Source organism: Mesocricetus auratus, unplaced genomic scaffold, assembly GCF_017639785.1.
Source record: "Mesocricetus auratus isolate SY011 unplaced genomic scaffold, BCM_Maur_2.0 Super-Scaffold_100029, whole genome shotgun sequence".
Classification (NCBI taxonomy): domain Eukaryota; kingdom Metazoa; phylum Chordata; class Mammalia; order Rodentia; family Cricetidae; genus Mesocricetus; species Mesocricetus auratus.
Window position 1 is genome coordinate 3,083,325 of NW_024429210.1, and position 72,089 is coordinate 3,155,413.

The following is a 72,089-nucleotide window of genomic DNA, read 5'->3' on the forward strand; positions in this document are numbered from 1 at the left end:
ATTTTAGCTTCATTGTCAAAAATCAAGTGTTCATAGGTGTATGGGTTAATATCAGGGTTTTCAATTCGATTCCATTGGTCTACGTGTCCATTTTTGTTCCAATAACAAGCTGTTTTCAGGACTACAGCTCTGTAATAGAGCTTGAAGTCATAAATGGTGATGCCTCCAGATGTTGCTTTGTTGAGTAGGGTTGTTTTGGCTATCCTTGGCCTTTTTTTCCATATAAAGTTGATTATTGGCCTTTAAGATCTGTGAAGAATTCTGCCTAGAGTTTGATAGGGATTGCATTGAATCTGTAGATTGCTTTTGGCAAGATTGCCATTTTTATTATGGTAATCCTAGCAATCCAAAAGCATGGGAGATCTTTCCATTTTCTGGTATCTTCTTTGATTTCTTTCTTTAGAGACTCAAAGGTTTTGATATACAGGTCTTTCACTTCTTTGGTTAATGTTATTTCTAGATATTTGATGCTGTTTATGGCTATTGTAAAGAATGATGTTTCTCTGATTTCTTTCTCAGCCACTTTATCATCTGTATATAATAGTGCTACTGTTTTTTTTAATTGACTTTGTATCCTGTCACTTCTTGAAGGTGTTTATCAGCATTAGGAGTTCCCTTGGAGAGTTTTTTGTGTCACTTATGTAAACTGTCATATCATCTGCAAATAGTGAAAGTTTGACTAATTATTTTCCTATTTGTATCTCCTTCATCTCCTTTTGTTGTTATATTGCTCTAGCTAGAATTTCAAGTACAATATTGAAGGGATATAGAGAGAATGGAAAGCTTTGTCTTTTCTCTGAGTTTGTGTCCATTTAGTTTGATGTTAGCTGTTGATTTATTCTATATAGTTTGGAGTTTATGTTTATTATAAGTAAGTTTTTAAAATTCAGTTAGTTAGTACAGAAAAGAATTTAGAATTACAATGATAAATGCTAAGATCATTTCCATGAAGGTTCTGTAGCCTGATACTGTACTTTGCAGACTGCATTCAAATTGTTTAAGTTATTAATTTCCAATGAAATTGTCATTAATGTACACATATACACAGTGTCATATTTTTGTCAATGCGGTGCATGTTTCTAATCATGCTTCCTCAATTTTGCGTTAATGCTCTTGTCTTATTTCTGAAAGAAAAAATATTTAAGATCTTATGAACAGATTTCTAACATGGGAATGGTGCAAAGATAATTTGAGTAAAAGTGGCCTGGAGAATGTTAAAATGATGGAAGTTTCAATAATAATGTAAGGAAATTACTTTACAATATTTAATAATTCCAAGATACCCAGCATTCTTAGAAAGTCATGATTACTTTATGTTTTTTTTGTGTGTGTGTTTGTTTAGGGCTAAGTCATGAACATGGAATCCATAACATTTTCAATGGCATTACTTCCTCAAATTTTAACTTCTTATGTAATTTAGAGGCTAATTATAAGTGCCTCCATTGATCATTTATCATACAAAGGATTCAAATGTAAAGTGAGAATTGTCTGAGGTGCTTGACTCATAATAGTGTATTAAAAATAAAGGTGATCGAAGACTTTGCATATTGATACACAGTCGTGAGTTACTGTTGCACAGATGAAAAAGCAACTCTTTAGTACCTTTAACCCTAAGGATTCAGAATAATGTGTATTTCTGACCAATAAGTAGATCTGGAATTCTGATGTAAAGTGTTATTTTGTGTTCGTTTACTGAATGTTTTACACTTTGCAACTTTTCGTTTTTCTGAATTATACTGTATTCCATATTTGACTCTTTTGAAAAGATTTGTTAGAAATGTGTGAAGTAACTTACTTTTGTCAACACAGTGTAATTAGCCACTTATTTTTAGAGCTGAATGTTAATGAGTCATTTCATGCTCTTAATTAAAAGTGGCTGAGAATGGCACTGAGCTGTAGAACAAATAGAGAAATTAAGTCCACTTTGCATGATAGTTCATTTATCCTTTAAATACATATTTAAATGCTGAAATTAAGCCTTAAGATTAATGCCATAATAAAAAGAATCAAACCTAGTTCTCAGAAGACTATTTTTAAAACAAAGAATAACTTTTAGTTTATAGTTTTCATCTAATAACTGAAAATTTTGTAGAAATCAATCTCAGTTATTACTATCTTTTATTTACTTTTAAAATCACCCAGATGCTAGGCTGATTATCATTGGCATTCTATACCATGTTACTTACCACATAAATTTATTCCACCATTACAACTTTTTATCTTCTCATAATTTATCTTACCTAATTTTTATATATAAATTTATTAGTACAGACATTATATACTTATCACTGTGATTTCTACCTTTTAACTAGTTTGTTCCTCTTCATAGCTCAATATAATAAGATGTCAATTAAAAGAGGAATTATTAAGGAAAAGTTGTAGAAGATGAATTATGGTTAAGACCCAAGATTTGGTAAAGGTACAGGAAGAAATAAGGACACTATTTCTCAGGCTTAAAAATAAGTTCTCAAATGAAAGACTTTGATATAATTTGAAAAAATCTGCCTTTCTGGTATTGTTGGCACAGTGTATAAGATAAGGTATAATTTGCAATACCAACAACATGGAAATATGCAGTCTGACAACTAATTGTTGGGCATGTGTGACTGTCATAAAACATTTAAAAATATAAATGATGGCTGAAACTTAACCCCATTTATATCACAGATTTTAAAGCTAAAAGCTCAGAGTTGAAACAGAAAGTATTAGAAATTATTTTTAGACATTTTAGTAATACCCCTACTTTTAAAGTGTTATCTAAGTGTAATCATTATCCTGCAGTGTAAACAGCCACTGAAGAATCACCCTACCTCCATATTAGACTTAAAAGCCATTTTGTTATAAAGGCAAAGTAGGTCAATTGCTGTTTATGATTAAACTGATGTTTTTTCAAAGATTGGGCTATGCCCCACCTATAACCACTGATTTACACTCACCAAATACCTTTTATTTGACTTGTCAGTGTCATGTATTTTATTACATTTAATAAACATGGGAGACTTCCACCTTGACATGAAACTGCAACAGTTCTTGGCAGTCTGTTATCCACCAGTACATATCTGAAACACTTAAAAAACAAGCAACTTGCTCTATGCTCTTGTGAGAAAGGATAGATAGAAGATGCATCTTAAACCCTTTTAGCCTCTTATTAGGAACACATCCCACAGCAGAGAAAAACTTTTGGATCTCAAAAGGATTGGCAATGTCTGTGACCTCAAGCTGAGAGTCAATATCTGACTTTCAGACACTGGCATTGTCCAAGTAGGATGCTGGGGGAGGGACCCCTGCAGAGCTATCTACATGGAAATACCCTATAAGTACAAGGTATAAGTAAGGACAATGTGCAAAGATATAGTAAGACTTGGTATGGCCATTCAGAAATGGAAAATCAATAGGTACACCAAAGGGTGTACAAAATCTGAAGTTGCAGTCCTAACCCAAACAAATGCAGAGTCCCACAGAAGAGTCAATTCTTGCTAGGTACAAGGCTCCCACTATAGGATGAAAATTTTTCCATTGTAAAAAAGGGCATACCTATAAAGGTACAAGAATCTTACAGAACATCAAACAGTTTGGATCAGAAAGAACATACCCATGCCATATAATAATCAAAATACTAAACATATAGAACAAAGACAGAATATTAAAAGCTGCAGGGGGAAAAGGCCTAGTAGCATATAAAGACAGACCTATCATAATTATACCTGACTTCTCACTGGGACTCTAAAAGCCAGAACAGACTGGAAAGACTTTCTGAATATTCCCAGAGACCGTAGATTCCTACACAGACTATTATACCCAGGAAACTCAAGTTATTTTATTATTGCCACACTTAAGTAACATCTACCTACATATCCAGCCCTGCAGTGTAGTGATATATTATTTATTAAAGATTGCTGGAGGATTTGGAAAAATAAAGTGAGTCTCAATATAAAGACATCAGGCAGTGGTGATGCACACATTCAATCCCAGCAGCCAGAAGCGAGGAGCTGGTGGTACATACCTTTACTTCTAAGACTCAAGATTTAGAAATAGATGAATTTCTGTGAGTTCAAGGCTACCCTGATCTATGCAATATTCAATCAGTGTAAAAGAGAATTATATTTCACACCTTTAATCCCAGCACCAGAGGAAAAAGTAGTCACAGAGAACCATTCATTCTCCAGCCACACTGAATATTAAGAAGCAAGAAGAAATGTTTTGGGGCCTAGCCCCCACAGTGTCTCTGAGTTGTTGGTCAGCTGATAGCCACAGGTGCATCCTGTTTTCTAGTCCTGGATTACTGCCCCTCATTGCCCCACTAACATCCATATCTAGCAAGAGGAAAACACACTCTCTTCTACCTGGGGTTTTTCCACTGTGGTGAAAGCCTGTATATATAAGACTGCTCCCCCTTATAAGAGAGAAACCTCTTAGCACTTGCAATAAAGACACACACACATACACACACACACACACACACACACACACACACACTCATCTGGCAATAAAGGCAGCACATGCATTCTCTTAATACAAACAGTTAGATGTCTTGTCTTCCTTTTCCTGATACTTTGGACTTGCTTGTGGTCTGGGCGCCACAATTGGAGGTCCCACTGATATCCAGAGAGACTTGGAAAGATTGGGAAAGATAGGCCAGAAAGAAGACTTGGGAGAGAAGATACTCAAGAAAGAAAAGAATTGAAAACAGGTACCTCAACTTCTAACAGTAAAATTGAATGGTCAAATCTCCAGGCTTTTGCTTGAGAGGTCACCTTCTAAGGAGAAGGTGTATTGAATTAATCTCCAGCCATCGACCAATCCACTGAGGTCGGGAAAGTAAGGGGAACCTGAGAGATCACCCTCAGTTGGAGGATGGATTGAATAAATCTTAAGTCTTTTGTCTGAGGGATCATCCTCGGTTGGAGGATGGATTGAAAATGGGTGAATTAAAAATTGGTAACAGTTAGTAAACAAGGTACTGATATTAAGTAAAAGAAATGGAAAAGGTAAAAGTATATGGGATGGAAAATGCATGGAGAGTCTGGATACTGCGTGTTGTTGTCTTTAAACTGTTTCATTGCTAAGAAAGAAACAAAAACTGCTAAGAGATTTGATTACCAATACTGCTCAAATAATCAAACTTACATGTTTTGAAAATGCTTTGACTTCTGAATTTAAATATAAGGAAAGGCTACTTGGGGAAAAAACATTGTGCTTTTTTCCACAGAAATTAAAAAGCAGGAAGTAGTTTGGAAAGAATGATGCCCACATTCCCACATATTGTTTATAAATGGTTGTTTGCATTTATACAGGGTTGGTTACTGATACAAATTTAAGGTCAATTTTGTGAGTCATCTCTAAAAACTTTTTACAAGGAGTGTGTATGGCTATAGTCCCTGAGTGTAGCTCAGAACATCTCAAATGGAGGCTAGGATAAGGGGCATACCGGACCTTTTCAATGTTTTGTTTATTTCAATGATTGGCTGAAATTGTTCTGTCATAGAGATTTCAATTAAGGAATTTTCATTTCAACAAACTAATCATGACCTAGGAGAAAAAGGATGACTGAAAAATACATGTATGCTCTAAATATATGGTGTGGCAACACCAGTATGTGTGAAATGTGATTGTGAATGTGTGAATGTGGACTGCTTAAATCACTTTGGATATGATTAAAAGGATTCTTAGGTTACCTTGGAGATAGTTAAAAAGCTACCTAAATTGCTTTGGATATAGCCAAAAGGAGCATCCAGTCAGCCAATGTCTTAACAGGAAAGGCTGATGATTTGCGTTCTCAGAGCCAGAGAGTGGGAAAGTAGCAAAAGCCTACAACATGGCCTGAGCGCCAAAGAAATCTGTATGGAAGATTCTATAGAGTAGCAAACAGTTCAAACAAAATTTCAAAAAATAAAAAGGAGGAGATGTTGCGGCCTAGCCCCCACAGGGTCTCTGAGTTTTTCGTCAACTGATTGCCACAAGTGCATCCTGTTTTCTAGTCCTGGCTTACTGCCCCCTCATTACCGAACTAACATCAACATCTAGCACGAGGAAAACATTCTCTCTTCCACCTGCATTCTCTTAGTACAAACAGCTGGACTTCTTGTCTTTCTTTTCCTGACACTTTGGACTTGCTTGTAGTGCAGGCGCCATAGAAATGTGTATTATAAGACCAAGACAGAGAGATTTAGACATTGATACCACACAGTGGATTATTGTTTGTTTGAAGGTCCTCTGGATAGTTATCCTCTTTTCTTCAGGTATCCATATGTCCAGTATTTTTTTTACTGTCTAGAGATGAGTTTTCCTGTGAAGACAAAAACAAAACACTTCTGTTTCCTTTTGTGAGGTCTCCTTACACATAGTAGAATATGATCTTATAGATGAGCTCTCATCTTTCCTCCTCCTGAGATTTCTTCTGTTCAGATAGAATCTTGATTAATTTTGATGGAATCCAAAGTTTCTCTTCTCCTGTGGAAACAGGCAAAACCCCTTCCCCAATGTAACACATATCCTGATTTCTAAACTGAGGTCATAACATCCTTGAAATATACCAGTTGGTTTAGTTCAGACATTTTTCTGTAGTCCAGTGTCTTTCTGAAGCTGTGTGTCCTTTTTCATTAGCATTTAGTAATTTCAACATTAATAAAGCATTATATAATCTGTGTTTTGAGGTCTATTTTCTACCTGGCTGTTTATGAAGCATTTCTTTTAAGGTACAGTTAGATCTCTCCACCACTGCTTGTACTGTAGGATTGTGAGGCATACCAGTTACATGTTTTATGTTTTAATATTTGTAAAGCTGTTCCAATTTGCTGGAGACATATGCTGAAGCATAGTTTGTTTCTATTTGTGCAGGTATATACATATCAGCCATCATGTCTAAGAGGTGTGTGATCACAGAATCAGCCTTTCCAGAACTGAGGGCAGTAGGCCACTGGAAGCTTGAGAACATGTCTATGGTATGGTGTACATAATTAAAATTCCAAATTCTGGAAAGTGAAATACATCCATTTGCCAAATTTAGTTTCAGTGAATACCTTAGGGTTACTGGCTGGTGGTAATGGAGTTTGATTATAGAATGAACAAGGGGGGGCAGTTTCTTATTTCCTTGACTTTTTGCCAAATAATAGAACAATCCTTCTTTAACCCTTGGCTATTAACATCGTGTTTCTTATGAAATCCTGAAGCTTCCAACATACTTCTTATTAATAAATGATCAATATCATCATTGCCTTGTGCTAGAGGACCTGGCAGACACTTATCAGACATCATGTGTGTTTTATATATATAGGGTGAGTTCTAATTCTGATGGTTTAATGCAATTTTAGAAACAATGAGGTTGATTCTGAATCATCAGGAACAAATTCTGCAGTCTAGATGTGCAAAACAACTGTGTCTGCATATTGAGATTCCATAACTAAATTGAGAGGCACTGTAAAGTCTTTAAGTACCATGATAATGGCTCACAACTCCGCCTTTTGCACAGAGTTGTAAGGGCTTTGAACTACTTTACTTATACTACCTGATTTATAACCTGCCTTACCTGACATGTTAGTATCAGTGTAGAATATAAGAACTCCAGAGATAGGCATTTTTCTTACAATATGTGGAAGAATCCAAATTGTTTTCTTTATGAATTTGATTCTCTCTGTTTTGGGGTAATTGTTACTGATCATACCCAAAAAGTCACTGCAAGCCCTTTGCCAATATTCATTATCCTTCCATAAGGAGGAAATTTCCTCATTTGTTAATGGTACAACAAACTCTACTGGGTCCTTTACAGTTAGTTGAAGAACATTAACTTATGTTTTCAAATAAAATCAGAGAACTTTTCTACATATGTCTTCATTTTTTTATTCTGCTTATGTAGCAGAAATACCCATGCTAGTATTATATCTTCACTTTGCATTAATATTCCAGAGGGGTGATCTCTATATGGCAAAATAACCAGAATGCAGTACAGTTTTGAATCCACACTGCCCATATGTTTTTCCAATTTTCTTTGTTCTACCCATGAAAATTCCTTTTCAGCCTCAACTGATAATACTTTAGGAACAATTCAGTCATTGTCGCCTTTTAGGGCCATTTTCAGGTGTTTTAAATCATGCCCGTCTACTCCAATAATTGTGGCTGAAAAATTTCTACTAGTAATTTTTGAAGGTCATTAAGACTGTGGTAATGATCTCTTCTGATCTGTACCTTTTGTGATCTGATTTTCTATAAGTCTATTTTATAGCCTGAATAATTAATAGAATCTCCTCTTTATATTTTTTTTCCTGTGGCAATCTAATTCCCAGCGAGGTAAAGTTTCCTTTATTGCCTCAAACATCTTTTCCAATGTACCTACATTCAAATCAGCCAAGACCATATCATCCATATAATGATGCATTATGAATTGTGGATATTGTTTACGAATTATTTCCAAGGGTTTTTTGCACAAAATACTGACACAAAGTCTATTTAATATTCCTTGTGTTAATACCTTCCATTGAAATCTCCATACTGGTTGAGAATTGTTATACATAGGCAATGTGAAGGTGAGTTTTCCCTATCTTTTTCTTGTAATGTTATAGTGAAGAAGCAATTTTTTTAATCTATAACTATAATTGGCCATCATTTAGGAATCATAGAAGGTAATAGCAACCTAGGCTGTAGAGAGCCCATAGGCTGAATTACTTTATTGATAGCTCTCAGATCATGAAGCATCCTCCATTTCACAGGCTTCTTATTGATAAAAAATACTGGAAAATTTCATGGACTGTTAGATTCTTCAATATGTCCAGGATTTATCTGTTCCTGAACCATCTTTTCTAAAGCCTCTAGCTTCTTAGAGGTCATAAGCCATTGCCCTACACAGACAGGTTCATCCATTAGCCATTTTAAGGGTAGTGCTTTTGGTTCCTCTGTAAGTGTGTCACTGGCATCCTGTAATTGTGCAGGCTGTATGTTCTGTGACTGTTTACTGTAGTGCCTTAAAATATTCTTTCTAACACTAACAGCTTGTTTATGATCCATATATGATACAGGAGGAATGTTAATCTGGGCATTCCATTGCTGCAATAAATCACGATCCCAGAGATTTATTGCAATATCTGCACCATATGGCCTCAATCTTCTACTTTGTTCTTCTGACCAAATACATTCTACCCATCTTGTACTTTGCTTTACTTGAGATAGGGCCCTGATCCCTAACAATTGAATGTTTACAACTTGTAGAAGACAATTTTTAGGCCAAGATTCTTGGTTTATAATACAAAAGTAAGCCTTCCAGAATAATGTTATTTACCTGTACTTTTAATTTTGGTATCTTGTCATTGATAGAAATCTGTCAAAATACACATTTTTCATTTCCTCTTGTATCGACTGGTTCATCCTCAATAACTAATCTGCCATTCCCAGTGCCATTAGTCTTCACAATAGGCAGTGAATATTTTAATTGTCCTGAGAGAAATATTCTACCACAGTGCCTGGGAATGAATGGACCACTTTTGACATGGGGGACTTCAAGAGGCCTCTTGAGGAGCTTCCTGTTTGCAAAGGGTTACCTTGTTTGTCTGTGGTTGACATACATTCATTGGTCCAGTGTTGGCCCTTGCCACATCTCCTATGTAATCCAGAAGGCTGAGGCCTTCTGTTTGAATCTTTCCAGGGTGAAGCATTATTTCTAGGAATACTTCATCAACATTTCCTACTCAGATGTCCTATTCTACCACAGGTAAAACATCTAGTATTACAATGTCTTTTTAAACTTCTGGAGATTACGTCTACAACCCAAGTCTGTATTTCCTCATGGTTAGGCCATTTGTTATCTTAATGCCTCTTTAGGCATTTAGAAACAGCATCTCCTAACCAGGTTCCTATCGCTGGACCATTGTACTCAATATTAGCTGTATAGAAGACCCATTCATCCAATGGACCTGATCTGATCTTTATGGACACAGTTCCTGTTTGCATTGTAGATTTTCATTCTCATAACCTAAAGATTCTATAAGGAGTAGCCTAGTATTTGAGTCAGTTACCTGTAATTTTACTCCTCTGGATAATCTTTGTATGAATTCAGCAAACCTTTCTCTAGGACTCTGTACCACTTTTGAATATGGTTCAATTTTTCTCCTGGTTCTTGAACCTTATTCAAAACATTCAACCTGCTGTAAGGCATAAAGATAGTGTATGTCATCAAATTCATCTTTGGCCTGTGAATCAGCATATTTACCTTCACCAGGAATCTTATCTTGTGAAAGTTCAAAGCCTTGCTTCAAGCCTGGAAGCTAGAGGGCCTTGGCTTCCTATCTCCACAAAGCCTTCCATTGTATTTTGGAAGTATGGTCCAGCACCGCTGATATTAAATTACCCCAATCTGTGGGTGTGATCTTATTTGTTCTTGCTTTATAATTCAGCAATTCCCTTACATAGGGGCTGTGAACCCTGTAAGCTTCTATAACCTGCTTTATTTCTTTCATGTCTTTCATTGGTATAGGTTCCCACTTGAAAGTGACCCATTTTGATACCTCAGTGATGCTGGCCTTTCAGTCATAGTTACTGGAAAGGGCACCTTAGGAACATCTCATAGTTGTATTGCAGGTCTATTTCTGTCATTGCCTCTTGGTCCAGTGGCTAGTACGTCTGAGGCTGATGTTTCAAATGGTGAATCTTCTAAAGACTGCAACCTTGTGACCATATCATCTCTGGGTGCTTGGATTTCCTGAATCAAAAATTGTTCCAATGACTTGATAGAATCTATCAGTCAAGGGTGATTCCAAGAATTTCATATTGTCATTATTAGATGCTCGAAAGGCTTATTACTTGCCTCTAAGAAATATCATCATATCTGCTAAATTTCCATTGTCCAGACACAGAGTGAATTGTCCCTGCTAATTTTGTAACTTCCTCTTGGCTGGACTCTATTTTGGCCATAAATGCAGTGGGCATTGAATTAAATGTTTCTCAAAGGTTGTTCTCCTCAAGTTCCAAATTATCACCTCTGGTGGCCAGGGTCTCTTTTCCCTGAAGATCCTGAATATTTGACTCTAATTTTTGAATCATCTGTAAAATTTCTCCATTATCTGTCCATTTACTTACTGTCTTCCATGTGCTTATATGTATTAGGATGCCTGTTGCAAGCATTAAACACAAATGCATTTGAAATATATCATAAGTTTATTCTAATACATAATCCGCAACCTTGGTAATGAGATCTCTAACGTTCTGCATTGTCAAATTATCTGCCATGATATAATTAGGTATTCTTACTGTCAATCACAAAGTACTAAGTTGTAAAATTCACCTCTAATTTATTTGGATTGATTACATTGCTTGGCTAGCAGGTGACGCAGGTGTACCGCCAAACAGGACTTCTCTGCAGAAGATCAGTGTTCTCCCAAAGGATTCTGAAAATTTCTAGCAGTAGCTTGTACAGAAATCAGCGATCAGATTCGGGGAGGGAAAAGATTGGGTACTCATGGCTATAAATAGCCATGAAATCTTATGGACAGAAGGGGAAAAATCATGCTGCATGGCCCGGATGATTTGTGCAATGCTGTGAGGCCAGGCGATCAGGTGGCCGGCAAGCTTGCCAGGCAGCTAGGAAGCTGGGCGTGGCCAGAGCCGAAGCTGAGATGGGCGGTTGGGTCAGTGGGGCTCAGGGCAGGCTGGAATTGCCCAATGGTGGTCTTGCCTGACAGGAGTCGTGTGGGCAAGGAGCCAAGGGAAGCACTCTGATGGCAGTGCTAGGACCTGGCAGAAGCAGACACCTGATTGGTGTCCAGAACGCATGCAGAGCAGGCCGTGCAGGCAGCTTTTGGGAAGATGTTGTTACAGGTTCGGCAGAGTTAGTTGCTCAGTGCAAACAGGGCTCAGCTTACCTGTGAATTCCTGGGGCTGCAAAGCGGTCAGACGCTGGTCTTCTTTGGCACAGCCATGATGCAGCAGACCAGGCAGGCAGTAACAAGGTCGCAGGCCTGCAAGTTGGGGTTAGTATTACTCTGAAATAAGAACATGCAGAAAAACTGCTGCTATGGACAAATTTGGCAGCTAAGTAGGACTGCAGGGTGGAAGGCACAAAGATGCAAGCCAAAAAGAGGCTGCATTTTTTGGGATACCGAGGCACCTGTGGGGCTCACCTCACTGAGTTCGAGTTTTAGGGGCTGGGTCAATAACTCCTGACACCAGTTGATGAGGTTATAATGCTATCTGTAAAGGAGGTCTATGATATTTATTGAATATAATATAAATATCTTACTTCCAGGGAGACAGGATCTCTAGGAACGTGGCTAGCTTCCAAGAGAGAGGGCTTTTGCTTTTCCTTTCCTTTTATATCCTTACCTGTACAGGGGTGTGGACACTATTATGGGCTCATCCCTACAGGTAGGAGAAAGATTTTCAAAAACCAAACATAAAAATCCAGCAAAACAAGTAACAAGGACCTAAGAAACAAGCTGGTGGAGCTATATTAATATTGAACGAAATAAACTTCAAATCAGAATTAAAGAAAAGAGATGAAGAAGAACATTTAATAAGGCCACCAAGATGATGTCTCAATTCTAAACATATATGTCCAATCACAAGGGCACCCACCCACATTTGTAAAATAAACACTACCAAAGCTTAAATCATACATCAAAACGAAGCACTCAACACCCCACTCTCACTAATGAACAAGTAGTCCAGGCAGAAAAAAACAGAGAAATAATGCTACTAACAGATGTCATGACTCAAATCAATCTAACAGGTATCTACAGAACATTTCACCCAAGCACAAAATAATATACCTTATTCTCAGCACTTCACTGGAACATTCTTGAAAATGGATTACATGCTTGATCACAAACTAAGTCTAAACAGATAATAAAATTTTGAAATAAGCCCCTGTATCTTACTGATAACCATGAATTAGAGCTGGGTTCAAACAATAGAAACTACAGAAAATCTACAAACTCATGGATACTGAAGAACTCTCTACTTAATTACCATGGGGTCAAAGAATAAATAAAGGTATTAAAGACTTCCCAGAATTCCATGAAAACCATATAACATACTCAAACCTATGGAGCAGAATGAACATGGTGCTATGAAGAAAGTTTGTAGCACTAAGTGCCTTCATCAAGAATTTGGATAGATTTCATGCTAGTGACTTAACAGCACACCTGAAACTCTAGAAAAAAAGATGTCAACACTACACAATAGGAATGAACACCAGGAAATAATCAAAATGAGGGCTGAAATTGATAAAATAGAAACAAAGAGATTAATACAAAGTATCAATGAATCAAAGAGTTGGTTCTTTGAGAAAAATTAACAGGATAGACAAACCTTTATGCAAACTAAACACCAGGCAGGATACAATATCCAAATCAACAAAATTAGAAATAAAAAGGAGAACAGAACAATACACCCTGATTTAATACAAAGAATCATTAGGCCATTCTTCAAAAATCTGCACTCCACAAAATTGGAAAATCCAAAAGAAATGGACAAATTTCTTGATAGATACCTCTTACCAAATTTAAATCAGGCACTAAAATTGACAATTAATAGGTGGATTTTCTTGAAACTAGAAAGCTTCAAAAGGACTCTGAGATTCCATTTTATACCTGCTAGAATGGCCAAAATTAAAAACACAAATGACAGCTCATTCTGGGGGCCTATGGATCAAGGTGAACACTCCTTTATTGCTGGTGGGAATGCAATATTTTCCAACCACTTTTGAAATAAATATGGCAGTTTCTCATAAAATTAGGAAGTGATCTACTTCAACAAAATACTAGTTAGGTGGATGGAATGATGGCTTAGTAGTCATGAGAGTGCACTACTCCTTCAGATAATTATTGGGAAGCCAAAATGATCTATAACTCACCTAAATATTTTTTTTTTGGTTTTTACAAGTCAGGGTTTATCTCTATTGTTTTGGAGGCTGTCGGTCCAACCTGGCCTCGAACTCACAGAGATCCGTCTGCCTCTGCCTCCTGAGTGCTGGGATTAAAGGCGTGCACCACCACCGCCTGGCAACTCACCTAAATATTATCCACTGTTCCTTTCTGGACTTTGCAGGTGCCACACACATGTGAATAACCTACCCCCAACATATTGCATGAACATAATTAAAAAATACCTTTGAAATTCACAAAAGCTTAAATGATACTGTTTTTTGACTCTTTTTATGAATTAGAGTGTTTTGAATTGTAATATAATATATTTAAACAAAAAGTTTTAAAACAATGCTAGGTTTTTAAATAGATGTGACATTCCTAGCCTATTTTTAGAAATATAATTTTATTTAGGATTATGTTCCAATATTGTGATTAAACTAAACAAATCCTTAGGGCTAAAATTTATGTTAAATTTGAGATTATCATTTTTGAACAATATATAAATTTACAAATTATTAGAGTTATTTCAGTAGAGCAAGATATTTATTGAAAATTATGTGACATTTTAGCAAAACATACTGTATTATTTACTATGAACTATATTTAAACTTATAAAGAATTCAGAACTGAAATAGTTCATTAAATATCTTGTCCTTTCATTTAGTGTGACTTTTCTAAGACTCTTTTCTTACACTCTTTTTCTTCTTTTTCTAAAAAGCAAATGTCATTTCAAATTAAGTTAGAGGGGAACAATTTTCTTGCCAGGCTTTTAGCATTGATAACCCTATATTAGAAGATAAAAGGATGTTTTGTGAAGCTATAAACATGAAGTCTTGATGTATATGGAAGATAAAAAGTCTCATTTAAGGAAAGTTTGACTCTCTTTGTCCCTTTAAGCAAATCTATTTCTCAGATAGAGGTGTAAAATGCAGTCAGTGGCTCATACATGTGGTAGATCCTTTTAATATTTAGACATTTTTTATTACAGTCTCATATTTAAAGTCTGGCTTTGTTTTTAAGTAGAATGCACACTAATTTTTTGTAAGAGTATGAATAAATTTTAAAATGTATTCTTTTAAAATATTGTACACCTTTACAGCATGGTTTTACTATATCTACTTCCAATCATCACCTTCCAAATCTCCCAGGCATATCTCAGTTAATCTTCCTCCTGATTTAGTGTATCCATTTCTTTTTTTGTTATTATGATTAGCTTCCTTGAGTCCAATTAGTCCTGACCATATTCATGAAGTGTGGGGCCATCAACAGGCTTGCTGCTATCTTTAGTAGTAGACAGTATTTTGGATGTTCATGGAAAGTCCAAATTTGCTTGTATGTATTAAGTAAAAAGGGAAATGTTAAATTCATCTCACAATAAAACTCTCTTGTTTTCATTCATTCTTACACTCATTCATTTATTCCTTTATGTGAGTGGAGAGTATGGGCATGCCATAGTGCATTTGTTGAAGGTAGACAACAGCTGTGATGAGTTGGTTCTCTGCCATGAGGGCTCAGAAGTGAAACTCAAATCAACAGACTTGGTAACAATCTCTCTTACCTGAATTGTCTTGCTCACCCATGTCTTTACAAACAAAACATGGTATTCTAAATGTGCTATTCGTGTCATAGTTTTAAGGAAGGATTTCACAAGAATTTGTGGTGGTAAGAATCTTCAGGAATTAGGAAGACTATGGTCTAAGACCTCACCATTAACAACAGTTATTCAATAATGGGGATATTCATTTGTGAGTAGCTGCTGACTCCTCTACTTGCTAATATATCATTTATCTTTATACTGTATGGAACTGATAAAGCAAATGTAACTTATAAATGTGTGTTAAAGAAAGATACAACGTACTGAATTATCAGTTTAGAGTTTCCTTCAGTTCTTTTATAAACTAGTTCTCCCTAATTTACATAAATTGCACATTTGAAACAAAGTTGACATCATTCTATTACTTCATATAGTATCCTAGAGAAAGAGAAAGTTGTTAAACTAGGAGCACAATTTTCATGGAAAGAATCTTCTTTTAAGATTAGAGATCAATCTTTAGCTTTTCTGAACATAGATTAGAATATCTGTCTCTCTTATTGCTAATTTTTGTCCTATGTGTTATGCTCTACTGAGAATAAAGCAAAACAAAGAAAAACAGAGCAGGATTATTTTTTTAAAGACTAGAGAAGGATTACTATAACATTCCATAATTATACACTGAAGTTATAATTTGAAATTTTTAAATATTACTGTCTTTTCTAATAATAATTTTTATTTAAAGATTAGTATATTTTCTTAACTAAATTTGCTCTTGGACAATTATTACATGTTGATTACTCTCGTTACTCACCTCTGCTTGTCCTTCTTTCTATTTATTTAGCTTTGTAACCAACGAAATTTAATTGAGGTTATATATGTGACTATGGTTTTGGAGCTGTCCCTTGGAGCTTTGTGCGATTAAGAGCAGATGCACAAATAACAACACTGACTTACTCTTTTCCAGATTTTAGTCTTCATATAGTACAATAACAGTGATATTGGAAGGAAAACCACTATCTTATTTCATTTTAAAGAGAAAATCCAGCTTAAGTGTCACAGTAGTGACAGGTATGTCAAATGGTGGCTAGTCATTAGTGCTGAGGATTTTTTTACATCAGAGTTCCAAGAACGAATGAGTTGCTTCATCCGGAAGTTGATGAGATACTGCAAACTCAAGAATGACTTGATTATTCTGTAGGGGGCACCAAAATCTAAACAAATAAATATTGGTGTTCAGACAGCAACCACTTAGCAGCCGGTTTGTTCTACAAGCAAAGGATAGGATATAGCTGAACTGCTGTAAAATTATCATGGCTAATTAAAATTCTTTACCTTAGCACCAGGGCCTGCTTGTATTCCCCTTTATCTAATCTCTTCTTTATATAAACAACCACTGAAGCTGAACAAAACCAGAAAGATAAAATTAACACACAAATTGTTTTTACTCCCTTTGGGCAAGAGAAATCCTGTTTACAAGGAAAATGATATTATACATAAATATTTATGAAAACAACAAAGAATCAAACAAAATCACTGAGTTTTCATGTAAACTAGGACCTACAATATGAGGTAGACTGTTTGATACACATATTAACCGTTCCACAGTGTCTCAGAATAAAACATATTTGGAAAATAGAAAATTTTGCTATCAGTAATTAATTATAAGTTGTGCCAAATAAAAGAAACTGAAGACTTAATTAATACTGTAAACTTTGTAAAATTTATTATCCAGTACATATGATACTCTTAAAATATCATTTTTCTATTTTCTTCATAAACGAAAAAGCATTTTTGAAGAAATTACAAATGAAAAATCATTAGTGTTGCTGAGGGCCCATTTCATCTAATGTGAGGTATAAGTAGAGCAACTTTATGTGAAGGGTAACACCCTTCATTTACTGAGAATAAATAGCCACTGTAAAATTGTGACTTTTTTCTGGAAAGCAAAATTCATTATCTTTCTAAACTCAATTGCCAGACTTCTGATAAGAAAGATAAAGGATTACTTGGCAATTTCATGAGGCAATACTTATTTCATTTCCTTTGACTTTCTTTTTCAGTCATTCACTTTGTCATAGTTATCATAATTTAACTAAGGAAACTATTATTTATGACAAGCAGTGGATGAACTTGAAATTTGTTTAAATGACAATAAAATAAAGCTGGGAAACGTGGCACACACCTATTTTCTCAGATATATGGTAAACTAAGGCTGGCCCATCACTGAGATTCAAAAGTCTGAGGTCAGCTGACAATATAGTGTTATATACTTTCAAGGTTGAGCAACATAGCTGGGTGTTGGTGGCGAATGCCTTTAATCCCAGCACTCTGGAGACAGAGGCAGGCAGATCTCTGTGAGTTCGAGGCCAGACTGGTCTACAGAGTGATTGCTAGGATAGACTCCAAAGCTACACAGAGAAAACCTATCTCAATAAACAAAACAAAAAACAAACCCACAAAATGTAACAACATATGTAAATGAAAAGAGGTATTTTGTTCAATTTTAAATAATGTTAAACAAGTTGTACTTTTATTCCTTCTATCTACAGTGACTTATAAACATAATCTTTAATAAAAATTTCCAAGTTTTTATGCTGATTAATTTCTTTTGTATTAATTGCTGTACAAGTTTCTTTTGACAGCATGTGTGGAATTTTATATACTATCATTTGCATGGCTAATTTAAAAGCACTTATTTTCTTCCAATAATTTTATAAGAGCTGAAAGACTGCAAAATAGAAACAAGATTTATTTATGTCAATAATTTATTTTATTATTTAAGGTATTATTTAGATCCCATTTATTTATCATGCTATGAAACAATTTATTAATGGTATGAATGATATTTATTAATAAACAACAAAGTGGATGTAACACAAATAAATACAAGTAGATATTTCATTTATTTGGAATGTTATGCTCTTCTTCCAATCATTTTTCCCATGTTCCCAGATTCTCTGTACCCAGATGCCTTGATTCTTCTAACATCATATATGTGTTTCTCTTTAAAATACAATGAAATCCCCCCCAAAAAACAAAAAAACAAAAAACTCCACACCAAACCAACACATACACACACACACACACACACACACACACACACACACACACACGGGGTAAGAGTTTATACACACAAAAATATGGAGTCCATTTTGTGCTAGTCATCAATTCCTGAGCCTGGGCATGGGACCTGGCATTGAGTGTGATTGATGTTTCTGATGTCACTGCATTGGAGGGACTGACGTTCCCTCTCACAGCAGGTAATTGCAAATATACATTCATGGATAGGGATGACATTTTGTGCTGACTAGTTCGAAATCTCTTGCTAGTCAGCCTCCTTCTGCAGCACAGGTGAATTATGTAACTTTCATATTTTCAAACCATGAGAAACATGCTTATCTCTTGACTCTCATGAGCCTCTTGCTCTCCCTATTTGAGGAAATGTTTCAATTGGAGAAATATTTTATATAATCACATATAAGAATTTTTTTTCATTTTCACAAGATAATGGAATTATTGGTTTTTTCACAAGTAAATCTTAGGTTAAGATTATGGTATATTGCCTCACAGACAAAATGACTTTTTATAATACATATCTAACAGCTCTAGTCTCTATAAATGCTACTAAGATAGTGTTCTGATGACCATGATTTAGAAGACAGTTTGGAGGTTTTGGCAATAGATTTTAAACATCCAGGCAAGGGTGTTGACAATGAAATATATAATCTTTTACATATATATATATATTGAAAATACAGAAGAGAATTTAATTTCAGCCACTTATAAAAATGTAAGAAATGATGGGCTCTTAGAGACAAATTAATTTCACTGCATTAAGAGATCATAGCCACAAGAATTGGCAGAGGGCTCAGCTGTAACATGATTGTTATGCAAATACCAGCATCTAAGCTTGGATTCCCAGCCTGCACTTAAAAACTCAATGTGGTAGCATGCCTCTGTAACTCAAGAACTGGGTGATTAGACACGGATATCTGAAGCTCATTGGTCAGCCATCACAGGCAAATAGGTGAGCTTTAGGTCACTGAGAGACCCAGTCTCAAAAAATAAGGTTACATAAATTGTTAAAATTATTTAGGCATGTTGACACAAATCATTAGCCACAGAATTCAGGAGACTGTATCAGGTGGATCTCTATGAGTTAGAGGTTATCCTGGCCTTAATACTGAGCTCTAGTCTCCCCATAGATGAACAATGAGAATTGAAACAGTTTTGGGTTTCTAAGACATATGAAGCTGAGAATTAATGCTCACTGTAATATTTCTTTTGTTATTGTTCCTTGATAGCTTGATATTCATTTTCAAAGTAAAAAATTTACAAGGCCAATCAAAGAACATAACTGCATTGGGCTATAGCCTCTGTACATACAATTATAGTATATACATATACATATACACATACAGCCATAACCAGCAGGTAGAGATATGTCTTACAGTTAAGAGCACTTGCTGCTGTTAAAAAGGCTGTTTTTACAAATGTCTGCAACTCCATTTCCAGGAATCTGACACCATCTTTGGCCTGTTGTACCACCAGGAATACACATAGTTCACACACATATAGTAAAAATAAACTTAAAAATGAAAGGTGTATGTACATCTTAGAGTCTTGTGAAATACAGTTAAACATGTTTGTTAGGGTCAGGCAAGGGAACTCAGTTCATATTAAAGTGTCAATGTTAAGAAACCAAGGAAACAAATGAAAAGTTGTCATAAGAGTCTGAACTCAAATCTCTAACAGTTATTAACAACATACCTAGCCAGTGACCCAGATCTCTGAATTTTTCATCCTTAAAATAAACAACTAATGGTATCTACATAATAAAGTATGCAAAGTTTTAGCATAGGGTCTTCTCTTAGAAAACATGACAGAACTATTAATTACCACAATCATTTTTACATTGATATTCTATTATTTTTATTTAGTTTGCATTTTGTGATAACTATGCTCCTTAACAAAAACAATATTGTCCGTTTGCTTTGATACTAGGCTCTAGGAAACATTGAATTTTTTATGTATAAATCCTCTTACATTGTATATTTTAGATATGGAACTGTTTACTTGTATTAAATTTGCTGTCAATGGTTTTTTTCTGTTCATTGTATTTGCTTCATTTTTTCCCAGTAAGGGCTATTGCCCAGATGCTCTACGGGTTACTATGAAGAGCATGGAGTCAACAGGTAGACTTATCTCCAAGTAATGTAGCTGCCTGAACTGTATTACTTTCTTTCACAGGGCCCCTCTTCATAACAATGGTTTCAAAAGTTCCATAAGAGGTCAAATGGTGATTGGGTTAATAAGTCACACAAATGTCATGTTTTCTATTTTCAGTATTCCTTCCATCACTGGATGATTTTCTTTTTCTCCCTGTCGTTCCCAAAGATCTGTGAAACTCCATCTGATTTAGGTAGTGTCAAAAGTCATTAAATCTGTCAAGAATTCAAATTCCTTGCTTCGATTATTAAACTTCACTTGTCATTTAAAAATTCTGAAGTCACTTTTCTACAAATGGGGGTGGAGATGTCAAAAATCACCCAGCTCTAAAATTTTAATATTAGATTAATGAATGTCAATCACTAATCATATACAAGGTCATATTTCTCCACAAATGCCAGTTAAAAATAAAGATAGTGTGCTATATTGAGTGAATACTCACAAATACTTGCAACTGAGAAAGGCAAAGAGTCTATACTTTGGAACGGAACAGAGAAGATATTTGATACAAGACAGCATTATAATGGTAACCAAATAAATTCACTTTGAACAAAGGAGCAGACAATCATTTAGGTAAGGAACATTTCTACATTTTTAAATGAAATTTGAAATATAATATGAAATTCAAACTCGTATTCTTAGACTCAGAAATAACACTTCTGTCTTTCAAACTCTCCTATTCCTGTTCTCAGCCACTCCTTTATTTCTATTTAGACAAACTCATAACTCTAGCTTTATAAACTTCATATCTAATTTGTGCTCCCTAGTAATTACGTGTTTAGAATAATAACATTGTAGATTTGCTTTCTGATCAACTAGACATCATGGCTGTTATTAACTTCATTTCTTCTTTTGGATCATGCATGTTTTAACTTCATGAGATAGTCTGTTATTTAACTTTGAACAAGCTTTGGTTATTTTAAGACATTTATTTCTTTCTCTCTCCCTCTCCTTGTGCCCTCGTGTGTGTGTGTGTGTGTGTGTGTGTGTGTGTGTGTGTGTGTGTGTGTGTGTGTGTTATGCCAATAGATACCATATTGAGTGCCATATAATTTCAAGCTGGAGTTACAAACTGTTGTAAGCTGCCTATATGGGTGTTGGGAACTACTACAGTCATAGTCATTTGGAAATACAACAAGCATGCTTAATCACTGAGTCCTCTTTCAAGCCCCTTATTGTTGAACTTAATGCTGCTCAAACTGTGTTTTAAAGACAGTACTATATGTAGGTTGAGTCTTGATCATTTAATTACCTTTAAACAGAAGCCTTTGGAAACTGATAAGTTGATAAAACTATGAGATAATTTAAAATGATAAAATTTAATGGTATTTTGAAATTACTTGTACATACATACATTTTCCATCTATTTCTGTAATATTTATTTTTCTTGTATTTAGTATATCAGTTCATACCACATCAGACACTTTTAAATATCTATAGTTTGAAAAACAGTTCTAGTATGTATGTATCTAGCAAATCTCTTAGATGTTTTCTTCGTCAATTTTCAATTACTATGATAAACATACACCAACAAAAAACACTATATGGAATCAACTTCAAGGCTGTGGTGTACTTTGTTGGGGAAACCACAGCAGCTGGAGGGAAACAGAAAGTCATTATGCTGTGACCAGCTCATCTTCTCCTACTCAGAGAAGATAATTTTATGAAGTATCTTACTGTCTCAGTTACCATAACCATCATAACTCTCAGAGGCATTCCTAGAGGCTAGATGCTGCTTCAGGACTGAGCCTGAGATTTATCATGCAGGTGCTCAGCTCCTATCAATTAGACAATTAACATTAATTTGCACATGTTACAAGAAAATCTCCATTACATGTGCTGTTATTTAGAATTTCAATAGTGACAAATGAGGTTTTGTCTGCTTGGTTTGAGTTCACAGTAAAAAAAAAAAAAGTAAAAATTACACAGAAGCACATGGGTAACATATTAGACTGTACATTTTGTAGACTAGAGATCCTTATGTTAGGCATGTAAATAATATTCTTCTTAGGTGTAAAAATAATATCCTTCTGATTAGTGCAAATTACATGTCCTGGGTCTGGAGGAAAAGAAGATATGGAATATTGAGTTTGACAGAAACTACATTTGTTCATATGCACAGGGTAAGTACAGCTCAGGTCAATTATCCAGAACTCAGTGCTTTGGTGTCTGCTTATCTTTTCTTGTGGAGGAGAAAAACCTATCCCTTGATAATATATCTTACTTTTATATGAGAATTATTAGCATGCTTACATAGCCAACTTAATTTCTGTGGCTATTCTTCATATCCACTTCCTATTACAAAAAGGTTTGTGTTCCAAGTATTCCATACTTCTCTTTGTTATATTCCCTATTTATGGCAAAAATCTCCATACTTTACTTACAAAATTGTTATATGCTTGGCTCTCATCTTTGTTGTCAACTTTGGTACTCTGTCACTAGAGTGATAAAATTCATAATTTGCTTATATGAATTGTATCTAGCATTATAAAGTCATTGATTTCTGTTTCTTAAAAGACTACCAAAATGATTGTATCAAAAGTTTTAAAAGTCAAAACAAAACACCAACATATCATTTGGAAGCTTTTACATGGAATCTAGTGTCAATGGATTCCACAGAATATAGACTTGTATTATGCTATCAGGATATCAATGACAGTTTTAAAACCCATGAAATGACAGATTAAACTGTATCAAATGCTTTGTCAACCTTTATTTTGAATTGCTGAAGAAAGCAATATTCACTGACAGTTTGAGTGAGCCCCTTTGTTAAATTTGGCAAGTAGTTTGACTTTATAAAACTTTCAGTATTTCTCTTTAGCAAATAATTGTATAAATTGTATAAAAAATATTTTACAATGTCTTTTCCCATTATATTTATGGAAAAATCCCATGTCTCCTGTTAACACAAAGCACATCATTTAATCTTATTTTAATTTACTATATATGTATATACACACATTCTTGGTTTTTTTTCAAATTTAATTATTTTTTCTTTTATAATTTAAATTATAAACAACCTTGCTTCACATGTCAATCCCAGCTCACTCTCACTTCCCTCCTTCCCCACTACCCATCATGCCACCAGGCTACCAATCAGTACTAACTCTATTCAACAGAGAGCATGATCCCCTCCCTGGGGGGTCTACAGAGTCTGTCATTTTGTTCAGGGCAGGGCCTCAGTCCTCCCCCAAGTGTCCAAACTGAGAGAGCATCTCTCATTGTGGGTTGGATACCCAGAGTTCATTTGTATGCCAGGGATAAGTACTGATCTACTATCCAAGGCCCCATCAATTGCCTAGACATCCTAACTGACACCCACATTCAGGCGGTAATGATCAGTCCCATGCTACCCTCCCAGCGATCAGTCTGGGGTTCAAGAGCTCCCCATTATTCTGGTCAGCTGTTTTTGTGGGTTAAGCCAGCCCAGTCTTGACGCCTTTGCTCATCAGGCCTGCCTCTCTGTCACTGCATTCCAGGAATTCGGTTCAGTGTTTAGCTGTGGGTGTCTGCCTTTGCTTCCATCATTCACCGAATGAAGGTTCTGTTTCCCAGAATCTGTGGGAGTGGGATTGTAGGCTGAGATTCCCCTTATCCATGCCTAAAATCCATATATGAGTGAGTACATATCATGTTTGTCTTTTTGTGACTAGGTTATCTCACTCAGGATGGTTTCTTCTTGTGAGGACCTTTTGCCTGCAAATTTCAAGATTCTGTTGTTTTGTTCTGCTAAATAGTACTCCGTTGTGTAAATGTACCACATTTGCTCTATCCACTCTTCAGTTGAGGGAAATCTAAGTTGCTTCCACGTTATGACTATTACAAATAATGGACTATGAATATACTGGAACAGATGTTCTTGTTGCATAAATGTGCATCTTTTGGGTATATGCCTAAGAGTGGTATTGCTGGATCTTGTGGTAAACTGATTACCATTTTCCTGAGGAATCTCAATACTGATTTCCAAAGTGGGTGTATGAGCTGGCACTCCCACCAGCAGTGAAGAAGTGTTCGACTTTCTCCCCATACTTTCCAGGATAAACCGTCATTGGCGTTTTTGATATTAGCCATTCTGACAGGTGTAAAATGGTATCTTGGAGTCGGTTTGATTTGCATTTCCCTGATGGCTAGGAATATTGAGCACTTTCTTAAGCATGTTTGGGGTCTTGATTGTTATGTAGCATGAGGATTATTTTGGGTCCACTCTATTTGGTGTTCTGTTAGTTTCTTGTACCTTCATTGGCATGTCTTCCTTTAGGTTGGGAAAGTTTTCTTCTATGATTTTGTTGGATATGTTTTCTGCTTCATTGATGTGGATTTCTTCTCCTTCATCTATACTGATTACTCTTAGGTTTGGTCTTTTCTTGGTGTCCCACATTTCCTGGATATTTTGAGTCAGGTATTTGTTGGACTTAATGTTTTCTTTGGTTGATGACTCTATTTCTCCTAATGTCTCTTCTGCACATGAGATTTTCTCTCCCATCTGTTGTATTCTGTTGGTTATGATTTGTCTGTAGTACCTGTCCATTTGCCCAGCTTTTCTATGTCCAGTTTACTTTCATACTATGTACTTTTATTTTCTCTACTTCATCCTTCAACCCTTGCAATGTTTGAATTGTTTCTTGCAATTTTTGCTTTGTCTTTTCCTCCATTTCTTGCATATTTTGGATTTTTGTTTGGTTTTTCTTCTATTTCTAGCATTTTTGGTTTGTTTTTTCTTCCATTTCTTTAAGGGATTTTCTCTTATCCTTTTTGAGGGCCTCTATCATTTTCATAAGGTTGTTTTAAAGGCCATTCTCTTCTGCTTCATCTGCATTGAGGTATTCAGGTCTTGCTGGTGTAGTCTCTAGTCTCTGTTAGTATCATATTTATTTTCTGTTGCTGAGTGTATTTTTATGTTTTCTCCTTACCATCAGTTCTTCCAGGGAGTATAGAAGGAGTAACTTCCTCTCCTTTTGGTTATAAGATCATGGTTCCCTTCTTGTGGGTGCAAGCAGGTTCAATACTTTCATGGCTCTTCTCTTGCATGGATGGAGGTGGTCCTAGTACAGGTATTGATTGCCTTTGGGTAGGCTGGACCCTGTAGGGATGGGATCCTCAGTTCAGAGTCACCACGTCTCCAATGGATCTGCTCATAGCCCCAAAAGCCATGTGGTAAACAGACCCATGCTTACCTCACCTGTCCTATGGTTGGAGAATGGGACTTGGACACTGTCAGTTTTTGGGTGGGCTGATTCCCATTGTGATGGGATGCACAGTATCTACATAAACACACATTCTTAGAGGATGGTACCATGTCATTGCCAATGAAGTAGGTGAGACTTCAAAACAAGCCATATTCAAACAGGTATTGCATGTTTACCCTTATATATGAACTCTAAATCTTACAATAGACATGTGTATATGAATACATATATACATACATATATGTAACATATATACATAACATGAAGGTGGAATGATTCCCATTACGATATATGTCATCCTTCTCTGTAAAGGGAAGCCTTTTTCTTGAGAGAAGCCTTCCCACCAGCCTGGTTCTAGAGCCGCATCAGTCCCAAATAAACACACAGGAGGCTATATTAATTATGAAGCTGTTGGCCTTGCTTTTTTCTTTCTGGCTAGCTCTGACTTAAGTAATTACCCCATAATTGTTAATCTAAGTATTTCTCTTACCAGAGAACTTTCTGGGCTTCCTACCCCATGGCGTTACATCTTGACTTCCTGTGTTTCTCCTTCCCAGAGTCCTCCTGGACTCCTAGTCCCACCTATCTAGATTCCTATTGGCCAGCAGTGCTTTATTGACATATACACAGGACTTCCCCAACACTTATGTCTTCTAGTCTTCCCCCACTTAAATATTCTTGTTCCCCCATGTCCTTTTCTCCCCTCCTCTTCTTCCCCCTCTGTCTCCCAGCTCCCTCTTCCCTCCCTCTATTCTCCCAATCTGCTCAAGTTATCCTGTCCTGTTTCCCTTCTCTGGGGTACCATGCATATTGCTCCTGGAATCCTTCCTGTTTCACAGACTCACTGGTAGTGAGATTGTAGGCTGGCACTCTCCTGCTCCATGTCTAAAATTCATATGTGAGATATATGCTTGAGTTCATGCCATGTTTTTGTGACTGGTTTACCTCCCACAGGATGTTTTCTTCTAGTTCCATTCATTTATCAGTGAATTTCAAGATTCCATTGTTTTTTTTCCTCTGAATAGTACTTGACTGCGTAAATGTACCAATTGAATCAGGAGAATAATAGAGGAGAGCAAGAAAAGAGATACCATAATAGAGGGAGCTATTATAGGTTTAGAGAGAAATCTGGCACTAGGGAAATTTACAAGGTTGACCCAAACTAAGAATCTAAGCAATAGTTGAGAGGCTACATTATAAACCCTTCCCCAATAATGAGTTTGATGATTACCTTATATGCCATTCTAGAGCCTTCATCCAGTAGCTGATGGGAGCAGAAGCAAACACCCACAGCTAAACACTGAGTTGAACTCTGGTATCCAGTTGCAGAGAGGGAGGAGTGATAAGCAAAGAGGTCTAGACTAGGCTGGAGAAACCTTACAGAAACAGGTGACCTGAACAAGTGGTTGCTCATGTATCCCAGACTGCTAACTAAACAAGCAAAGTAATGTTCCAGAACCTCTGAATGAAGATACCAATTTGTAACTCTGGTTAATTAATGGGTCCTCTGGTAGTGGATCAGTATTTATCCCTAGCATATGAATGGACATTGGGATCCTGATCCACATAGGCTCTCTGAGGCAGAAATATTAAGTTACACAAAATAGGTATGTCCTATGATATTTTATTGATAGAGAAATAAGTTATGTGAGAAGTCAAGAAAGCTAAGATCCAAAGATCCACATGCTGCTCTCCAGGCCACAACCAGAACCCAAAGAGAAAGAGTCTCTTTCCCCTATCTCTTTTTTCCCCTGTATGTTCTATGTACCTGTGAACGCACCCAAACAGGCATGGTCAGTGCTATGGGTGATTAGATCTCTCCCTACAGCTATGTCAGCTTAGAAACATGTGGGAGGGTCTAGACCCTGCTGCAAATGATATTACAGACTTTGAAGATCCCCCAAGGAAGGCCTCATATTCCCTGGGAATCAGAAAGGGGATGGGATAGAAAGTTAGTGGGGGCAGCAGAGGAGTGGAGGGAGAGGGAACTGGTATTGACATGTAAAACAAGCTTGTGTGTAATTTAAATTTTTAAAAGGGGAGGAATTTAAATTCTTAAATGAATTGGATCTCTCTTAATTGGAATATGAAGTAATACATAATTTCAACAAACAAAGTGTAAGACTATTAAATTGATTGTAAAAAGCCATCTCTCACGTAGAGGACCTGAAGATGACTATCTGTTGAATTATATTCAGTATTTAAATAAGTATGAACATTAATTCTGAAACATTCAGCAAATAAATAAATTGTGAGTATTCTATACTAATTGGTTGAATGCAATCTTAAAATGATTATGTAAACATACTAGAATATATTAAAGAGTAAAACAAGAGTCTCCATGCCTGTTAAATCTCTATGAGAATGTTGTCAACAATACCAAGCAAATGAAATATAGCAACCAACTAAGAATGTTATCCAAGTGATAATCTTATTGGAGTAAATCAGGGATACAGAGATTATACAGTCATATCAGACAACCATGAGAGTCACATTAACAGAATGGAAAAATGCAAATGCAAGGTATTTCAAAAGCGTCAACATTCTTTGATGAGTTAGGAAAAAAGAAACTTCAAAAAACAAGTTTAACAACACAATAAAGGATATATATGACAAATATATTGAATGTAATGATCAGAATATCAAGTTGAATGTGTTTCTTTAAGATCTGAATCAAGAAGATGATCTTTGAAATTGAAAGTTCTATTTACCAAAGTCTACAGTGTCCTGGTCAGAACAGACATGCAAAGCCAAAATATTGACATCTGAAAGGAAGAAGTTAAATGTTCCATGTTTGTAGATTCATTGTTTTATAAGTAAACCCGAGACTCCATGAATACTTATCATAACAAATAATCATTTCAGCATAGTTGCAGGACACAAAATGACCATGAAAAAATTAATGTATTTAATGCAACACTAGCCTCAAAAGAAAGAGTTCCACATCCCATTTCAATATCTAAGAAAATTATAAATTAATTTAAGCAAATTGGTAGAAATTTCATATCAAATGTATGACATGTATGAAGTAGTGAAAGCCAAAATATGTACAAGAATCAATATCATCAAAATGTCATAATGTCCAAAGCAATATTTAGATTTAATGAAGTTCTTATCAAAATGTGAATTACATTTTCCACAGAATTAAAAACAACAACTCACAAATTCGTCTGGAATCACCAAAATCTATGAAAATACAAAAGCCTTTTATCAACAAAAGATATGTAGAAGACATATGCTACCTGATTTCCTCTGTATAACCAAAACACTGTGATAAAATAAGGTACTTTGTGAAATGAGCATATAGGTGTTCATTAATAGATAAATGGATTTTTAAAAACCTGGTGTATACACATAATGGAGTTTTATCTATATTTAATTCTGGCATTTGGGAGGAAGAGGCAGATCTCAATAACTTTTCAGCCAGGCATTTTGATGTAGTGAGGTTCAGCCAGCCAGGCTACAAAGTGAAATCCTGTCTCAACAACAACAGACCAAAAACCTTTAATAAATTATTTCTTTACAGGAAATTGGTTGCAGCTACTTATAATCATATTAAAAATGTGAGACCGTGAAAACGTGTTTTATGTCTTGCCCCATTTGTGAATTTGTATAATAAATATTAATACAAAAGCAATAGGTTATAAAAACAGAAAAGAGACTGAGGGAAGTTAGGAGGGTAGTTTGGGTCCAGGATAAGAGAGGAGGAAGAAAAAGACTTGTATGAAACGTGAATATTATAGAGCATGTGATATAGTTAAAATAAACGTTCTTTAAGGAACTTATTACTATGCACAATGAATATATACTGAAAAATATTGTTTCAATAACTTCTTCATTATCTTAGGAAATACCCTCTAAATGTATGATATTAGAAGTGTCTCCAAGATTGTATGTATTGGTAGACAGAAAACTGTGGCCTTTCTACTTAGAAAGAGCTACTGTAAGCTTTCCATTATCCTCATTTTATTGTTCAGGCAACTTAATGAATGTGATGTCTGCCTTGAATACATAGTGTCTCAAAAACAACATAAGTAATCAACAACAACAACAACAACAACAACAACAACAACACACACACACACACACACACACACACACACACACACTGCTCTTGTTCTCAAAGTTCTTTCTGCTGAATGTTTAGATGGCAATGCCACAATCCTAAGTGAACAAGTGAATCTTAATTTAAATGAAAAAATGTTGAACTCTGTTAAACAGTGTCTTCAGTGAACATAGAATCTGTTTCAATGGAGTATAGGAATTTCAGTCATGCTTACAGATGATTGATATTAAGATGTGGGCATAGATGCAAAGAAACTACAGAATGCACTCATTGAATATTATGTGCTGAGGTGATTACATGTGTTTCATAACTAAGGCAGAGCACACCATAGCATGACAATCACTTGTCAGTACTGCCTTTTCTGTACTGACAATGACATTGCCACAGTGGAATGATTTTCCAATGGTTTAGAAAATTGACAAGGTGACACTGAAAGAGACAGGTGTTACAGGTTTTTATTTTCTGGTATTTTTATTATGAGTATCACACTTGATATTTTCCTTTAAAAACATCTAATTATCTTCTCATATGATTTTTTTACATTGCTGAGTAAGTACAAGAAATTCAGCTCTGTTATGCTTTTAAAATTATAGGTAAATTATAAACGTTGACTGCTTTTAAAGTTTTATATTTATATAAACCTAAATTCAAGTTCTATAAATTATGTTGTAAGATTAATGAATTGAGTGTTTTTTTGAGATGTATTTGTGTTGTGAAAATCACTTGTGTCACAGGGACAACATATGCCAACTGTCATGAGAGGAAACTTCTTGAAAATAAATGACCTAGAGAGGTGTACACTTTGGATAATTAAGAAAACATGAATACAAACAAGATTTAGTCTGTATTGTCTTTGCATTTCTGCTATAGAAGTCTTTATGTTTGTTGGCTGTAGAGATGCTAAATCGCACTCATGTTTCAGACGTAGGATATGGATCTTTGTTTCAGTTTCATTTCTTTTCTAAAAACATTGAAAGTATCACCCCTTTGTGTCCTATTTGAATTATTGTTTCATATCACTTACCTTGGGAATCTACCCCTTAACAGACAATACTGTGTAACTCATGTTTCAGATATATGTGTTGGAATCTATGTATGTTTTTATACGTGCAGCAAGGAAACTGGCATAGAGATACTGATATGTCTCTGGAAATGTACTCTGCTTTTAACATTTTGGTTGGCTAGTTGTTTGAATATTTTTATTCTTAAGACTTCCATTTTAGTTGATGAGGGTGAGGGATATTCAGACCTTGCAATCTAAATTCTTGGCTTACTTTGACTGAATAATAGTAGTAGAAGAGTAACAGAAGTCCATCTGTCATCTTGACATATGATAATGACAATTCACTTCCCTCCAGGAATTTGCAGTGTAGTGTGGAGTAGTAATTTACCAGCAAATTGGTCTAAATTTGTGAGATTGATTATAATAGAGATGTGTACAGAGTGTAGACTAGCATAAGGCTAGTCTCCGTATCAGAATAAATGGTGGAAATAGACTGTTTTAGTTAACTTTTTATTCCTGTGATAAAGACCATGACTAAGTATCTTGAACAGGAGAGAATCTCTTATATCTTACAGGTTAGAATGGATCACAGAAGCAAGTTAGGATAGCATCTCAGTGTAGGAACTTGGAATTAGAAATTGAAGAAGAGCCATGAAAGAATGGTGTTTACGATTTTGAAGGTTCATGTTCCATCAGCATTCTGATACACTCCAGGGCTGACTACTTGTCCAGTAACAGTATTGCATAAAAGCATTCTGGATCCTCCTGAATTAATCTGTAATCAAGTAAATTTACTCAGCAGGTGATAAATATGTGTTTAACTTTTTAAATTGCAAACATAAGGAAATTTGCTAAAGGTTGTGCAGAAATAACACAGAAAGTATAAAATAAAAATAAGAAATATTTTATGCCATCATGAATGAAAATAAATATTTAGCATCTTAGTTTGTAAGACTGTGATGATGATCATTCAGTATAAATAATATAACTCTAGATATACTTCAATATAACATATTCTTTATTAATAAATAAATATATACACAAACTCTTTGAATGTGTTCAACATGACTTAAACAATAAACTGTATTTACCAAAACTCTCCAACTCCAACATTTTCCAATACTCAAGCCATGGAACGGAATACACACTGAGTACCCTAGCAGCCCAACTTCCTCTGTTCACCAGTTTTCATATGACCTAAACCACTCTTAAAAATCTAGGTCAAAACCAACCTTCACAACTTTTCTTCTTCCTCAAGCTTCCTTGTCTGTGTGTGACATGAAAAGCACATGTCTATATATCAGCAGAAAAAAACAAATAATAAGAAAATTCAAGGTGGTATCACTCATAACTCACCAAAACCCTAGAATCTAGAGATATTTGCAAATGAGAATACATATATGAATCCTGGCACACAGATTCAAATAAATGCAAATTTCAATAAAGAATTAATCTTTTAGTAAATTAATATTTTCAATTTAATTTTACATTTGAATCAAAGTTCCCCTTCTCACCCCTCTGCCTTCTCCTCCATACATTCTTCCAGCCCACCCTTATCTTCTCCTCTCAACAGGTAAGGGATTCCATTAAAAAGAATTAAATAACACACAAAGAAATAGCTCAAAGAAATTTAAGAAAAAAGAAGACTTTAAAGAGATTAAATATCTGAGTGATGACCAAAATAAAAAATTAGACATAAGGCTGATGGAAATGGGAAAACAATCTAGGTTTGGAAATCAATATGAAATTCAATAAAGATTTAGAGATATTGAAGATGACTCATGTTTTGATAAGGATGGACTTTGAAATACTCAGTAATACAATAATGAAATTCACAGGAAAGCCTTACAAATAGAACCAAACAAGCAAAATATAGATTCTCAGGGCCAAAAGTAGGTTAGAAGAACTAGTTGAAAGAGGCTAATAGTATAAAACTTGAAAGAAAAGAGTTATAGGAAAGAAGCATAAAGGAAATGTAGGACCTTACAATGTACCAAATCTTTGAGTTCTAGGAATAGATGAAAGAGAATAATTCCAGGTCAATGGAGCAGAATCTCTAAAAATATCATAAAGGAAAATTTTCCCAATCTATTGAAAGACTTACCTTATGCAGATACAGGAAATCCAAAGAATACCCAAAAGACAAGACCAGGAAAGAAATTCCCACAGAACAACATAGTTTAGTCACTCAGTATACAGAGCTTAGAAATGTATAGGAAACTTCAACAGAAAAAGTACAAGTTATGTAAAATGGAAAGTCCATCAGTGTAACAGCTGATTTCTTAATAAAAACACTGAAAGACAAGAACTTGGAATAAGGGTTCTCAAGTCTTAAAAGATCACAATAACCAAATCAGATAAACATAATCAGAAAGAATAAGCACCGTAGTTGAAGAAAAAAGAAAAATATCACATAATATAAAGAGTCTACCAATTTATATCCAACAAACAAAACTAGAATAAAATGCAGGAAGCAATATTTCAGGGTAAGGAAGGGAATGAACACAACCAAGTGAGTGTACTCAGGAAACAGGGCCTTATAAACAAGAGACCCATCAAAAAATTGTTTGGTGACATTAAAAGAGATTTCTCAAGAAAAAAAATCTACGGAATAGCTCAAATTTAGGCATCATCTTGGTCAGTAGAGAAATACAAATGAAAACAATTTGTATATTTCATGTTACCCCAGGGAGAATGACAAAGATCAACAAAATAATGGAAATTATCATCAAGAGACAGTGGAGAAGAGGGATCACACAGCTACTTGGCAGGAATGAAAATTAGTCTTGTTATTCTGGATATTAGTATGGATAATCTTTGTCAATCTAAAAGTAAACCTATCATATAATGAAGGTACACCAATCCTTAGTATATATCCATAGAGCAGCATTTCTAACTGTCTATATATTTGCTTGGCCATGTTCATTGCTTCTCTATGCCCTAGCTAGTAAACGGGGATAAAAGAAGTATTATAATATATGTAAGTCAGTGTATGAATATATATATATATTTTATATAAAATTTCTCAACTGAGCTGACAATGTTCTCCCCAAGAACAAGAGTTTATTTAACAAAAATCCAACCCTAAGCATCAGAAGTTCTCTGAGTTGTTAATCAAGGTTATCAAAGAAACTTCCAAAATACTACAGGCTATGGTTGGTTATTGTTGAAGATACCCCTCAGAGATAGATGATAGATGGGAAATTTATGTGTCTGAAAACAGCATATACTTCAGATAGAGGTACTAGGAGCTGGGGCATAGATCTGACATGAAAGCTTCCTCCTTGAGGGCTTGTTTTCAGTGGTACCAGAAAGGGTCATGCATTCTTCCATAAGCTGTAAGAAACCAACATTTCTTACACAGTAATGACATCTATGAAACACAATGACACAAAGGCACCATAACCTTAAGAATATATATGTGTATATATACTTTGGCAGTAACCAGCAGATCTCTTATTGGATTTAAGGTCCACTTAACAAGAAGGAAATAATATCTTCTCTTAAACACCTAGCTAAACACCCAGGATAGTAGAGGAATCCACAATGTCCACATTGCTAAACTTGTTACTCATTAAACATATTTTAAATATTTGTCCTTATAACCACAGAGAAATACACTCCTCAAATATTATCAAGAAAACATTGTTTTTGTAGCATATGGAGAAAATTATATAAAATCTAAAACAGCCATGATGCATAATCATGGAGCCAAGTCAAAACTCAGAGAATTATAGTACAACTGCTCCATGTAAGCCCCTTGGAACATGTATCCATGTAGAATGTAGATCAGAGATTTTACTGTGAGAATATGTCTGCTTGAAATGGCCCAAGCTACAATAAAGTCTCACCAAGTACAAGGATTGCATTAATAGACATAGTAGTATTAAAGAGGGAAAATTCAGGAGTTGTTAAACATGTACAAAGAAGAGAGTAGCAGTTAAGGAATGCTAAAGGTGAGAGAAAAAGTCTTTTCAAGGGAATATGACATCAATTGTTTATCCAATATCAAATAGGAAACCCTGAATACAAGTAACATAATACGTACTGGGCAGGTTGTATTTATGTATTTTTAATTACATACACATGTGCACATACATATGCATGCATACACACACACACACACACACACACACACACAAAGCAAAGAAAAGCAACACTTAAAGAAAAAAGAAACAGACTATATGATGTAGGCAGAATTTTTCTGTGACCCTGATATTTCTCAAAAATAAACACACAGACTTCTTATTAATTATAATTGCTCCACTAATAGGTTCTGTTTGTTACTAACAAGTTGTTTCAAGTTAAAATATCCCATATTTCTTTTTTCAGCTCTGCTTTTTAAAAATTATTCTTTTTCCATTAGTTTATTTTTTGCATGCATTAACCCATATTTCTTATCCACTCTCCTCCACATGGCAGTGTCCTCTTTTGGCACTCATGTTCATCTTCTTTATCTACATCTCCTTGAGTTCCTCTGAGCCTACTCTTCTACTTCCCAGAGTCTTCTTAGTCTGGTTTTTCTACCTCACTCTGTCCTGCCTAGATACTCGTCAGTCAGCTTCCTTTACTAAACCAATCACAGTGAAATATATTCACACAGTGTAAAGGAATATTCCCCATTGTGGATTTGAAAGAGAACAATAGGAAGAAACATGGGGGGCATTGAAGGAAGGAAAGGCAGCAATGATTAATTTAATTATACTATTATCTCAAAATTATTTAAAGGAAAGAAATTGGGATACTATAAACCATTTTCTCTTTTCTAACTTGTTAATAACCTTTTAACTGGGCTAATAGTTTCTTTGTTATATCCTTTTATTTAATCAAATTTACAATTTCTGACAGAAATAATTTAAATAAAATTGTATGGAAACAATTTATTACTTCCCTCAATTCATGGGATTGCAATATGATTTTTATATAATAATGTCTTTGAGAAAAAGGAAGAAATAGAAAAAAGGAAGGAAGAAAGAAAGAAAAGAAAGGAAGAAATAAGAAAGAAGGAAGAAAGGAGATATTTAGACAATGAGCGATAAATTCAAATTTCTCCTGAAAATTATATTATATACTACCTTGATAGCCAAAGATAATATTATATAACATCACATTATATGAGTATTTTTGGTAACCTTGAAAATTTACTTTCTGCTATGAGATTTCAGAATTAAATGACTAAATCTGTTGGCACTTACCTGCCATGATTAGTGAGAATTAGCCAATTATTCACTGTTAGAAATGATTTTGAAGGCAAATGTTGCAATCTGGATGCTCTATTCCTCATCATTAACCAGGGCAAATCAAGAAATATGCACTTGGTCATACTAAAGGAAATATATACACACATGCATACACAAGTCCAACTTAGATATATAACAATTACTTGACATAGTATATAAGGTTCTTGCAGAAGTGGGTGTGAATATTATTACTTGAGATTCAAATCTGGCCTAATAGTAACATCTGCTGAGGAGTGAAGAGCAAGAAAATCTAAAACAAGTAGACGTCCTAGTGCTTAACAGTTAATTTGATATATGAAGACATTTTTGGGTTGAAATAAGTCATATTTTTATTTAATATTTGGAATTATAATAAAGTTTAAAATTTTGTACCTTCTGTTTCTCCACACTGGGATCTCCTGGTCTAGGGACTCCAGGCAGGTAGACTTGCCTCCAGCAGACCAAGCAACCACAACTGAGTGCCTGCTGAGAGTAAAGGTCTACTATCGGCCCCACTCAGGGCAGAGGTAAGTTCACACCCCTCCTCACACACCTCCTGGCTCCTCCCTTGGGCCCAGCTTCCTTATGCTTGCCCTCTCTGGGATCTTCTGACTTGGGGACTGCAGGCATGCCCACTCGCCCCTGGCTCACCAACAAATTGCAACTCTACTGCTGGCACTGTCCTAATCCAGCTGCCACAAACCAGGAGTGGGAGTCGCTGAGACCAGCCTGCACCCACATTGAGACTCATCAGAGTATTGGACCTGCTTGCTCCCACGTGAAGAGAACCTTGAACCTATACCCACCAGCAAAGGAGGAGACCCAACCTGCACCAACAGGAAGAAGGGATGGGAAGACAACAATATAAGAACACATTCAACAACAGGAAAGCTGATATAACACCTCCAGATCCTAGGAACTCTACACCAGCAAGACCTGAACATTCCAACACAGATGAAACAGAAGAGAACAACCTTAAAAATAACTTCATGATGATGATAGAGACCCTAAAAGATGAAATAAGAAAACCCTTTAAAGAAAAGGAAGAAAAGCCAACCAAAAATTACAAAAAACAATTCAAACAGTTCAAACAGTGCCAGGGTTGAAAGCTAAAATAGATATAATTAAAAAACACAGTCCAAAGGAGTGCTGGAATCAAAAAAGGTAAGTAAATGATCAGGAACTACAATTGCAAGCAAAACAAAAAGAATATAAGAAATGGAAGAGTGAATGTCAGGCTATGAAGATACATTAGAAGAAATAGATTCATAAACCAAAGAAAAAATAAGTGCAAGAAAACCATAACACAAAATTTCCAGGAAATAAGGGACACAATGAAAAGGCCATATCTAAGAACAATAGGTAGGAAAGAAGGTGAAGAAACCCAAATCCATGGTGCAGAAAACATGTTAAACAAAATCATAGAAGAAAACTTTCATAAACTAAAGAAAGGCATGCCAATGAAAGTACAAGAAGCCTACAAAATACCAAATAGAGAGGACAACAAAAGCATTCCCCTCAGCATATAATAATTAAAACACGAAACATACAGAATAAAGAATGTATATTAAGACTAGCAAAGGAAAAAAGCCAAGTAACATATTAAAGGAAAACCTATCAGAATCAAACCTGACTTCTCCATGGAAACTGTGAAATTCAGAAGGTCCTGGATAGGTATTCTACCAACACTAAGAGAGCACAGATGCCACGACAGACTATTATACCAACCAAAGCTTTCAATCACTATAGATGGAGAAAACAAGATAATACATGGCTAAAACAGATTTAAATAATATGTAGTCACTAATCCAGCCCTACAGAAAGTACTGGAAGGAAAATTCCAACCCAAGGAATTTAACAACGCTCACAAAGCATAGATAATAGATAATTTGACTTTAACAAAAGCCAAAAGAAAAAGCTAGGTAAATCCACAAACTATACCACCACCACCAACAAGGTAAAAACAAACAAAAATTAACACTCAATGGCCCTTAATTTTCCTCAATATTAATGGTCTTAATTTACCTATAAATAGACATAGGCTAAAATAATGTATATGAAGACAGAATCCAACCTTCAGCTGTATACGAGAAGCACACCTCATCTTCAAAGACAAATATTACCTCACAGTAAATGATTAGGATAAGATTTTTCAAATGGACCCAAGAAACAAGCTGGTGTAGGTATCCTAGTATCTAAAAAATTAGACTTCAAACTAAAACAAATAAATATTCATCACAGGAAAAAATCAATCAGGAAGAAGTCTCAATTCTGAACATCTACAATGCCCCAAATACAAAGGTACCCACATTCATTAAAAAAATTACTAAGACTCAAATCACACATAAGACTGCACACAGATATAGTGGGATACTTCAACACCCCACTCTCACTACTAGACAGGATGACCAGACAGAAGCTAAACAATGAAACAAAGGAACTAATAGAAGCTATGACCCAACTGGGCTTAACAGACATCTATAGAACATTCCATTCAAAAACAAAAGAATATGTTTTCTTCTCAGTGCCACATGAGACCACCACTAAAATCAATCACATACTTGGGAACATAGCAAACTTCAAAAGATACAAAGAAGTTGGAATAACCCCCTGTATCTTATCAGACCACCATGTTTTAAAGTTAGAATTCAACAACAAAACAAAATGCATGAAACCCACAAAATCATGGAAATTGAACAATGTGTAATTTCACCTTTACTGGGTCAAAGAAGAAATAAAGGAAGTAATTAAAGACTTTCTAGAATTCAATAAAAATGAAGAAAGAATGTACCCAAACTTATGGGACACTTTAAAGGCAGTACTAAGAGGAAAACTCATAGAACCAAGTGCTCACATGGAGAAACTGGAGAATAGTCACACTAGGGTATTAACAACACAATTGAAAGCTGCAGAACAAAATGAAGCAAACTCACTCAGGAGGAATAGATGCCAGTAAATAATCAAACTGATTGTTCAAATCAGGAGTAAATGCCAGGAAATAATCAAATTGAGGGTTAAGTCAACAAAGTCAAAACAAAGAAAACAAAAATGACTCAATGTAACAAACAGTTGGTTCTTGGAGAAAACCGACAAGATAGACAAGCCTTTATCCAAACTAATCAAAAAGTAGAGATAGAACATGCAAATTAACAAATAAGAAATGAAAAGGGGGACATAATAGTGGACACTGAAGAAACCCAAAGAATCTTCAGGTCCTACTTTGAAAACATGTACTCCATAAAATTCAAAAATTTAAAGGAAATGGACAATTTTATGGATAGATGTCACTTACAAAAAGTAAATCAAGAACAGAGAGGAAATTTAAACAGATGTATAACACCTAAGGAAAGAGAAGCACTCATCAAAAGTCTCCTAACCAAAAACGCTGAGGGAGAGATGGACTTAGCACACAATTCTAACAGAAATAAAATGAAAAATTACTACCAATATTCCTAAAAGAGATCCACAAAATAAAAGCAGGTGGATCATTGCCAAACTGTTTTTACGAGGTTATAACTATCTTGGTAGCTAAGCCATTCCAGACACACTGAAGAAAAAGTACAGACCAATATTGCTAATGAGTATTGATGCAAAAAATTGCAATAAAAACTGACAATTCGAATTCAAGAACACATCAGAAAAATCATTCACTATGATCAAGTAGGCTTTACCTAAAGGATACAGGTATTGTTAAACATACAAATCTATCAATGTAATTCTGCATATAAACAAACTGCAAAAGAAAAACCACATGATCTTCTCACTAGATGCTGAAAATGCCTTTGACAAATACTAACACCCCTTCATGATAAAGGTCCTAGGAAGATCAGGGATAACAGGAACATACATGATCATAATAAAGACCATATATGTACACCAATAGCCAACATCAAATTAAATGGAGACAAACCCAACACAATTCCTCTAAAAACAGGAACAACACAAGCTATCTACTCTCTCCATATCTCTTCAATAATGTACTTGAAATTCTAGGTAAACAATAAGACAGAAAAACAAGATCATGGGGATACAAATTGGAAAGGAAGAAGGCAAGCTTTCAATATTTGCACATAATATGATAGTTTATATAAGTGCCTCAAAAAACTACAGGGGAAAACCTAAAGATGACAAACATGTTCAGCAAAGTGACAGGATACAAGATTAACTCAAGCAAAACAAAACAAAACAGTAGTTCTACTATATACAGATGATTAAGTGAGCAGAGAAAAAAAACAGAGAAACATCACCCTTTACAATTGCCACAAAGAACATAAAATATCATGGGGTAATGCTAATCAAACAAGTGAAAGTCCTGTATAGCAAGAACTTTGAGTGTTTAAAGAAAGAAATTAAAGAGATACCAGAAAATGGAAAGCATCCCCATGCTCTAGAATAGGTAGGATCAACATAGTAAAAATGGCCAACTTGCCAAAGCAATCTACAGATTCAATGCAATCCCCATTCAAAATACCAGCACAACTCTTCACAAACATTGAAAGAATAATAACCAACTTTACATGGAAAAACCAAAGACCCAGGATAGCCCAAATAACCCTGTACAATAAGGGAACTTCTGGAGGAAGCTAAAATTATACAATAGAAAATAGAAAGCTTCTTCAACAAATGGTGCTGGCATAACTGAATGCTGGAATGTAGAAGATATCAGATAGATCCATGTATATCGCCATGCAGAAAATTTAAGTCCAAATGTATCAATGAACTCAACAAAAATTTAGCTACACTGAACCTCTTAGGAGAGAAAGTTTGAGGTGCTCTTGAACAAATTGTTATAGGAGACTGCTTCCTGAACATAACACCAGTAGCATAGACACTGAAATTTATAATTAATAAATGGAACTACCTTAAATTGAGAAGCTTCTGTAAGGCAAAGGACACAGTCAACAAGAAAAAAAGGCATTCCACAGAATGTGAAAATATTCACTAACCCCACATCTGACAGACGGTTAATCTCCAAAATTTACAAAGAACTAAAGAAGGAAGTTTCCAAAACACCAAAGGCTCCAATTAAAAAGTAGGGTACAGAACTAAATAGAGAATTCTCAATAGAGGAGCTTAAAGTCGATGATAGACACTCAAGAATATTTTCAACATTCTAAGTCACCAGGGAAATACAAATCAAAGCATCTCTGAAATAACATCTTACTCCTGTCAGAATGGCTAAAATCAAAAACACCAAGGACAGTTCATGCTGGAGAGAATGTTCAAAAAGGGGAACACTCCTCCACTGCTGGTTGGAGTGGAAACTTGTACAGGAAAATGGGAATCAGTGTGTCACAAGAAGCAGCAATTCCACTCTTAGACATTCATACAACAATGGCATCTGTTCCACTATATTCACAGCAGCATTATTCGTAATAACCTGGAAGCAACCTTGATGCCCCTCAACTGAAGACTGGACAGAGAAAATATGGTACATTTACACTCAGTGGAATAATAGGGAATTCTGACATTTGCAGGCAAATGGATGACAATAGAAGAAATCATTCAGAGTGTGGTAACCCATTTACAAAAGGCAAATATCTTGTATGCTCACTCATATATCGATTTTAGACATGGAGCAGGGAATTGCCTTCCTACAATCCCACTGCCAGAGAGTCTGTGAAACAAAGAGGACACAAAGAGAAATATGCTGGTACCCCAGAGAAGGGGAATGGGACCAGAACTCATGAGCAGATTGGGAGCCTGAGGGGAGTGGGGAGGCTACCTTAAATGTCCTTCCATGATAATGAGATTGATGACTCTCCTATATGCCACCCTAGAACATTCATACAGAAGCTGATGGAAGAAGAGGCAGACACACACAGATAAACACTAAACTGAACTCCTGGAACCCAGTTGCAGAGAGTGAAGAGTAATGAGCAAAGTGGTCAAGACCCAGCTGGTGAAACCACAGAAAAAGCTGATCTGAACAAGGGGGAGTTCATGGACCCCAGACTGATGACTAAGAGTTCAGCATGTAATTTATCCAGACCCCCTAACTCTGGTTGTCATTGAGGAGGCCTAGTCAATATATGGGCTTCAGATAGTAGATCAGTATTTAGCCCTGGCACCTGAATGAACTTTGGGATCCCATTCCACATGAATGTATGCTCTCTCAGCTGGAACACATTGGGGAGAGTCTAGGCCCTGCCCGGATGATATGACAGGCTTTGGAGATTCCCTATGTAGGGCCTCACCCTCCCTGGGGTATGGTATGGGTATTGGGAGGGAGGCAGGTTATGAGGAGAAGGAAAAGCAGCTGGGGAAAAAAAAGAGTTTCCATTATCCTTTTTCCCATTTCTTAATGTGGTATACTTTGCTAGCCTAGATACAGGAAGGAAGGTTTGTTTCTGCCTCAGTGTCATGTCACAGCCTCCTAGGAGTAGATAGGGTTGGGTGGGGGAAAGGTAGAAGTGGGAGGAGTGGGAGGAGGGGAGAAAGGGAGAACTGGAATTGTTATATAAAATAAAGAAGTTTAAAAAATAAATAGAGAATGTATATTCACCCCGAAAGAGAAAAAGAATTAAAATTTCTTCTTTTCCCCCATCCAATATACACTTTGATGTTCTTTTAAAAATTAATGGCATGGTGTAATTTAGAGCACTCTGAACTCTGAATAAAAATTCATGACCTCTTTTTATCACAAATTGTTTTTGCACATACATTACATATATATGTGTATGTGCTATATCCATATCCTTCCACAATTATAATATCTTCAGTCTGCATTAAATATTTTTTGTATGTATATTCTCATGAATAATCATTTAGTATTGAACTACCAATTGGAAATGAAAAAAGAGTAGGCAACCAATTATCATTATGTTTGATGTCAATTATTAGAACATAGATATTCAATATTAAAGTACAGTAGTAACAATAAGGCAAAATATGGCAGTACAGGAGGGATTGAAATAATGAGGTCTTATTTTTTGTCTAATATACCTGGGATATAATGCAAACATAACAGACAGCAAATAAACCAAAATATTGATCTTAATGAAAATGTTTTTAATTTTTCTACTTTCAGGTTTATTTTGACTACAGCTACATTATTTATTGACTTTACAATGGGCAAATATATCTCTGTACCACAGTTCTCTTCATGATCTTCACTCTTTATTAGCGAAATGATGCCAACTTGATTTTAATGTATGATCATTTTAATTTACTCTTAAGTTAGTCTTAGAGTACTTACTGACATTTTTTCCATTTATATACATCAAGACAAATTGTCTTCAACTTTCAGTATATTATGACATTATTTGGATTTGTTTTCAGTTATTTGTTTTGTTGTTGAAATAGGGCTTGAAATTCACTATGCAGATTCATACAGAGATCTGACTTCCTCTACTTGGTGCTAGGCCTAAAAGCGAGTGACAACATACCCCCTGCTCTTTATCCAGTTTGATATTAGGAATACAGTGGCTTAGTAAAATGACTAACTTACTGTTGTGGGATGATTTTAAGAATATTTGCGTTTGTTATTGACAAAGTGGTTAAAATTCACTGTGAATTCATATATGCCCCCACTTTTATTTTGAAATAATTGATATTTATTAAACAAGCTACAAAGCAATAGAATAATACATAATTTTGTAAAGTAAATAAGGTGCAAATACATACTATTAAAATTTGGAGAATTGTAATTACAGCTCAATTTCATAAGTTGTTATAGTTTCATTCATTTATTTACTTCATCTTGGAATATGTTTTGTAGATAATATTTGTAAAATAATGGGAGTGCCTGGTTTCAGCACTAAGATGTGAGCAAGTATGTGTGTGTCATAGCTCTGGCGTTGCAAAGGTTTCTTGACTTACTGCGAAATGAGGCTATCAAGGACAGTTCTCGTGACTGGAGCTGCAATAAGACAGATTAGCCCTCGATACAAAGGTATCCTGACTTATTGGATGCAATGGGTGATGGTCTCCGCAGAGGATATAGCAATCCTGCTCCTCTCCTAGAGAGGGCTCTTAGAAGGGAGCTCACCTATTTCCCTAAGGGATATTCTTAGCAGAGTTAGCACATTCTACCATTATTTGGCTACAGTCTGCTAAAGCAGAAACATCTGGAGAAATGTAACACTGGGTGAAAACTTGTTACTTTTCTGTTACAGACTTGATCAGTGTCAGGGATGATGAACCTCTCAGCAAGTTTCTTCTGTTCTTTTTTTTTTTTCGGCATCTTTTATAAACAAGTCTTTATGATATTTTGAATATCATTGCTATCTGTTGAAATGTCTTAATTTCCAACTCTAATTTTTTAAGTAAAAAAAACGGTATTTTATTTAACTTATATAACCTTGTATATGATTTAGATATTCTAGTACTTGGTATTATTCTTACCTTTGTATATTAAATTCACATTCTAACAACTTTTTTATTGCCTCTTTGAAGTATTTATTGCTGTTCTCTGACTAAAGACTTACTAGCAGTACCCTCTGTAGAGTGGAATTAATGGCCAATATTCATCTAGCCTGACTTCAATACAGAATATTTTCTGTCTCCATCAATTGTGGCACTTGTTGGATAATGTAGTTAGGTAGGCAGCTGTAATCTGATGGGTCAACTATATAATGTGATTTGGTGTTTCATTTTTCTATCCCTCAACATACATTATTTTTCATATATTTAGTGTCTATATTTTTCTGTGACTATCTATTTGGAATTCTAGGTGCCTAGCCTACTTTGATCTGACTTTCCTTAGATTTGAGAAATTTTCTGCTATGACTGAATTTAAAACAATTTCTTTGCCACTATCATGGAAATCTTACTCTCCTATGCCCTCAGTTCATTGATTTAGTGTTTTCAAAGACATTGTGTGTTTTGTTTGTAAAAATAAAAATTAAATTGTTCAATTCTTGCTTGACTCCACCTGTTCCCATCTCCTTTCTCCAAACTCAGTCTTCTGTGTTTCTATCTTTTTATTTGAAGTTTTTATTAATGTAATTTTCCATGAAACTTTCACTGAACTCTGGAGCTTTGCATTTCCAGCATCACTTCAGTTTTAATTCCGTATTTCTATCTCCTCACTTTGCATTTCAGAACCTATATTGATTTCTTTTTCATCTAGTAGTCTGAATGTGTTTTTATAAACTCATCAAGGAATTTATATTTATAAATTTCATTTCTTTGGACACCTTTACCAACATTCCTTTAAATTATTGGTCTGGAATTAAGCTATGTCACATTTATCTGGGGCTTTTACTCCGAGAATGGTAGTTTTGGGGCAATAAAAGCTGTCTTGTTTTTTCCTACTTCTTATATCTTTGGCTTGATACACACACATCAAGACACTGGCTGAATTTATTTTCATTATGTATTTATATTACAATTTTTAAAAGTAAAAGTGTTACCAATGATGAGGAAGATTTTTTTCATTAAGGTTGAGATGCCCCTTTATTCTGATAGAATAGAGTGTTGGTTAGCATGCTCTTTCCCTGGTGTCTCCCTGAAATAGAATACCATCTCAACAATAGTCACTGTCTAGGCTTAGATCTCCTAAAAAAGAGTCAAATATAGCATTTTAGCTAAGAATATATTTGATGACAATATTTTATGAACTCATAATGATATACATGAAGGAAAATAAATTATAATTCATAAGAGGACATAAACAGGAAGGGAATAACAAGGAGTCAGAGACTGTGGAATGTTAAAATTTTAGCATCAGTAATATAGAAAAGGAGGAAAGATATTCTCATATATAATGTAGGACATGGCACAGAGACCATACAAAACAAGCCACACTGTTCTTTAAGAGAGGAAAAATAAAATTGAAAAGTAATGATGATATCAAAGAAAAAGTAAAAACAGTGTGTCTGATCATTCCTGTTAAAATCATATTGGTTTTTAAACAAAGGTAGAATAGATACGAAAGGAAAAAGAAAGACCTGGATGGAGATACAGGATATGAGTCATGACTAAGTGTAGGCTTCCATCTAGTTTCCCACACATTTTTCCCTATTGTCTTGAGTGCTGTCTGGTCAATGAAAAATCCTCCACCTGACAGCACTATTCCTCTCTTTGGCTTTAATGTTGAGTGATTAGGGTATTGGAGCAGTTCAGGCCATGGATAGTCCTTCCCAGGAATTGATTCACATCCAGCTATACACACTTCTACAAGTTCTTTCCGGGGTATACTAACATTATCAATGCACTTGAATATTAGAGTATTTCAATTCATGAAGATATGTGTGCTTTAACTCACTTATTTCCTACATATATTTTATGAAAATTGTACTTCAAAGTGCATGTTATCTGAAAGTATACTTTTACTTTTAATTTAACCATGAAGTTTATCCCTTCCAAAACTCTATTCTCCCGATTTTTTTCTTACATTATGTTTGGGAGTAGATCACGTGCACATAGAAACACAAAATCATAATGTTTAAGAGATGTATAAATTTAGTATATGATCTTTAATTACACTGACTATCAAAATAAGTAATAATTTTCTCATACTAATGTAACAATGAGAAACTGAGTATTATCAGTTACAAGCCTTTTGGAAACTCTTACCTCTTCTGTTTAATTTGAACACCAGGCAAAATCCCACTGGCCTGATTACAGTCACTACTAAAAAAAATCATAGCCACATCTACTTTCATGGGATACTCATTAAAAATCTTTAAACTTGAACTTCTCAGTGATGTGCATCTGTCTAGAAAGCATAAGTCTGACTATGGCTTTTAATGCTGATAGTAACTTAGAATGACAGGAGAAAGATAGCATTGCATTATAGTGGTTGATACCATGAGACTACCGAGCTGTCATCATATTAACAGTGAGGTGCAATGACAATTTTATTGAATTGTAATCTCTATCAAATATACCCAGGGCATTATGCAAAAATAAAGCAATCAAAGACCTCTCTGAATGTGACATTCACTACTGCCTAAAATCATAAAATATACTCTTGGATTTCAGCATACTGACAACAACATGGCAGAAGCTGGGTCAATTTGTAGTGAGGCAGTATCTAGGATAATCTCTAAATGTATTCATCTCACTCTGCTGATGAAGCTCTCAAATAATTTGTAATGCAATATAAATATTATTTTAAGGCAACTTCTAAATAGATATTTAAAACAAGGTTCACTAATACGGTATCTTTTCTGTCATCACAGATTTGTAAGTATTGTAATTAATTAATTCTAAACCTCTATGTGTCTACTGCTCTCTGTATATTATACATATTTAATACTATTTCACATATTTGAATGAAGAGCAAAGTCAGATTGGTGATAGGCTCTCCTCCAGCACAAGATTATGCCCTGTATAAATCAGTTCAGCTAAGAGTACAATCTTTCTTGATATTCAATATAATAATTTTTAAAAGTAATATATTGTGGTTCATCATATTTTATACTCTCCTTACTCTGAACACATTAGTTGCACTCACAAATTTTGGTGCATCATATAATTTAATTTGAATATAAATAATAAGTGATATGTTTCATGATACTTGGTTAATTTCTTTTGGGTTTTTAAACATCCAAACAGATAAGATTTTCATAATTAATTAGGAAGTTTTCATCAAATTACCATCACTTTTAATTTATATATTCCTTATTGTGAGCTATGAATGCCTGCATATGAGACACTACAAAATATTCATGAGTATATGTTGAATTTTATTATTTTTACAAATCTTATGGGTGTTTCTCTTGGAATTCAGATAAGTTTTATAATCATATGTTATTCTTTCTGTGTTCTTATTTTCCAGTTGGCCTGGCAGATACAAAATACTGTTGATGCAACTAATTATTTATTGATAATTAGATGTGACATTTCTGAGTTTTCAATCTGTTTTTTCATGAATCATGGAACTTTCTGCATGTGGATTATGGGCCAATAAATTTCTCAGCATTGGTCTTTCTAATATTTCCTATAGTTCTTTATTTAGGCTCAACTAGTTCTGACACATATACATTGACCAGGATTCTGTTGATGAGAGGGGCTGTTCTCTAGAATATTTCTAGAATGTTATCTTTGTAATTTCTTCTTTGTTATATTCTGTATTCTGAATTAGTGTGACTATTCAACTAAAGCAATCTGTAACTGTTGTCTTTAAGGTTTTGCAACACTATTCTTATGAAAAATTGAGTTCCCCAGCTGAAATTTATTTTAAATGGCAGAACATACTTTGGAGGCATTCTCATACCATGTTCCAGTCTTTTGCTCCCACCTTAAATTCTGATGTTCTGAAATAGTATAGAATATTGAATACTGCTATGTTTATGACATTGTATAATAAATTAACCATTGCCGTCTCTTCAGTACAGAATCTAATGTCTGTGTGTTGTGAGCTATAATCAAGAGACATTTATATGCACCTGATATTAAGAGTCCAACAAATACAAAAATTTAATGCATGGAATTTCTGCTAGTTTTGCCAGTGATTTAAAAAATTGTAAGAACATACTTTAATTTTCATTTGCTTTTCTTCCTTTCAAATAAATGATATTTATTGTTTTTATTATGAATGAGCATTTGTTTGCCTTTCTTATAATTTACTCTGACCAAACTGTTCCTGGAACTAGAACACTTACTATATAATCAACACTAAATGAAAGTACATTATTGTTTACTAGCATGATTACAAAGCCTAAAATTGAATAAAGTAAAAGTAACAGAGTATTGTTACTTTGAAAATCAACATTAAAGTGAATAAAGAAAAAATCATTTATGCTGTATGTGAATATGATTTTAGAAAATAGTATAATTTGAACTGAAGTTTTCATATTACATAAAAATCTCAATCACAAAAAATTTTAAAGGTGTGTCATTCTATGCTCTTATAATTTCGAAACAAAATACAGTTTTCTGATAAAGATATGAAGTTAAATCACATATACTACTATAGACCTCCTTTTTGACAATATCAGTACAACAATAAACACCTTGGACATCCACGGACATGAACTTGAGGACATTCTCAAAACTGGCCCCTGAAAATAAAATAGTGGCATGAGGTAGAATAGAAAGGACACAGGGAAATCTGTCATGACCCTAGTTCTCTGAAAAGAATTAAATAAGTGAAAAGAAAAAATTAAAGAGAGGAAGCAGAGTGACATTTAAGTAGCTATAATACAGATTTCTTGAATATTTTAAAAAGACCACTTTGTATTAATAACAGAAACTACAGTAACAGTGTCAATAATGAGTTGCTTTTTAAATACTCATTTCTTTTCCTCTTTTAAGTAACATAAGTTCATCAAGACACTTGTTTCCTTAGAAATAATTAATAGAGTGTACAATAGGAAACACACTGCCAGAAATACTCACTTGAAGTAAAGAGGAATCCTTAAGATGACATTTGTATGGTTGCGGTAAGGTTTTTTGAGATCAGAAACATAAAGTTATGTTTAAATATTTTATACCGGGTATTGTATTTCTCTGTTTCATAAATATTAAATAGGTTTTGCACTTGTTATTTGAAGAATAGAGAGCAAACATTTCAGAATCACTTTCAGCTTATCAGAGTTTAATAATGGAGGAATAATTCAACATTTCATTTTAAGTGTATGTAATTTTTTACCAGTTAATGTTAGACTTTAAGGGATTGCCAATATTTTATATATTTAAAATAACTTTCTAAGGAAATATTCAAATTTTAAAGATTTTTTTGCATACAGTTATCTTTATTAATGCTGAAGGAAGTCAGTACATCAAAGGGATTCATATATATATATATATAGTGTTTTAATGATATGTACTCAAAAGTTAAAGCAAAACAATGTGTACAAAATTCTGATTAAACAGAAGAAAAACGTATCATCTCATTTTCTATTCAAACAGTTATTTTCCATCAACACTCATAATCTTTGCATAATATTTTGATTATATAAAGTGGGTAAGATTTAGTTTTTAAGAAACTCTGAAATTTTATTGCTTAAAATAATTATTATATATGCCTAATTAATATTTTTCTATAAACTAACAATGAATAATAAATAGCATGCTTACTAAACATGTATGATGAATTAGAATTTTTGTTAGCCTGAATTTTCAAATTCATTTATATATTAAAATTTATTATAACAATATTTGTCTGTTTGATTAATTTTATTTGACAATTTCATACACATAGCTAGAATATTTTTTATTACATTCCCCTTCTTTTTTGTTTCTCTTCAGTATAACTTTCAACACTTCTTCTCTATGTTCCATGACTTTTATTTTTAGTTTGTGAACTGTTTAGTTTAAAGAGGGTTATTTGTGTGAATATTCTCTTATTTTTATGTCATGGTTTGTAAGTCAGTAAGGAAAAAATAGGTTATATGCTGATTACCACTAAATATATTAATTGTAGATCAGTTTTACTAATATTGTTATATGAATTTTACTTAATATTCTCTAATTATTCCTAGATTTTTTCTCTTATTTACTAAATAACCAATTTCTTTCCCTACAGAATTTTACCATTTTCTGTTAATATTTGCTAGTTTTGCTTCAATCTTACAGTTAACTCTTTTCAACTATATTGATAGATAAGTTGTTCACCTATGCATTGCATCTCATTTATGATATGCTGTGCACATATAAATCCACAAAGTCTTATACAAATTTTGAAATATACTTGGCACAAAGAAATGTATTTGAATACTTGCTGAAAACTTTCTCATATTTTCAGTTTGGAGATTGAAGTGAGGATCTGGAACACACTAGGCAAACACTCAACCATCCCTCTTCAGACCAAGCCCTTGAATAAAATATTTGATGATTGTGGTAATTCTGTGTGCTTAGTATAGTGAGAATGTATGATTTGTGAGTCACATGTCATTTTTAGTAATAAGATTTGAAATATGGGGTTGTAATCAATGATAACACAGCAACTATTGAGTTCTTGAACTATGTACTAACTCGTAAAAGCAATATTTTAATGACAATTACCTGTAGGCACACCCTTCATTGTCAGTTCTCCATTTTTATAAAAACACACGAAATTATTACTTTTTAGTTACAAGGTGCAAACAGAAATGCTGTTTATCTTATGTTGTTAAGGGATACATTGCTTGATTTCCAGGTTTCTATAACAACTGACACTCTTTGCCACCGATTTTCACTTTTAATCCAATGTGCAAAAATACTTTCAGAAAGTAACTCAATCTGTAAGAATTATGTATAAAGATTTCATATTTTAAGTAGATTAGTGACTTGGCACAGTTTTATACTTCTAGTATTTTATCTCTCTAATTGTTATCCTTGTCTAAGTTTAATGCTCCCAGTATTTGTTAGAAGCATTGCATTCAGAATTGAAACCTTTACTATCTTGTGACTTCTCACTGGCTTTCTAACTTTTTGACAGTTTTGCTTCAACTTATACATTGAAATCTCTGACTTCTGTGCTTTTACTGCAGCAACACTTCAAAACTTCAATATCTTACCAAGAAGTTCTGTGACCCGTTCATACACTTTTATGTTAAACACCTGCTGTAGCTATTTGTCTCTGAAGTGAAACTTTCCAGACTGTAGGGCTACGGGATGCGCACAAAATCAGGAAGCAACTTAAATATACAAAACCCAGGAAACCAATGACTTCAGACTAGGATCCTCTGAAAGTTTTAAGATTTACAAGTCCCTCTCCTGAGTTTATATGAGTAGTTCACAATTGCTGGATGAAGAAACTCTATGATTGTCTGAGATGTCTGAGAGTTGTGTAGGAACCCTGTTGATTCAGGTTTCCTGAGTCTCTACTCAAGTGGAGGTAGGTGCAGCCATGTTTTAATCGTCTGTACTCCTTTAAGTAAACCCTGCCTTAAGCTGTTGTTAAAAACCAAAATTAAATTACTATGGCACTAAAGTAGATTTGGTGGAACTGTTTCTCTAGCTTGTAGTTAATTACCTATTGGTCTAAATAGGAGTTTCTACATTGTTACTGAGGAGGAATCCCACAACATAGTTAACACCTGAACAATCAATGGCAGAAGCTAGATAAATTGCATGATCCATGAAAAAGATACAGAAACATGCAACTAGCACCGATCCATTTGAGAGTTGAATAATCCTAAATTCAAGCTTGTTATTGCTACATTTGTGTATGTATAGAATGTGTTTGTGCCTCTCCTTGATGTATTGTCAGTTACATGTTCCTTGAAATTGATGATACACCTTTTAGCCAAAGCCATACCATCTAATAGTAGACTATCATTGGGAAAAGTTTTCCTGGCCATGTTTCTCTATTTGTGACTTTTTGTGCATAGGGAACACATAATAAGTGTGGAGATACATCAGTAGCTACTTATGAAACAGAGACCACATTGCAATTTATAGGACAGGAATGTAAGTAGCCTTTATCATCAATTACATGGTCTTTGTTTTGAGTGAAAAGACTGCCTTACCTTCTCACTTTAAAGGAAAGGTGAAAAACAGTGAGGAATAAATCTCCAAAATTGTGAATCATGGGAAAAGTGGAACACTGAGGATGAAAAGAAAAGAGGCTGACTTGATAGAAGGTAACCCTCCACTTTTGACTTTTAATAGAGAGAAAAGAAAAATTCACAATTCAGCCTACAGTTGAGGACCTAAATAATGACTGAGTCAGAAAACTATAATAATAAGCATAATCAGCACCTTCATTGCTTGAGTTGGGAAAGACTTTCAAACAAGCAATTAAAGAACTATTCACTGTTGGACTTTTGAGACTTTGGGTTGTAAGGGGTGTATTGGATCAATTTGACTTGTATGGAGATAGAGAAACCGTATTATAACTACCTTTTATCCTTGAGAGAAAACCTGAATAATGAGAAGCATTACAAGATGAATCAGTCCTTCATGAACAGGCTCAAATTGGCCACTAGGATTATTTGGCCCTCACTAGCTGAATTGTTTATGAATCTGAAGGAACAAAAGATAATAGAAGAAGGATAGATGTCACTGAGGAAATTGGGTATTAAAGAGGCAGTGTTTCTTACCCAGCTAATAGTTCATGGGATAGACTTAAGAAAGTGGTGATTCAACAGGGACTACAGATTGGTGTATAGTTATAGTGGCTTTGCTGATCCCTATAGACATCAGAGGAACAGATAACTTGGATTTGAAAATTGAATTTGTAAAATCTTTAGGAATCCAGAAGGATTGGACAAAGGAAAGTAAACATTGGCGTCTCTTTGGGTCAATTATTGGAAAATTGGGCAAAATTTGTCAAGTAAGAGATCCATAAAAAATAATAAGAGTGAGTGTATGGTAGGCATCAGATTTTTAATAATGATTCATGTAAGAGATAAATAATTAGGGTAAATAAAAGTAAATTAGTTTTAGGAGTTGGAAATTATCAGTTTTTGGAAGGCAGCATGGTGTTTTACCTTTTCTGATTAGTATGCTTGGAGTAGAGGTTGTTTTCTAGCCCCCTTAGAAGCCAAATATAAGAATATTTATTCATGGATAAGTTAGGAACATGGAACATTGTGCTGTCTCAGTGCTTACGGGCAGACAGTTCCCATAGCAGAGACCACAGTATGAAGTGCACTGATGTTCTTTTGTGGGCCTCATTCAGTCAGAGAAGCATGACTAAGTCCCACAGAGATCATCTGTCAGGGAAAGAGACTCACTGGCTCTGTGGCAGCTGCATCACTCCATGATGAGAAGGGCAGGTGGCCATGGAAAATGGTCATGGCAAAACTATAGGGGATCTGTACCTAAAAATCCTCTTCCAAGAAACAATTAATTCAAATAATAAAACCATTCTGTACTCTATTGCTTTTTGAAACCACTTCTGCCTTAATAGCTCCTTATCTCCACAAGACCAAATAACACTTTCTTGTAAGGGTGTGATGATAGGATTCTAAGGATCCTATGAACATTTTTAAAAAATATTTCTATGCAAAATACTATCTGTTGAAGTAGCTTTTATTAATGTGAAATCTGTTAAAAGAATAATAAAAGCTAAGCTATTTAATGAAGGTACTCAGTATTATTGGGAAAAGGAGATTTTAGGAACAATTTTATTTGAATAAAAATTCAAATATCAAAAGTAGGCTACCTCCCAATAATTTGTTGGTCATAATTTCCTTGTGATAATGTAAAGCATAAGGTACAGTCATTAATTTTGATTACATATTAGTTTCTATTGTTAAGACAGAGGCCTCATATTCTGGAGGAATCAGGGAGGAAATGTCCTGGAAGTTCCAAACCCCAGGCTTAAACCTTAATGCAGCATCGTAGTGCTTGAAGATTCTATGTGTAATGATGCTATAGGAGAATTGTCAATAAAACTCATTTTCAGCTATCAATGATGCCTTTTACAAAACGAACATTCTAGGCAAGGTTATCTACTAGTGAAATAGTGACATGATTGCTAAGGATGAGTCTAGTTTTTTTCTAGTTATATTTATGGCCGGTTCCACTGGAAAGATTTCACATCTAGTCCTGAAAATTTTTAGCATGGTTCCATGGCTAGGACTTCATCAATTTCAAGTGAGTAGGCTAATGCTATTGTTTTGTTAAATGAATAGGCTATCCATCTAAAATTATCTAAATTTAAGCCCATTACTAACTTCTGCCATCAGTCTTGGTCAGCCATGGAGGGAGATTTTTTGTTTTCAATGATCACTGTATTGCATAGGCTTGAGAATATTGCTGTTGCTCTGGCATAGTGTTATAATGCTTAGACATAGGTGGAGGAAAATGATCAAACATCAATATTATTCATCCCAAGGTTTAGGGACCACTGTCGAAGATGTGATAGAGGGTGAAAATCAAGAGGAAAGATGTGTAGTTGTGTTGAATTGTATCTTCTAGAGGGATAAGCCAGACCTCAACATTCTGTAATAAAAAATGCAAGTCATGAAGTAAATGAAACTTAAAACATTCAACAAGTATCTCTAATTCAGAAGGCATTTCCAAAGATTTAAATAATCAGTAACAATTTCTGGAGAGAAGAAACTTCTCTGATTGTTTGAGATGCCTAAGAATTTCTTCAGGAATTCTGATTTCAGGGGTCACTGCCTATGTTGGGATGTGGGTTGTAGTTGGCTCCTTTTTCTTTTTTTCTTTTTTTTTTTGCTGTGATAATCACTATGGCTGATAACAATGTTGTGAGAAAAGGGTATATTTCTCATTAAAATATCACCTAATAGTCTATTACCAAGTTAAGTCATTGCAGGAGGTCAAAACTGGGACCTGAAGGAAGAAACTGAAGGAGAGCACATAGATCGATGTTGCTTATGTTACTTTTTTATACAACCTAGCACCATTTTTCACAAGGGTGACACTCCCCACAGTGGCTGATCCCTCCTTTGAGGCTTCAAGATGAATCACAGACATGCCTACAGTCAGTCTGACAGAGACAGTTCTTCAATTGAATTCATAATTTAAACCAAGCTGTCAAAATTATCCAGCACAATTGACATATTTTAAATTTATTACAATATCCACTATTAAATTATAACCTGTACCTTGTTTAGCTCACAAAGCTAATCATAATATCATAATCTAACTTTTAAAATCTGATGCTTTTCCAATCTTTCAAAGATAAGAATTTCAATATCTCCTTAAAATATATAAAATCTCTGTTTTAGTTTGTATTTTATGTTATAATAAACACTGTAACCAAAAGCAAATTAGGGAGGGAAGCTTTCATTTCATCTTATTGCTTACAGTGAATGATGAAGTAATATTGGGGAAGTACTAAAGGCAGAAATTGAAAGAGAGGGCATGGAGAAATGTTGTTTCCTGGCTTTTCTCCATAACTTGTTCAGCTTCATTTCCTATACAATTCAGAATGCCTACACAGGGATAACACCATTCAGAGACGACTGGGCACTCCCACATTATATCAATCAACAATTAATAAAAGTTACTAGACATGTCCCCAATAAAAAATAAAATTGACAATTTTTCAATTGTGGTTCTTTTATTACTAGCAGACTCTGAGTTTTGTTAAGTTAAAAACACTTGCCAATACAGTAGACTATTTGTTGATTCATTCATTCTTCTGTAATAGTTCTCCTAACCTCATTAATCTTAGGATTTTAACATATGATATGCTTGCAGTACATATGTACTCACCTAACACCAAAAATCATTACATAAAAATTTATATTCTTCGCACTTCCAGGCCCCAAACTCCAGCAATCCCAGTCAGGTGAGCTTGGGTCTTTGGGGGACACTCCTCATACTCTGCCCAACATTCATCCCCTTGATCTTTCGGGACCACTCCTGACATCCAGAAGACCTGCCCACACAGGAAACACATCAGCCCTTCCAGGCCCAAAACTCCTGCAATCCCAGCTTCAGACCCCAAACTCCGGTGATCCCAGCTTCAGCCATTCCAGGCCCCAACCTTCAGCAACCCCAGCTTCAGGTTAAACCTCAGTGTCAACATCCCCAGCTTCATCTTCAGGAAGGAAGGAGACCAGTGAAGACAGAAAGACCCCACTAGCATCCACTGGAAGAAGAGATGGGAAGAAGACAGAATAAGAGCTCACTCAGCAATCAAAAGACCAACATGACTCCACCAGAATCTAGGAAACCAATGCCAGCAAGACCTGAAAAGCACTACATAGAAGAAGCAGAGGAGACAGATCTTAAAAATAAGTTTATGAAGATGATAGAGACCCTCAAAGAAGAAATGAGGAAATCCCTTAAAGAAATAGAAGAAAAAACAAACAAAAAAATCCATGAAGTCGGAGAAAAATTCAAGAAATAAACAAATCTCTCAAAGAATCTAAAGAGTACCAAGAAAAAACAACCAAAAAAATGAAGGAAACAACTCAAACAATTGAAGGCTTGAAAGCTGAAATAGAAATAATAAAGAAAACTCAGAACAAGGGGATACTGGAAATGGAAAAGCTGGGTACATGATCAGGAACAACAGATGCAAGTATCACCAATAGAATACAAATGATAGAAGAGAGAATCTCAGGTGTTGAAGACTCATTAGAGGATATACAGTCGTCAACCAAAGAAAATCTCAAAACCAACAAATCCCTAACACAAAATATCCAGGAAATATGGGACACTGTGAAGAAGCCAAACCTGAGAATAATAGGTATAGAAGAAGGTGAAAACATACAGCTCAAAGAAAACATATTCAACAAAATCATAGAAGAAAACTTCCCTAACCTAAAGAAGGATGTGCCTATGAAAATACAAGACTCTCATAGAGTACCAACTAGGCTGGACCAGAATAAGAAGTCACCTCGCCATATAATAATCAAAACATCAAACTTACAGAATAAAGAGAAAATATTAGGAGCAGTTAAATAAAAAGGCCAAGTAACATATAAAGGCAGACCTATGCGAATTACACCCGACTTCTCAATGGAAACGATGAAAGCCAGAAGATCCTGGACAGATGTCCTACAAACGCTAAGGGAACAAGGATGCCAACACAGACTACTATATCCAGCAAAGCTTTTAATTACCATAGATGGAGAAAACAAAATATTCCATGGCAAAGCCAGATTTAAACAATATGTATCCATGAATCCAGCTCTACAGAAAGTGCTAGAAGGAAAACCTAGATCCACAGAAGATAACTACACTCACAAAGACACAGGAAACATAAAATCCCACTTTACAAAACACCAAAAGAAAAAGGGAGGAGAAACTTCACAAAATAACTTCACTACCAATAAATCAAGCACAAATAAGAATCATCAATCAATGGTAATTGATATCCCTCAATGTCAACAACCTCAAATTTCCTATAAAAAGACACAGACTACCAGAATGGATACAAAGACAGAACCCAACATTCTGCTGAATACTAGAAACAAATCTCAACATCAAAGACAGATGGTATTTCAGAGTAAAGGGTTGGGAAAAGATCTTCCAATTAAATGGACCCAAGAAACAAGCAGGTGTAGCAATCCTAATATCTAACAAACTAGACTTCAAATTAAAATCAATCAAAAGAGGTGAAGAAGGACATTTCATATTCATCAAAAGAAAAGTCCATCAAGATGAAGTCTCAACTTTAAACATCTATGCCCCAAATACCAAGGCACCTACATTTGTGAAAGAAACATTACTAAAGCTCAAATTGTACATAAAATCTCACCCACTACTAGTAGGAGACTTCAACACTCCACTCTCACCACTAGACAGGACCTCTAGACAGAAACTTAACAAAGAAACAAAAGAACTAATAGAAGTTATGACCCAACTGGGTTTAACAGACATCTATAGAACATTCCACCCAAACACAAAGGGATATACCTTCTCGGCACTACATGGAACCTTCTCTAAAATTGACCACATAATAGGAAACATAGAAAATCTCCACAGATACAAAAAATTGGAATAACCCCCTGTATCTTATCAGACCACCAAGCATTAAAATTAGAATTCAAAAATAACACAAATCACAGAAACCCTACAAATTCCTGGAAATTGAACAAAGCACAATTGCACCATCCCTGGGTAAAGGAAGAAATAAAAAAAGAAATTAAAGATTTCCTGGAATTCAATGAGAATGAAGATACAACATATGCAAACTTATGGGGCACTTTGAAAGCAGTGCTGAGAGGAAAGTTCACATGAAGAAACTGGAGAACAGTCATACTAGAGAATTAATAGCAAAGCTGAATGTTCTAGAACATAAAGAAGCAAACTCACCCAAGAGGAGCAGATGCCAGGAAATAATCAATTTGACGGCTGAAATCAATCAAGTAGAAACCAGGAAAACATTGAGAAGAATCAATGAAACAAAGAGTTGGTTCTTTGAGAGAATCAACAAAATAGACAAACCTCTGTCCAAACTAACCAAAAGTCAGAGAGAGAGAGCATGCTAATTACCAAAATCAGAAATAAAAGAGGGGACATAACAATGGACTCTGAGGAAATCCAGAGAATCTTCAGGGCCTACTTTGAAAAGGTGTACTCCACAAAATCGAAAATGTAAAGGAAATGGACAATTTCCTGGATAGATATCACTTGCCAAAACTAAATCAAGAGCAGATAAACAATCTAAACAGACCTATAACCCTTAATGAAATAGAAGCAGTCATCAAAAGTCTCCCAAACAAAAAAAGCCCAGGCCCAGATGGCTTCAGTGCAGAATTCTACCAGAAATTAATAGAAGAGATAACTCCAATACTTCTCACAGTATTCCACACAAAAGAAGCAGGAGGCTCACTGCCAATCTCTTTTTACGAGCCTACAATTACCTTGATCCCCAAGCCACACAAAGACACAACTAAGAAAGAGAACTATACACCAATTTTCCTCATGAATATTGATGCAAAAATACTCAATATAATTATAGCAAACCGGATTCAAGAACACATCAGAAAAATCATCCACCATGATCAAGTAGGCTTCATCCCAGGAATGCAGGGATGGTTCAACATTAGAAAATCTATCAATGTAATCCACCATATAAACAAACTGCAAAAGAAGAAACAAATGATCATCTCACTAGATGCTGAAAAAGCCTTTGACAAAATCCAGCACACCTTCATGATAATGGTCCTAGAGACATCAGGGATAAGAGGAACATACCTGAATATGATAAAAGCAATATACAGTAAACCAACAGCTAACATCAAACTAAATGGAGAGAAACTCAATTCAATTCCTCTAAAATCAGGAACAAGACAAGGCTGTGCACTCTTCAATATTGTACTTGAAGTTCTAGCTACAGCAATAAGACAACAAAAGGAGATCAAGAGGATGCAAATAGGAAAAGAAGAAGTCAAGCTTTCATTATTTACAGATGATATGATACTTTTTTATTATTCTTTTTTTATTGTTTAGCTGTTTTTTTTCTTTTTTTTCTTTTTATTTATTTATTTTTTTGTTTTCTTTTTGTTTTCTTTTTTTTATTTTAAATAGCTTGTTTTACATGTCAATCCCAGTTCCCTCTCCCTCCCCTCCTCCCGCACTCCCCTTCCACCCTCCCTCCCACCCTATTGCCAAATCCTTCCACATAGGGGATGTCTAGAGTCTATCATTTTACTCTTGGTAGGGTCAAGGCACTCCCCTAAGAGTCCAGGCTGAGAGAGCATCTCTCTTTGTGCTATAGGCACATGAAGACAGATTGTATACCAGGGATAGACACTGATCCACAGCTCACGGCCCCATAGGTTGTCCAGGCCTTCTCACTGACACTCACATTTGGGGGGTCCAGATCAGTCCCATTCTGGCCTCCCCCCTGTCGGTCTGGGGTCCAAGAGCACTCCCCTGTTCAGATCAGCTGTCTCTGCTGGTTTTGCCAGCCCATTCTTTGCCAATTTGCTCATCATTCCTCTCTCTCTGTCACTGGGTTCCTTGGGTTCAGTTCAGTGCTTAGTTGTGTGTTTGCCTCTGCTTCCATCAGTCCCAGGATGAAGGCTCCCGGATAGTTATAGACATCAAGTTCATTATCAGGAATGGGCATTCGAGGTGGTCCTTCCACTATTGGAAAGTCTGGGAAACAGGAAAGAACCTAAGAGAGATATGCATGGTACCCCAGAGGAGAGGAATGAGGCAAGATCCTCTGAACAGATGGGTCACATGGTGAGGGGTGGAGGGGGGACCTGGGAAATAGAGAGGGGGAGAAGAGGAAGAGAGAGTAGGTCATGGGGGAAGAGGAAGGTTGAGTGGGGGGGTAGAATAAGGGGAAGTGGGAAACATAGAATAGAAGGCAGAGCAGGCACCATTGTGACCTCTAATGATCTAAAGGTATAACAACAATTGGCAAGCTAAGCAACAGTGGAGAGACCACCTCGAATGCCCATTCCTGATAATGAACTTGATGTCTATAACCATCCTGGAGCTTTCATTCAGTGACTCATGGAAGCAGAGTCAAACACCCACAGTTAAACACTGAACTGAACCCAAGAAACCCAGCGACAGAGAGAGAGGAGCGATGAGCAAATTGGCAAAGAATGGGCTAGCAAAACCAGCAGAGACAGCAGATCAGAACAGGGGAGAGCTCTTGGACACCAGATCGACAGCTGAGAGGCCAGCATGGGACTGATCCAGACCCCCTAAATGTGAGAGTCAGTGAGCAGTGGATCAGTGTTTATCCCTCGAATACAAATAGACATCGTGTGTCCATAATACAAGGAGGGATGCTCTCTCAGCCTGGACTCTTAGGGGAGAGCCTGGACCCTACCCTGAGTGAAATGACAGACTCTAGATATCCCCTATGTGGAAGGAATTGGCAATAGGGTGGGAGGATGGGGGGATGGTATGGGGCACGGGAGGAGGGGAGGGAGAGGGAACTGGGATTGACATGTAAAACAAGCTATTTAAAATTAAAATAATAAAAAATGAAAAAATTATATTCTTCAATAGCATCTCCAATCTAGAAATATACATTCCTAAAGATGTATAGTTATTTTTTGTATAATGTTCACTAAAATTAATATTTGTCATTTTATTTGGGATATTTATAAATGAAATTGCAGATAAGCTTCCCTAGTTGCATTTCCTTAATTGATTACTGAATTATTTATTATAATAAAAACAATTAGCTTGATTTATAATTCACTCTAAATAGATACCACAACTCATAGTTATCTGTATATTTTACATAATTTGTTCCTAATAGTGTGGATTAACATAACTCAAAATGGGCTCTTTGTCTTGTAATTTTTATTTTAATATTTATTTTTGAAGGAGATACTTTTCACTGTCAGTTTGGCTTTGATTGATACTGGAGCCATGTGTAACTTAATTCATACCAAATCATAAAAACATTGAAACTGTAGGAAACAGTGGATGGATAAGAAAAAAATATCAGTACATATGATGAAGATTAAGTTTGTTCTTGGAATTTACTATGCACATTTATCCCCACTAAAGGAACATTGGAGGAAGATATACCACTGGAATACATCTTTCATATCAACATTAGAGAATTTTGTCTGATTATGAAATTCCTATTGCAGAAGACAACAATATAGTTTGTTTGAAGGTCATGAAGAAATTATTCAGGAAATAAATTCGATGCTCCTTCCCTAGGGGTTCTCATTCATCATTCTAGAAAGTGTTATGCATATTTACATTGCATATTATTCTATGATTATGCCAAATTATGTATGGCCACTGACCCAACAGTAGTGTGACTACCATTGTTTCAACAATGTATGTTCTGATTCATTAAGGTCCTTTATAAATTTGGTAATTTAAATATAATATTTGTTATTATTAGATGTCCAAACAAAACCTGCTGTTGCATAAATATTAGGCATTTGCAAGGAAATCACTACTGCTTTTTGGTTAAATGAGTATAATATGCTGTCAAAATGGAATCTAAATACATATATTTATGTTAATAATTTGCTGCTCTTGTCAGCCACAGTCCAAGAAATGTTTCTGTAGTGGAAAATAATTACTACAGAAACTCAAAAGCAATCGAAATTTTACACTTGTATATGTTATTATGATTCATATAATTTCTGTGACACAGTGACCCAATGTTTAACCATTAAAAATTTCACCAAAATGGATTTTACTTTATAATAGCTAATAGATTTTTTCCAGTGTATTTAAGAATTAAATTATAAATCTACACATGGAAATCTGTTGAAATTACATTGTTTATATTAATATATAACAATTATTGATCATGCTTACTATATTTTTATTTAAGGAGTCTAAATTTCTATGTATTTATAAGAATATGTATTTGATTATTACTCTTATGTTTGCTTGTATTTTTATTTTCATACTGTTTACAGTGATTTTCATTATAATTGTAAATTGCATGTAAGTTTTCTGGCCAAGTATCATATTGTCTGCTTTATGTAGATTATGAAGATTTTGAATATTTATTACCTATCTTCTCTTTAGTTATACCTATTTTCCTGTCTTTGAGAGAATATTCAATATTTCCAATATGATCCTCAATGTGGTTGATACTTTATGTCTAATGTGCTTTTGTTGATGTTATGGAAAGCAAAACAGAAGTGGTCATTTTACTGTTATTGACAAATTATAAAATTAATCTTGCAGCAATATTAAACTATACAAAATAAGGATATCCTATGATATTTTATTGAAAGAGAAATAACTTACATGAAAAGCCAAGAAAGTTGAGAACCAAAGGAAACGAAACTGTATATTTTGGCATAATTGTATTAATGATAAGAGACCAAAATTAAAAGTGCACATAAGTAACATTATTCAGGAAGTTTTAGTGGACACAGGAAATGACATCGCTATTATTACTCAAGAAAATTTGCCTTGTAGATGGCCCTTACAAGTAGTAAATGTTCAGTTGTTAGGGATCAGAACCCTATCTCAAGTAAAGCAAAGTACGAGATGGGTAGAATGTACAGGATCAAAAGGACAAAGAGGAAGACTGAGGCAATATATCAAAGATATTTTCATAAATCTCTCAGGTTGTGATTTATTACAGCAATGGAATACCCAGATTAATCTTCCTCCTGTGTCAGATATGAATCAAAAATAAGCTCTTAGTGTAGAAAAATGTTGTAAGGCACTACAATAAACAGATGCCAAACATACAGGCTGTATAGTCATAGGATGCTACTTCCACACCTACAGAGGAACCAAAAGCACTACCCTTAAAATGGCATGCAAATGAACCTGTCTGGGTAGGGCAATGGTCTAAGGCCTTTAAAATGCTAGAGGCTTTAGAAAAGCTAGTTCAGGAACAGCTAGATGCTGAATATATTGACAAATATACCAGTGTGTGGAATTCTCCTATTTTTGTTATTAAAAAAGAAGTCTGGTAAATGGAGAATGCTTACTGATCTGAGAGCTATCAATAAAGTTTTTCAAACTATGGGCTCTGCATAGCCTGGGATGCAATTACCTTCTCTGATACCTAAAAGATGACCAATTATAGTAATTGATCTAAAAGATTGCTTCTTCACTATACCTTTACAAGAAAAAGATAGGAAAATTTTGCCTACTTATAACAATGCTCAACCAATTAGAAGACTTCATGTGAAGGTATTTACACAAGGAATATTAAATAGTCCTACTTTATGTCAGTATTTTGTGCAAAAACCTTTGGAAATAATTCATAAACTGTTTCCACAATCCATACTTTACCATTATATGGATGATATTCTGATGACTGATTCAAAGGAAGGAATGTTGTAAAAGATATTTGAGGCAGTAAAGGAAATCTTGCCTTGCTGTGGATTACAGATTGTCCCAGAAACAATACAAAGAGGGGATACCATTAATTATTTTGGTTATAAAATAGATCTACAGAAAATTAGACAGCAAAAAGGACAGATCAGGAGAGACTGTTATCAGACTCCTAATGATCTTGAAAAACTACTAGGAGAAATTTCTCAAATACACACAATTATTGGAGTAGAAGAGCATGATTTAAAACACCTGAAATCGCCCTAAAAGAAGACAAGGACTTAAACAGTCCATGAATATTATCAGCTGAGACTGAAAAATAATTAGAATGGGTTGAAAAGAGAATATTAGAAGCACATGTAGACCTAGTGGATCCCAAACTGGACTGTATTTTGGTTATTTTATCTGGAGAATACCCTTCTGGAATGTAAATGCAGAGGGAAGACATCATGCTAGAATGTGTATTTCTGACACATAAACAGAATAAAAAACTGAAGACATATATAGAAAAGATCTCTGATTTGATATTAAAATGTAAGTTAATGCTTAAAAAGCCAACTGGAATGAACCCATCAGAGATTATTGTACCTTTAACAAATGAGGAAATTTCCTCCTATGGAAGGATAATGAATATTGGCAAAGGGCTTGCAGTAGCTTTTTGAGAAAAATTAGTAACAACTATCCCAAAACAGAGAGAAGCAAATTCATAAAGAAAAAAATTTGGATCCTTCCATGTATTATAAGAAAAATGCCAATAATTAGAGTTCTTTCATACTACACTGATGCAAACAAATCAGATAAGCAAGGTTATAAATCAGGTAATATAAGTAAGCTATGTAAAGTCCTTACATCTCTGTACAAAAGGTAGACTTGTGTGCCATTCTAATGGTACTTAAAGACTTTACAGAAGCCTCTCAATATAGTTATGGATACTCAGTATACAGAGTGATTCATAGTATACACTGAGACCACAGAATTTGTTCCTGATGATACAGAATTAACCTCATTGTTTCTACAAATACTGGAAACCATCATTAATAGAACTCATCCTATATACATAACACACATCTGATCCCACTTCCAACACTAGAAAATGCAGAAATATTAAACTATATAAAATAAGGATGTCCTGTGATATCTTAAGAGAAATCAATTGAACGGGAAGGTTGAGTAGAGGTAAGAATAGAGAAGAGCAGGATGAGAGTTACCATAATAGATGGAGTCATTATAGGCTTGAGAAGAGAGCAGACACTAGTGAGATCTTGAGAGATCTGCAAGAATAACACCAACAGGCAAACTAAGCAATAGTGGAGAGACTACATTAATAGCCCCTCCTTGATGATAAGGTTGATAATTACCCTATATTTCATCCTAGAACCTACATTCTGTGATTGATTGAAGCAGAGACAGATACCCACAGCTAGACACTGAACTGAACTCCTGGAACCTAGTGACAGAGATGGAGGGGTGATGAGCAAAGTGGTCAAGACCATGATGGGGAAACCCACAAAGACAGCTGACGGGATAAGGGGGGGCTCTTGAATCCCAGACTGATGGCAGAAAGGCCAACAGGGGACTGATACAGACTCCATGAATGTAGTGCTAGTGAGGATGCCACAGAAATCACTGGGGCCTTGGGTAGTTTACCATGCTGAATGAATGACCTTTGAAAGTCCATTCCAAATAGAGGGATGCTCTCTCAGCCTGGACACATGCGGAAATGTCTAGGTCCTTCCCTGGATGAAATGACAGACTTTGGAGATCCCCCCAAGGAGGGCTTCACCCTCCATGGGGAATGATGTAGGGATTTTGTGGGGGGTTGAGTGGGCTAGTGAAGGGACAAGGGAGGAAGGGTGGGAGAGGGATCTGGGATTGATATGTGAAGCATTCATGTTTCTAATTTAAATAAAAATGTATATTGAGGAAAATAAAAAAAATAAAAGCCAAGAAAGCTAATAACCAAATGTCCACATGCTGTTCTCCATGTGGAAACCGAAACCCAAAGAGAGTGAGTTTCATCCACCTATCTCTATTTATTCCCTGTACATTCTATATACCCGTGAACACATCCATATGGGAGTTATCAGTGCTATGGATAAATAAAATCTCTCTCTACAGAATGTAAAATTGTATTGTGTATGAAACTCTCAGTACAAGCTGATGTGATTTATTTCCATTTTAGTAGAATAAATCTTCACCGTCTCAAACAGTGTCTTCTTACATAGAATATGTTGGTTTTGAACCTGTGATTCTCTTACCTTGCCTTGTCCTTCTAACTATTGGGATTATGCTACAATGACTAATTATCTTCACTCAGAAATAAGGATAGTCTTTAATAGATTTATAATTTTCATCTGGTAAAATATCTGAGCATGACTTATAAAATTAATGAATGTGAGATAAACAACACTTAAATTGTTGTTTTCAATAATCAATATTGCTACTAAGATACTGAAATGAAAACATTCACAGGTTGGAAATTGACCCTTACAATTCAAGGGCAACTTAGATCAATTCAAAAATTTCTCTTCTGCTGCTTTAAATTGAGGGTTAGTTGGTATGGAATATTGCCTTAACTATGTAAAGATATACTGCATGCCTAAGACACCTGACTGGTTTAATAAATAGCTAAATCCTATAGCTAAGCAGGAGGCATAGCCTGGTCATCCAGGCAGTGAAAATGTGTATGAGAAGGAATCTAGGCTCAAAAGCATCAGAGGTAGACCAAGAGAACAGGCGAAGTGCCAGGGAGAGGACAGAGTTCAGCCATCCAGCCAGAAGCAGAAGAAGCACGAAAGCAGGACACACAGAATAAATGAAAGGTAAAAAGCCCTGATGCAAAAATGCAGATGAAAAGATACAATTTAAATTGAGTTATAAGATGTACTGGGGAAAGCACATCTTAAAGGCGAAGCTTTTATAATAAAGAAGAATGCTCCCTGTCATTATTTGGGAGCTAACTGATGGGACATGGAAAATACTCTGCTACAAATGTCATTTACTGTGGTGCACATGTTTTTATGTAGGTTCTGAGAAATCTGGAGGAAGAAAAGAAAACTAAACAAACTAGAGGGGGATTCCTAGTAGCCAGGTGCTCAAGCATACAGAGGTATGGCTCTTCAGTTCAATGAGCACTTGAGCAGTTCACATATTAAGGAGAAATATGAAGCTAAGTAAAAACACCTACCACACTTTGTACAAGATCTTCCTAGAGCTGGTACAGTTAAATACTGCTCCTGATTAAATACAGGTCACAGTTAAACACAGCTCTTGGTCAGGGCTCCAAGATGTAAAACTCATCTGTAAGACAAGAGAAGCAAGGGGCTAGCCACCAGCACAAATCTGTGTGTCATGTTTAAGTTTTGATTTACAAAGTCAGAGAGTGGCTCCAGGTTCAGAGTAAAGCAGGTTCAGACCAAAACCAAAACCAAACCAATACAAACAAACAAACAAACAAAACCAACAACAAAAACCTAATCAGATTATGGTGTGTTTAAACCTGTTCGTAGGGAATTAAGAAAGAAAAGAAAATGGGTATAGACAATTATAGGAAAAGAAAAATTGTTTCAAAAAAGTTTTAAAGAGTGAATAAAGTAATATAAAGGAAATAAGGCTATACAAAGTTTGAAAATTTGCAGGTAGTCAGGATCCTGTATAGTGTTTTGTTCATTTTTAAAATTTGAATGCTGAGCAGAAGACCAGCCCACACAGGAAAGACATCAGCCCCTCCAAGACCCCAACCACAGCTAGTCCAGCTCCAGGAAAGAGATCAGCTCCTCCAAGACACCAACCACAGCTAGTCCAGCTTCAGGAAAGAGATCAGCCCCTCCAAGACACCAACCCCAGCGAGTCCAGCTTCAGGAAAGACATCAGCCCCTCCAAGACACCAACCCCAGCGAGTCCAGCTTCAGCATCCCCAGCTTCAGCTGCAGGAAGGAAAGAGACCAGTGGAGACGGAAAGACCCCACCAGCACCCACTGGAAGAAGAGATGGGAAGAAGACAGAATAAGAGATCACTCAGCAATAGAAACACCAACATGACCCCACCAGAATCCAGGGATCCAACACCAGCAAGACCCGACAAGCACTACATAGAGGAAGAAGAGGAGACAGACCTTAAAAATTATGTCATGAAGATGATGGAGACCCTCAAAGAAGAAATGAGGAAATCCCTTAAAGAAATAGAAGAAAAAACAAACAAAAAATCCATGAAATGGGGGAAAAATTCAAGAAATATACAAATCTTTCAAAGAATCTAAAGAGCACCAAGAAAAAACAACCAAAAAATTAAGGAAACAGCTCAAACAGTTGAAGGATTGAAAGCTGAAATAGAATCGATAAAGAAAACACAGAATGAAGGGATGCTGGAAATAGAAAAGCTCGGTAAACGATCTGGAACTACAGATGCAAGTATCACCAATAGAATACAAGAGATAGAAGAGAGAATCTCAGGTGTTGAAGACTCATTAGAGGATATAGAGTCGTCAACCAAAGAAAATCTCAAAACCAACAAATCCTTAATACAAAATATCCAGGAAATAGGGGACACCGTGAAGAAGCCAAACCTGAGAATAATAGGCATAGAAGAAGGTGAAGAAATTCAAGTTAAAGGTACAGAAAACATACTCAACAAAATCATAGAAGAAAACTTCCCTAACCTAAAGAAAGATATGCCTATGAAAGTACAAGAATCTTACAGAACACCAAATAGGCTTTACCAGAAAAAGAAGTCACCTCGCCATATAATAATCAAAACATCAAACCTACAGAGTAAAGAGAAAATATTAAGAGCAGCTAAAGAAAAAGGCCAAGTAACATACAAAGGCAGACCTATCCGAATTACACCTGACTTCTCAATGGAAACGATGAAAACCAGAAGATCCTGGTCAGATGTCCTACAAAAGCTAAGGGAACAAGGATGCCAGCCCAGACTACTATATCCAGCAAAGCTCTCAATTACCATAGATGGAGAAAACAAAATATTCCATGACAAAGCCAGATTTAAACAATACATATCCATGAGTCCAGCTCTACAGAAAATGCTAGAAGGAAAACCTAGAGCCAAGGAAGATAACTACATTCAGAAAGACACAGGCAATATATAATCATACTTTACAAAACACCAAAAGTAAAAGGGAGGAGAAACTACACAAAATAACTTCACTAACAATAAATCAAGCACAAACAAGGATCACCAATCAATGGTCATTAATATCCCTCAATGTCAACGACCTCAACTTGCCTATAAAAAGACACAGACTAGCAGAATGGATACGAAGACAGAACCCTTCCTTCTGCTGCATACAAGAAACACATCTCAACATCGAAGATAGACGTTATCTCAGAGTAAAGGGCTGGGAAAAGCCCAATAAAACGGCCCCAAGAAACAAGCGGGCGTAGCAATCCTAATATCTAACAAGTTAGACTTCAAATTAAAATCAATCAAAAGAGATGAAGAAGGGCACTTCATATTCATCAAAGGAAAAATACATCAAGATGAAGTCTCAATTTTAAACATCTACGCCCCAAATACAAAGGCACCTACATTCGTGAAAGAAACATTACTAAAGCTCAAAATGCACATAAAATCTCACACACTAATAGTAGGAGACTTCAACACTCCACACTCACCGCTAGACAGGACCTCCAGACAGAAACTTAACAAAGAAACAAAAGAATTAATAGAAGTTATGACCCAACTGGGTTTAACAGACATCTATAGAACATTCCACCCAAATACAAAGGGATATACCTTCTTCTCGGCACCACATGGAACCTTCTCTAAAATTGACCACATAATAGGAAGCATAGCAAATCTCCACAGATATAAAAAATTGGAATAACCCCCTGCATCTTATCAGACCACCATGCATTAACATTAGAATTCAACAATAACACAAACCCTACAATTTCATGGATATTGAACAATGCACAATTGCACCATCCCTGGGTAAAGGAACAAATAAAAAAAGAAATTAAAGACTTCCTCGATTTCAATGAGAATGAAGACACAACATACACAAACGTATGGGACACTTTGAAAGCAGTGATGAGAGGAAGGTTTATAGCACTAAGTGGCCACATGAAAAAACTGGAGAACAGTCATACTAGAGAATTAATAGCACAGCTGAATGTACTAGAACAAAAAGAAGCAAACTCCCCCAGGAAGACCAGACGCCAGGAAATAATCAAATTGAGGGCTGAAATCAACCAAGTAGAAACCAGACAAACACTGAGAAGAATCAATGAAACAAAGAGTTGGTTCTTTGAGAAAATCAACAAAATAGATAAACCTCTGTCCAGACTAACCAAAAGACAGAGGGAGAGCATGCTAATTAACAAAATCAGGGATGAAAAAGGGGACATAACAACGGACTCTGAGGAAGTCAAGAGAATCATCAGGGCATCCTTTGAAAATATGTACTCCACAAAATTTGAAAATTTCAAGGAAATGGACAATTTCCTGGATAGATATCACTTTCCAAAACTAAATCAAGAACAGATAAACAATCTAAACAGACCTATAACCCCTAATGAAATAGAAGCAGTAATCAAAAGTCTCCCAAACAAAAAAAGCCCAGGCCCGGATGGCTTCAGTGCAGAATTCTACCAGAAATTCAAACAAGAGCTAATTCCAATACTCCTCAAAGTATTCCACACAATAGAAGCAGGAGGCTTACTGCCAAACTCTTTCTACGAGGCTACAATTACCTTGATACCCAAGCCACACAAAGACACAACTAAGAAAGAGAACTATAGACCAATTTCCCTCATGAACATTGATGCAAAAATACTCAATAAAATACTCACAAACCGGATTCAAGAACACATCAGAAAAATCATCCACCATGATCAAGTAGGCTTCATTCCAGGAATGCAGGGATGGTTCAACATTAGAAAATCTATCAATGTAATCCACCATATTAACAATCTGCGAAAGAAAAAACACATGATCATCTCACTAGATGCTGAAAAAGCCTTTGACAAAAGCCAGCACCCCTTCATGATAAAGTTCCTAGAGAGATCAGGGATAACAGGAACGTACCTGAATATAATAAAAGCAATATACAGTAAACCAACAGCTAACATCAAACTAAATGGAGAGAAACTCAAAGCAATTCCTCTAAAATCGGGAAGAAGACAAGGCTGTCCACTCGCTCCATATCTCTTCAATATTGTACTTGAAGTTCTAGCTACAGCAATAAGACAACAAAAGGAGATAAAGGGGATACAAATAGGAAAAGAAGAAGTCAAACTTTCACTATTTGCAGATGAAATGATAGTTTACATAAGTGACCCAAAAAACTCCGCAAAGTTACTCCTAGAGCTGATATATACCTTCAGCAATGTGGCAGGAAACAAGGTAAACTCAAAAAAATCAGTGGCCCTATTATATACAGATAATGAAGTGACTGAGAAAGAAATCAGAGAAACATCACCCTTTACAATAGCCAAAAACAGCATCAAATATCTGGGGATAATGTTAACCAAGGAAGTGAAAGACCTGTATATCAAGAACTTTGCGTCTTTAAAGAAAGAAATCAAAGAAGATACCAGAAAATGGAAAGATCTCCCATGCTCTTGGATTGGTAGGATCAACATAATAAAAATGGCAATCTTGCCTTGGGAATCTATTGAGCATTGGGCAGCCGATCAGTACCCATCCCAAGTATACACACGGACTTTGGACTCCCATAGAACAATGTGAGGTGCACTCTCACCCTGAACTCTTGGGGAAGGGTCTAGGCCCTGCCCTATATGAAATGACATACTATGCACACCCCCATGGAGGGCCTCACCCTCCCTGGAGAAATGAGGGGATAACGGGGGGGCAGGGCACGGGAGGAAGGGAGAGAATGGGAGAGGGACCTGGAACTGACTTGTGAAGCAACCTTGTTTCTTATCTAAATTTAAACTGGAAAATAAAATTTAAAAAAAAAGAAATGCTTCAAATAAAAAAAATGGCAATCTTGCCAAAAGCAGTCTATAGATTCAATGCAATC